This window comes from Notamacropus eugenii, chromosome 5 (assembly GCF_028372415.1).
Source record: "Notamacropus eugenii isolate mMacEug1 chromosome 5, mMacEug1.pri_v2, whole genome shotgun sequence".
NCBI lineage: Eukaryota > Metazoa > Chordata > Mammalia > Diprotodontia > Macropodidae > Notamacropus > Notamacropus eugenii.
The window spans coordinates 81,853,305-81,925,393 of NC_092876.1; the positions used below are offsets into that span (position 1 = coordinate 81,853,305).

Here is a 72,089-nt window from a genome sequence, read left to right on the forward strand (position 1 = left end):
GACTTCTTAGGTCTTGTCCAGCTGGAAATCTATGCTTAAATGACCCTGGGATAGTCTAATACCTCTTACAGCTTTAAATGGCTTAATCTATGACCTCCCATCTTCCCTAGAGTTGATTCAGGTCCCTGTCTCCCCTACTCCCATAAAATTCCGCTGCCTGGGCTGCACTTTTCTTTGATAAGGGGCCGGGGAGAGGTAGATTAGGAGAAAATGGGAAGGGGGAGGGGTGGCCCTGGCCTTCAATGTCTGGCAGCTGCAGTTGCTACAGGCTCTGCTGATGCTCTTGCCGCTGCTGGGAGAAGGTGCTGTAAAGGCCAGAGTGTTAATGATAGTAATTGCACTAATTTTTTTTTTTTTAGTTTAGAGAGTCATAAAATGAAGCTGCCTGGCTCCTGCTAATAACATTAGGTGGGGGTTGAGGCAGCTCAGACCAACAACTGTTATCTAGGCAGAAATAAAAAAATGATCATTTATCCCTTTCCTTCCCTGTTCTCTCCTTCCCTTTCTCTTTCTCTGCTCTCCTGTCTCCTCCCTTTCTTTCTTTTCTTCACTCTACCTCTTTCTTTCTTCTCTGTCTCTTTTTCTCCTTCTCCCTCCCCATCTTCCCTTTCCTCTTCTCATCTTCTAGTTGTCTTTTTCTCATACTCTGTGTTTTGGATCTCCCTCTTCCTTCTCTCTCTCTCTCTCTCTCTCTCTCTCTCTTTCTCTCTCTTTCTCTCTCTCTCTCTCTCATTCTCTTGCTCTCTCATTCTCTCTCTCAAACTCTCTCTCTTTCCTATCCTTTTCCTTTATCTCTCCTCCTCCTCTCTCTTTCTCTAATATTCTTCCCTTCTTTCTTTCCTGCTCCCTTTTTTTCTTCCTCTCATCCTCTCCTTCTCCTTTTTGTCTCATGCTCATATCTCCTCCCTCTCTCTCCCTTTTCCCTTCCCTGCCTTCCCTCTTCTCCTTGACCCTCCCATCTTGTCCTCTTCCTCTCCTTTCACTCTCATGTTCTCATCTTCTCTTTACCTCTCCATCCTCTCTGTGTTTTTCATTATTCCTCTCCTCTGCCCTGTCTCCCTTCTCTTCCCCTCCCCGCATTTTCCATTTTTTTCAAATCGTCTCTCTTTCCCTCTGCCTTGATACACTGATAAATATATACAAAAGAAACACAATGTTATTATTATTATTATTTTGGAAGGTACTAGCCTCTGGGATGAGAAGAGGTTTCATGCGGAAGATACTGCTTGGGCTGTAACTGGAACTTCTAAGGTTCAAAGTTGAGGTGGGAGGGCATTCCAAGCTTGGGGAATGATCATTGCAAAGACATAGAGATGGGAGATGAAGTGTTGCATGTGAAGTATAGATTGGCTGAATTACAGAAGGGTTCATGATGGGTAGTGATATATACCGAAGCTGAAAAGGTAGGCTAGAGCCAGCTTGTAAGGGTCTTTCATCCTAGAGATAAAAAGGAATCACTGAAGGAAGTTTTGTGAGTAAAGGGCTTCGCCTTGGCTGCTGTCTGCAGGAAGATGAGTCAGGGAGACAAATGAGGAGGTCCAGGAAAGGGGCAATGAAGGCTCCAGCTTTTGTAGGAGCTTTCTGTGGGAATGGAGAGAAGTAGAGATGGGAAGGTGAAAACAACAAGACTTGGAAACTGATTGAATATGTCAGCCAAAAGTTGATCATGGTTCCCAAATGGTCATCTGGAAGGATGGTGGTATCTTTGATAGTTGTGACAGGGTCTGGCACCTACATAGAGTGCCTCTGATGATGTCTCACCATGTGAAGGGTCTGGAGGGCTTACTTCCAGGAAAATCAAGGTGACAAGGAACTGGAGTGTCTTAGTGAGACACTGGAGCATGTGTAGACATTCTGTGACTGGTTCCAAACTGTTAACTATGTGTTTAGGAAAAGATTGACTGAATAACCACCAAAAAGATATGAGTGACCAGAGCCTTGGGATTTTCTCTTTGACTGCTTGCTCTTGGTTTGACTCCTTTCCTCACAGCATCCAGGGAGACACAGTTCAGTAATGGGGAAGGTCTTGGGCCTTCAACCTCAGAGGTCAAAATGTTGATCTGTGAAATGGGCCTCTCTCCTTTACTTCTGTGTTATATTCTTTACCATTTTTTTTTTGTGGAGGGATTAGAGACTCTGACCCTGTGAATTTGAAAAGGGCATTGAGACAGTGTGCAGATTTTGCAACCAATTGAAGAGTTTTCTCCTAAACACATGGTCAGTAGACTAAAACCAGTAATAGAATTTCTACCCATGTTCCAAATGTCTCTCTGAGGCAGATGTGTGAGGCAGCCTTCACTGGAGTTGCTGGAAAATATTTAACAAAATAAATACAAATTGAATAGAATATAGATAATATTAAGGGGTGGTTTTCTAAGCCAATATGTGGCCTGCAGGGATCCTTATGTGGTTTAGTGGTCCCACTTTCCATCTGAGTTGGACACTATTGTTCTAAGCCACTTGTATGACTTGTCATCTCCACTGTCCAGAAAGTGGGCTCTTCAAACTCTCCACATGAAAGATGCCATCAGAGATGCTGTGTGCTTTGCCCATGGGTCAGACTCTGTTACTCAGAAATAGAGAATCTGAGAAAACAGGTAGGTTTTGGGAAAAGATAATGAGCTGTTTGGGACATATTGAGTTGGAAATATTTAGGTTCAAAGTACCCAGGAAGAAATTGGTAATGTTAAGCTGGAGTTCAAGAGAGAAACTTGGGTTGGAAATATAGCTCTTGGAGAAATCTGCACTGCGATGATAATAAACTCCTTGAGACTTGGTAAGATGAGATTGAGAGAGAGAAGCAGGAGGAAGAAGAGGAAGGAAAAGAGAGAGAAGGCAAGGGAAAAGAGAGAGGGAGGGAGAGAGAGACAAGGCATAGAGAAGATAACTCAGGACAGAGCTTCATAGTTAAGAGACAGGACCTAGATGATGATGTAGCCACAGAGACTGAAAAGGAGAGGTCAGACCAGTAGAAAGAAAACCAAGATAGAGCAATGTCTTAAAAAAAACTAGTGAGGAGAGTCTCTAGGAGGAGACAGTGTCCAACAGCATCAAATATTTTTGGATCCTTCCAGAGTAGGAGCTTTATTCCCCAGCTTTGCAGTCATCCATGAGATGAGAGAGAGCAGGTTTCTTTCTCTGTCTCTGTCTCTCTGTCTCTCTCTCTGTCTCTGTCTCTCTGTCTCTGTCTCTCTGTCTCTCTCTGTCTCTGTCTCTGTGTCTCTGTCTCTGTCTCTCTCTCTCTCTCTCTCACACACACACACACACACACACACACACACACACACACACACACACACACACAAAGCCAAGAATGAGGAAGGAGTGATCCAAGGTCAACTGACTTCAAGGTCAGTTGACTTAATAGAGAAGCTGACCATCCTATTACTAAGTTGGGAAGGAACTTAGCTATGAGGTACCCATAGGCTAGAGGGTGGTAGTAGTGCTGGGTCCTGGGGGTCCTAGAGGTAAGCTATTGATGATCATAGACATGATCATATATGCAGCATAAAGGGCTGGTCTTGGAGTCAGAAAGACTGGGTACGTCTCAGATACACCACTGTAGTCATATAACTGTTAGCCTCTCTTGGCTTCAGTTTCCTTGTTTGTAAAATGGGGACAATAATAGGACCCATGATACAGGATTTAAATAATATATGTAAATACTTTTCTAACCATACATCAACAATTATTACTTATCTATACTTTTATTTAAGTTATTGATAAAATGTCGAATAGCACAGGACCAAAGACAATGTTCTGTTACTGTACCTTTCCCATTTCCTCCGCCCCTCCCCCCCTCCCAAACCTTACTGTCCTGGCATTCTCCCCCTCCCTCCAACGGCCTTCTCTTAATTGTTCCACTTCTCCTCACCTCTCAGAGTCATCTTACCTCTGAGTCTGGAGCACCTTGAAGAGGAAACATGAGGTGTCTGTTCCATCTGTGTGTTCAGACTGACAGGACAGTTGTCAAATTAAGCAGCATCTGTTTCAGGTTCAATAGTGTCAGGAAAATCAAAGAGGGGAGATAGAGAGAATGAGATGGAGCTGCCCCTTGGGGGCAATCTCAAGAAAAGCCAGAATCTCTAACTTCTCAGAGGAGGCAGAGGGACCCCTGTCTGGGCCAATACAACAAACAAACAAACAACACAGAATAATGGCACTGAACTCTTAGATTGTGTGAGGCCTTTCTGCTGTCCCAGCTTGGATCTGTTTGACCCCTGGCATGGCCCCATTTTGTGTTTGAGGAAACTGAGGCAGACAGAGGTTAAATGATTTACTTAGGATTACACAGCTAGTGAGTATCTGAAGCCAGAGTTGAAAAGTTTCGTGATTTCAGGCCCAGTGCTCTATCTACCATAACACATAGAGATACAGAGAAGAGACAGAGACTAGAGAGATAGACAGAGACACACACAGGGAGACAGAGGTAGAGACAGAGACACACCGGGAGATAGTCACACAGAGAATGACCTATTCTCAGACGCAGGGACACAGAGAAAAAGACATAGAAGCAGAGATAAGGAAGGAGAGACATAGAAGCAGAGACATACAGATAGAGATAAAGAAGCAAAAATAAAGAGAGACAGGTAAGGAGATAGTTTGACACAGAGTCAGATAAAGAGATGCAGAGAGGAGGAGGAGGTAGAGACATGGGGAGACAGAGACACAGAGACAGGACCACAGAGATAGAGTCAAAGAGGCAGCAAGCCAGAGAGACAGAAATAGAGATGGAGGTAGAGATAAAGTGCCCGCTTTGGCACCCAGCAACCATTCTTAGATCATGAAATGACCTGTTTAGACAACTGCATGGCAGTAGAAGGCAGTAAGGGCAGCCAGAAGCTGAGACCTCTGGTGGTTTGCTATCCACAGTTCAATTCTAGTCATCAATCAATCAATCAATCGACAAACCTCGAGCATCTCCTGAGGCTCTGGCGGTGCCTGGGGCTACAGATTTAGCAAATTGTAAAGAATGACGCAATCTCCCAGACATCCTAGAGTCTCCCCTTTCCCTCACTCTATTGTTTTTACTCGTCTTTCCACTTGCCTTTCCCTTACTCTGAGTTCCAGCCAAGTTCATTAATGTCCAGCCCTCTCACCTTCTTTATGTCTCCTGATGCTGGAATAGTTCCCCCGTTCCCCTCCTTTTGACATCAAGACTTTTGAATTCCTTTGCCCGTTAAAGGTTCATTCTTTTTCACGAAGCCTTCCTTGTTAATCTTCCCCAACTAAAAGGGGTTCTCTCCCTGCTCTGATCTTTTAAGGCAACTCACCGAAAGGCAGAATCATAGACTATTAGTATCAGAAGGACCTCAGAATTGAACTAATCTGACCCCCTCATTTTGTAGATAAGGAAAGTGAGAACCATCTTCCACAGCCTTCCCTCACTCCTTTTAAGTCCAGTGCCTTCCCTCTATTATTTCCCATTTATCAGATATGTACCTTGCTTTGCATATATTTGTTACACGTTATCTCCCCTATTACAATGCAGATTTCTTGAAGTTAAGGACTACCTTTTGCCTCTTTTTTTATTTCTATCACTTAGCACAGTGCGTGGCACACAATATGTGCTTGATAAATGTGTGTTGGTTGAGTGATTGAGCTAAAAGATTAAGTGATTTATACAATGTCACATAGGTAGAAAACAGGCTCTTAGCACCTACCGCATTCTAACTTGGACTACAGTTTTTGTATTCGTGTGTCTTTCCACCATGAGAGAATGAACTTTCTGAGGCCAGGGGACTGTGCTATTTATTTTGTCAATGATTCGTTGCTACGCCTGGGTATTAGGGACAAGGGCCATGTTAACTGAGGAAACTTCTGGAGGACCAGGCAAAGTAGATCTGTCTGGATCCTTAGGCTCAGCACAGAGCCTAGTCCCCATCCCCTACCCTGGAGGCACAATTCATGTGTATGGTTAAGGATGATTGCTTAGGGGAGCCTCACTGTGTAAGTGAAATGTTTTTGCATGAAAGGAAAATTCTCAGTCCCTACCTGTGTGCTCAACATTGTAATACCTCACAGAAAAGGAGAATCTTATGATAGGGGCAATCTGAAAGAGCTTCCTGAAGGAGGTGAGATCTGATTTGAACCCTAAAGACCCAGGATTTTGGGTCAGGCTGAGAAGAAAGAGGGCTTCCCATGCACATCAATGCTCACTGAGGAGGAGAAAAATGGGGCTGTATTATGGTCATTGGGCCAAAAGACATATCTTATGAATAGTACCCTTAACAGAGATAGTACACATATACACAGAGACACAGATGCAAAGCTGCATACACAGACATGCACATGGAATGCAAACGGGCAAAATACAGACACACAAACACAAATATCACCTTGCTTCCTCTTTCTGATTATAGGATTTCCTAGCAAGTTTGATGTATATATTAAGAGCAGCTAATAATTTTTTCCTCTTCTCATTAGAGGTCTTCAAGACAAACACTGGTGATTACTAATCAGGAATGTTGAAGAGGGCATCTTTGGTGAGGTATGGAGTGGATTCCATGGCCAATGAGGTCTCTTCCAGCTCAGATTCTGGGATTCTGGGACCTCAGAGGTTGTTCTTCCTTTGGCCAGCAGAGGGAAGCAGAGGCACACCATTGGCCTCTTGCGGTCTTGGGTCTCATAGCTACTGGTTGACGTCCTAGACATGTCTGTAAACAACATCCAGAGATAACCTGAATTTTAGGGGAGGGGGGGTAGGCATCGGGGGCATTGCTGGTGGGGTCTTGAGTGGGAATGGGAAAGGGAGAGGTAGGATCTGCCTCTCCTATTAGAACAGGGGAGGTCAACAAAGCTGTAGGGCACAGAGAAGCTAATTCATTGGAGGGTCAGTGGGGTCAGAGTCTACAGGAATTTTGCCGAGTAAGCCCAGGGTTTCATTGTACAAAGCCTGGTCTGTTTCATAAGGGGTGTGTGTACACGTGCAAGCCTGTGTCACGTGCCCATGCACATGTCTGTGCTGGAAACACCCAGACGTGCACATAAATAGGCACATATGTGTTTGTGCATAGGCATGCTTTCACTCAGTGTTTTTATTTACATGTCCCCCCATATTTATGCAAGCATGATTATGTATGATCACACATACACTCACGGCATGTGCATATGCCTCTAATTCTGCCTGTATTGAGTGGATCTCATGTCTCTACGGAGCCAGAGAACTGGCTTGAAGCTCTGTTATTTGAGGATATTTTCTTCTTTTCCTTCTTTCCAACCTGATCAATATGCTGTGTCTGTACAGCCTCCCCAAAGACCACACGCTATTTCTATATGGACAGAGTCAAGTGTAGGTTTAAAAAAACCTACAATATGAAGAACCTTCCTTCTGCAGAATAACAGAATGTAGCACTTCTTACATATTGGGAGGGCTTGTTTGCTGTGTGCAATAATCCTCTTTGCTAGTGTAGAAAGCACTAGAGACCCAGAGGGTTCCAGAATCTCTGTGCCAGGCAACAGTTTTCCCTCAGCATGAATCATTGCATCAGGGGAGAGGTACTCTCTTTGTACCAGGTCTCTTCCTGTTTTGATAATCTGTAGCCTGTATGATATCATGATATATCCTATGTTCTAACATTCAGTGTTGTAAGGATCATAGGATCATGGAAGGGACTTAAGACTTTAAAGAATCTTATATTTAGATCTGGGGAAGACCTTTTGTTGTGGCTGAGTCATTTCAGTCGTGTCTGACTCTTCGTGCTCCTCGTTTTGGGTTTTCTTGGCAAAGACATTGGAATGATTTGCCATGTCCTTCTCCAGCTCATTTTACTGATGAAGAAATGAGATAAACAGGGTTATGTGACTTGCCCAGGGTCACACAGCTAGTAAATATTTGAAGTCAGATTTGAACTCAGGAAGATGAGTTTGATTCCGAGCCTGGTGGTCTATGCACTCACTGCACCACCTAGATGCCCATAGAAAAGACTTTGGAAACCATACAAATGAGGAAACTGTGGCGGAGAATGATAAAGGAAGGAAATAAGTGTTTATTAAGCATCTACTATGTTACAGGCACTGAGCTAAGTGCTTTACAGATATTATCTCATTTCATCCTCATAACAACCCTGGGAGGAATGTGAAATTATGAATATAGATTAAGTGACTTGTCTAAGGTCACACAACTAGATTTGAATTCCAGTCTTCTTAAGTCCAAAATTCTATTTAGTGTATTTCCAAGCTGTGATGATCTATCTAGACTAACTCCCTCAATTTACAGAGGAGATCCTTTCTTTTTTGGATATTCTATGATTCCCGTGATAAGGTGGGAAAGTTTTCAAAGTGAAATTTTACTTAAAAACGAAAAGAAATACCAACAAGTCTAGAAACATTCAAATTTACACACATGTCTTCAAGTATATAAAAGATTTTCACTGGCAAGAAGCATTAGACTTTTTCTGTTTGGCCTCAGAGGGCATATAGAGAGCAGTGGGGTAGAGATGGCAAGTGGTTACCAGGAGACATATTTCAACACTATATAAGGAAGAGCTTCCTAACCACTAGAGCTGTCAAAAATGGAGTGGGATATGTCCTGAGGTAGTGAGCTCCCTGTCCCTGGAGGTGTTCAAAGATGCTAGGTGCCCATTGGTTGGGGATATAATAGAGTGAATTTACTCATGTGAAGGGATTTTGGTAGAAAACTCTGATGTTCCTTCCAAGCACTGAGTTTGTGATTCTATGAATGTGGCATGAGAAGATGTTCTCCAAACACTTTTCAAACCTTTTAATGTTGTCATAGTAGAGCCAAGGTGATATAGAAGGGCCCTTGGAGCTTATCCAGTCCAATTCTCTTCTTTTACAGGTGGGGAAATTGAGGCAGCATGCACAGACACCTATTTGAAGTGCAGAAGCTCTTCTAGTGCAGGCTATAACAATCCCTGGGAACATGCTATGTCCAGATGGGGCAAATTCCAGGTATAGTTTTTGTGATTCCAACTAGCTGGGAGCCATTAACATGGCCATTGGTTTTTGGAAGTCCGTTCCTTTCATTTCTTCCTTCCCAGGCTGGCTGCTGTCTGTAACTCCCATCGCCAGGGCCATTTTTGTCCTTCTGTGCTGGGTTTGTTCTGTTTTTCTGGTTGAACCTGAAGGGTTTTTCTTTGTTTTTCAGTTCCACGGCAACACTGCTTTCCCAGCTCTTGGATCTCCATCACAGAGGTTTCTCTGGATCTCTCCCAGCACAGTTCCATTGGGTCTCTCTGTTCTCTTCCTGGCCATCTACCCCTCACCCACACCCAATGGCAGCTTCCTGTGTTTTTGACTCCTTCCCTACTTGATTTGCCTTACCTTACTTATGGCCATCTCAGTTTGACCCAGTTCTGTGACCTGCACGCATCATTCTGTCTCCTTTCTGGCTTCCTCCTGTTCCCAGAATTCCCAGTTTCTCTCAAACAGCTTCCTCCTGGTTCTTAACTTCTGGGCTGTTTTCTTACTTTCTCTAGGAGCACAATTGCTTTTCCTTAATCCCTTAATCCACCTCATTTAGCCTTCCAACTTCTCATCCTGGTTCCTTCCTCTCTCCTTCAGGAAGTCACCTTCATTAGAGACCAGACTCCTAAGTCTTCTTATTTCTTTAGGACAGCAATGTCTCACCCATCTGGAATGTAGCTGTTCCTGACAACTTTACCTGAATGGTACACAACAGAAGAGGGAATACAAAACAAAGACAGAAGAGAGAAAACACACACACATATACACATATACACACAGATTCTGAGCAGTCAAAATAGATATTCTAAGCTCCCCGTGCTAAACCTCATTTTCTCTTAGGAGAGAGTTCCAGAGCCTTACCTTTTAACTCATATTTTACACACATTTCTAACAAGTTTGCTTGTCTGATTTCCTAGTCCATAGAAGTTTAGAAGCAAATGACAGAAGCAGGCACACTGACAGCATTGAGAAGTTGGAGATGATAGGCTGACAGTATGGGAAGAAAGTGAAAGACTCTAAAAAATAGGCACAAGAGCCTGTTAGAACCACAGAACCTCAGATCTGGACATCTAGTCCTACCTCTATCCCAATGGAATTTCCCTCTGTAACATTCTTGACAAGTGGTCATTCAGAAGCCCTTTAGAGATCACTCAAATTGTTAGGGAGTTTTTCCTTACGTTGATCTGTAACCTGTGTTTCAGTAACTTTTCATCTGTTGAACGTTATCCTGGCCTCCTGGGCCAGGAAGAACAATTCTAATACTTCTCCCACATGTTGTTGTTTCAGTTGCGTCTGACTCTTTGTGACACTATTTCAGTTCTTCTTGGCAAAGATACTGGAGTGGTTTGCTACTTCCTTCTCTAGCTCGTTTTACAGATGAGGAAACGGGGGTAAATGGATAAAATGACTTGCCCAGGGTCACACAACTAGCAATTGTCTGAGGCTTGATTTGAACTCATGAAGAAGAGTCTTCTTGACTCCAAGCCCTCTGCACCACCTAGCTGACCTCCCCCATATGACAGCTATCTCAAAGTCTCTTTTCCATACTAAAGATCCCCAGTACTCTGTACTCTTATGTGGCATGGTCTCTAGTCCTTTCATCATCCTCAATGCCCACTCTGGACATGCTTTATTTTACCAACGTCTTTCTTAAAATATGGCGGCCAGAGCTGAAGTTAATGCTCCAGATATTATCTGAGTAGAGCAGAGCATTGGATGACCATGCCTCCTTTACTTTGATCACTGTGGCTTGCTCAGTGCAGATTAGCTTCCAAAACACAGTAACCTGAGACTATTCAGAAAAGGGACAAACAGCCCTGGTGTCTCTGTATTTCCTGTAGACATCACTATCCCAGTTCAGGAAAATAATCAATATCCTTAACCTTAAACAATCATGAAAAGGCTCCAAAATGTCCTTGTACCTTTTTGTATAAGAAGTCAGAGGTGAGCAAGGTCCATTTTAAGAAGATTGTCACATCTCCTATTTGTGTGATCCTTTATGGTTAACAAAGAGTTTTCATGTGCATTAGCTTACGTATTGAACATTTAGTTATTTAGTGTCTTAATTAAATACTTTTGCTGTTGGATTTATCTTGACTCTGGTATGTGTAGCAACAGAGTGGGAGATTGGTTTATAGTCTGAATAGCCACAATGAACCTGAGATTATCGAAGGGGTGTGTGCGTGTGTGTGTGTGTGTGCACATGTGTGTAATCCTCTTTGTTTTTTATAATTCTTCATACCTACTCAGATTGTTATGCACATACTTATCTGTTTACATGTTGTATCCTCCCAGAAGAATGTAAACTCCCTAAGATCAGGTACTGTGTTTTTATCTTCAGTGCCTAGTGAACTGATGTCAACAGACTTGCAAACGCACCTTGGACAGTGTAGAATCTATGACTTGTAAAATTCTATAATACCGCAAATAAAGTCTGGTTGAATCAATATCCATAAAATTTCAAGAGCTGGAAGTGACCTTAGAATTGATATAATCTACCTCCCTCCCCATTATGGGAATTCTCTTTACAAGGAAATAATAATAAATAATAAAAGCAACAAATAATAATAAAATTAAAAAATAAATCATAAAATAATTATAAATGATAATAGCTAGCATTTACATAGTGCCTACTATGTGCCGGTCAGTGTGTTAAGCACTTTGCAAATACACCAATGCTGAGAAATAGGTGCTATCTTTATCTGTTTTACAAAAGAGAAAACTGAGGCAAACAGAGGCTAAGCAACTTCTCCAAGGTCACAACTAAAAAGAGTCCAAGACAGGATTTGAATTTAGATCTTCCTGACTCTGGCACTCTATCCACTGACAACATTCCTTAAGGATTGAGTAAGTATCTGGTTCTGCTAGGGTACAGGGTACAGCTCAGTCTATTACTTGTCATCTGTGGTTGGGAAACTCTTCCTTGAATAAAATTGCCTTACTGCTACTTCCACCCATGTGTCTTGTTTTACCCTTCGAAGCTAAACAGAAGGAGTCTTCCCCATGACAACTCTTCAGATAGGTCAAGACAGTGATCAAATTTTCCTACATGTCTTCTCTTCTCCTGACTATAAGAGCAGTATATGGGAGATAGTATTGGACTCATTGATGTGTACATAGGATCATAGAATTAGAACTCAAGGGGTCTTTAAATGTCATCTAGTCCAACTCCCTTATTTTTCCGATGAGGAAACTGAAGGTCAGAGAAGTTAAGTCATTTTACCAAGATCATACAGGTATTTAAAGAGAGAGACAGTGTGGTACAATGGCCTTGGAATTAGGAAGACCTGGGTTCAGATCCTTTCTATGACACTATCTCTGTAACCATAGTCACCTTGGGCAAGTGACTTCATTCTGTTTGCCTCGGTTTCCTCATTTGTAAAATGAGCTGGAGAAAGAAATGGCAAAGCACACCAATATCTTTGCCAAGAAAATCCTAATGTGGTCATGGAGAGTCAGACATGACTGAAAACGACTCAGCAACAGTAAAACCATAGTCAGATTTGTCAACCTCCTTGGTCTCCAGCTTCTTCATCTTTAAAATGAGGTCCTTTCCAACTCTAGATCCTATGAAATAGAGTGGAGATTTGAGCCCAGGTTGGCTGACTCCAAAGCCAGGGCTTTTTTTGCTGCACCATTGATTTTGGCAACTAAATTCTTTTTGAGACCCCGAAGCACAGAGAGAAGACCCAATCTTTCACTCTCCTTTACCCCACCTGCTCTTGACACCAGGTGCTATACTATGACTCTTATTAGGCAGGTCAGGCTGCCTTGCATCTGCAACGTGAGCCTAATCATTTAGCTGCTCTGTGCCTCAATTACCTGATCTGTAAAATGACTTTTAAGAGTTCTTCCAATTCTAATTCGATGATCTGATTGCCTGATTTCCCTCCTATTGGCGCTCGGGGAGCTGATTCTGAGGAGAAAAAGGAATGAATGGGTCATGTGACCAGGTTTCAGGGACTCTGGCCCGAGAGCTAAGAGCCAAGATTGGGAAGCTTGATGAGCTGATGATAATAATTATGACAATTATGCAAAATATACAAATAATAATTACACAGAATAATGATTCTTTGTGTGCCTGGGATGCTTCTAGCCTCTTGAAGGCACTTAGGAGTGTCTTACCCCATTGCTTTCCTGTGATTGCCGTGGGCCATGGCCTGGGCTGGTCTATGGACCTCTAAAGCAGATTTCTCAGGGGACTAGAAACCTTTTGCTGATGCCCTTTCCATCATGTGGTCTTAGGGAGGCACAACTCCCACTCAAGTCAGGGATAGGGCAGTGCTCAGCAGTATTTCAAAGTTGGTCAAGGTGGTTCTTAATGACTCCCCCACCCTCTTTCCCCCCAAAGTAATGATAATATTAGTTAATATTTATGTAGCACTCTAAGGTTTACAAAATGCGTTTACAAATACCTCATTTGATCCTTGCAACAACTTTGGGAATTAGGAGCTATTATTATCTCCCATTTTACAGATGAGGAAACCGAGGCAGACAGAGGTTAAGTGACTTATCCAGGGTCACAAAACTAGGAAGCGTCTCAGGCAGGATTTGAACACAGGTATTTCAGACTACAAGTCTAGGACTCTTCCAGACCTTCTGTAAGTTCTGGGAGCTCTGGGGTTCATTCTCTTATCTGTCTGGTAAACAGATCCAAATTGAGGTGGGGATGAATTAGCAGAAGGCAATACTCAGTACATTTCTTGGGTTAGTATTTCAAAAACGATGGTTCACCGAGAGTTTGTGTAGTTGATGCCTGGATCCAAAGGATATCCAACCCCTTCTAATAAGAGAGAGAACACTCTCTTAATCTACTTTAGCTGTTTCCCATGCAGTGTTCTCATCCACCAGGAGACCAGGTTGATGTGGCCATCGTGCCAACTGCCCTGATGCCAGTCCAATAGCCTTCCTTCTCCTTTTTAACCTCTTGCTCTGGGAATAGTAATCCAACCATTACCATGTCTACAGGTAAAGAAATGATAATTGATTACCTTACCACTCATAATCAGTTCTTCATTATATTATAAGCTCCTCCTACCTTAGATTGTGAACTCCTTCAGAGTAGGGATTGTTGATGCATTTCTTTGTGTCTGTAATGATTAGCAAAATGTCTGACATATAGTAGGTGCTTAATAAATGCTTGTTGACGACTTGCCATTTCGAAGCTTCCTTCTCTAGCCATCACTTCCCCATATACATTGTCTTTGGGCTGCTTGGCAATGCAGTGGACAGAGTGCTGGGTCTGGGATAAGAAAGACCTAAGTTCAAATTCAACCTCAGATACTTACCAGCTATGTGACACTGGGCAAGTCACTTAACTCTGTTTGCCTCAGTTTCCAAAATTGTAAATTAAGTTGGAGAGGGAAATGGCAAACCACTCCAGTATTTTTGCCAAGAAAACCCTAAATGAGGTCACCTAGCATTGGACATGACTGAAAATGGCTAAACAACAAAGAGACCCCTCTTAGAGTATAAGCTCTTTAAGAGGAGGGACTATTTTCTCTTTTATTTTTGTATTCCTAGTGCCTTCCATTGTGCCTGACACATAGCAGGTGTTTAATAAATAGTTTTTCATGCTTTCATTCACTGATTCACTCACTCACTCACTCATTCATTCATTCATTCCTTCATTCAATCGTCCAACCATTCATTAATTCAACAAACAGCAATAGACTCCAGAGCCAGACAGTGCTCCTATCCCTCCAGGAAGGCTTCTACCAGGATTGCTTAAGCCTCACTCAGAGATTCTGAATTTGCTATATGGATGTAGCCGCTGATCCCTGTAGAGGCTGAGGCCTGAATCTGAGTGGGCAAGACCAGGTTTCAGGGGGCAGGGAGGGGAATAAGGATGCTCAAGGTCACAGCCAGGTTGTCTGGACTCGCGGGGAGAAGCAGCAGAGAGCTCACTGGCTCTCACATCCCAGCTATTTACATATTTGAAAAGCAGAGCATTTACACAGAGCTTTTTAAAGTCCTAGCTTCCCCCACCCCAGAAATAGATTCTATTCCAGGTGGGTCTGTGCACAGAATACAGATGGGAGCTGCTGGGCCTGAGTGGACTTTATCAGCCGGAGGACAGATTGATAGCTAGGATAAAACCACCCATTCCAGACTGGGGATAAACTCCTATGGCCACAGCATTCCAGGACTCCCTTGGGGGAGACAAGTATCCTGGATTGGTGGAGGGGGCTCAGCCAGGGTTTTTTTTTTTTTGTGGGAGAGGGACTAGGGGGAGGGAGAGATGGGTATTCTACAGGGATGGAACTCAGACAATAACTTCTGTCTGATTGGAAGGGATGGAATCTTGAAATCACCCCAGTCACAGGTAGGAGAGTGTTAACCCCTGGTGTGCCTGGTATGTAGAGCCCTAGCAAGACTGGAGTCACAAAGAAGGTAGGGATTGGGCTATTCACAAGCTCTAGCCTCAGGCTCAGGGTCAGATGGGAGGGGTCCAGTCTCACTGTTAACTTGGCACATATGGCACTCTGTAACAGGGTCTCTCTGGACCCAGGAATGCATGGATAGGTTTCAAAGAGTCCATGAACTTGAATGGGGGACATAGAAAATAGAAACACTAGAAATAGAAAATGACATTAATTTTCACTAACCTTTAACTAAAACTTAACATTTCCCTTCTGTCTTCTGAGAAAGGGTAGTCTGTAGTCAGACTGCCAAAGAGGTGCATGGCACAAATAAAGGTCAAGAACCTTTGGTCTAAAGGTTGAGGGTGAGCAGTTATTGTGGGTCCAATGGTAAAATTGAGGCCAGAGTCCAGAGTTTTAGACCAAATGGGATGGGGGGGAAGTGAAGTGGACAGAACTCAGACCTTGGAGTCAAGAGGACATGAGTTCAAATCCTGCCTTGGATATTTGCTAGCCTTGTGACCCTGGGCAAGTCACCTAACCTCTCTCAGTCTTTGTTTCTAGGATCTCAAAGAATATCCTCTAAGGTCCTTTCTAGCTCTAGCTCTATGATCTTATGAAATGGTTGATTTCAGAGTTGGGGGGGCAAAGTAATATAGCAGAAAAATGCCTGGATTGGGAGTAAGGAAATCTGTTCTAAGCCCCAACTTTGCCTCTTTGTGACCTTGGGCAAGTCATTTCCTCTAATCTTGGGAAATTGCAGTTGTGTCATAGATCTGAGGGTTTGGGGACATTTTGGGACTCTAAGGTCCCTTCTAGCTCTCACACATGATTCTAAGTAGGAATTCCTTGGTCTTTGTTCAGAGATACCTCCAAGGTATTTGTAAGCATTCTCCCTTTCTGACAAAAACAATGATTTCTATTACATCTAGGAGGGGCATAACCCCTAAGCTCCTCCATGAATTCCCCCCAAGCTCATGGCTTCTGTTTCCATGAGGGGAGCCAGTAGAGGCTGCAGCAGGGAGAGATGACTGAGTATATGAAATGATCAGTTTTATCCTGGCCATTAATTTGTCCTCCAGCTGAAAAAGTCCAGCTTCTTACTCAGGCCCAGTGACCCCTGTATGAAATCTGTATCCTATGGAGAAACCCACTCTCTTTCTGGAGGGGGGGAGAAGCATCTATTTTTGATGTGTAGAGCATGGGAGGTTGGCGCTGTTGGGGCACTGGAAGAGGTGTGGCCAAGGGGCCCAGGTCAGGGGTCAGCATTCTGACTAGGTTGGGAGGCAGAGGCATGGGGCAAGTCATGGGATGGAGGCCTGAGGCTCTGTGAGGAACTCAACACCAGCATTTCTTAGGATTCAGAAAAGGTTCACTTATTCCCTGCTTCATTCTGAATCAGAAGCGGCAGATTTGGTCCTTCCTCAAAGCAAGACTGGATTGATTTGGGAGATGCTGGAAGTAGTGGGAGAGAGCTCAGGCCTTGCGTCCCGGGGACCATTGATAGTTTAACCCCGGGGCTCAGGGAGCTGCAGTGACCATAGAACCTCAACACTCTGCAAAACACCTTAGTCCTTCATATGTGTGAGAAAGTCCGAGCAAGAAACGGGGCCTTTCTGTCTCCCAGAAATTCACAGAAGACAAAAATCCAAGAGTGGTGTCAGTGGTAAAATCTTGGCCTCAAATGCCTATATACAAATCCCTAAAGGTCATTTAAGAGTACTAGATGTCTCAACTTAAGGATGCAAATTTTACTCCATATGAATCACTGAGACTTGATGGGGAGAACATAGTAGGACTATGGTTCTGGATGAGAATCTCATTCAAAATAAAAAAGACAGTAAATTTTCAAATATTTTTTTCCAATTACATGTCAAAACAATTTTTAGCATTAGTTCTTTAAAAAAAATTTTGAGTTCCAAATTTTTTCCCTCTCTTTCTTTCCCCCTCATTGAGAAGGCTAGCAATTTGATGCAAAACATACTTCCATATTAGTCATATTGTGAAAGAAAACACGGACCAAAAAAACCAAATAAAGAAAGTAAAAATAGTATGCTTTGATCTGCATTTAGACTCTGTCAGTTCCTTTCTCTGGAGGTGGATAGCATTTTTCATGATAGGACCTTCAGAATTGTCTTGGATCTTTGCATTACTGAGAAAAGGTAAGTCTTTCACAGCTGATAATAGTGCAATATTGCTGTTACTGTGTGCACTATTTTCCTGCTTTCATTTCACTTTGCATCAGTTCATATAAATATTTCCAGGTTTTTCTTAAATCATTCTGCTGATCATTTCTTATGCCAATAGTATTCCATAACAGCCATACACTACAACTTGTTCAGTCATTCCCCAGTTGATGGACATCCCCTGAATTTCTTATTCTTTGCCACCACAAAAAGAGCTGCTAAAAATATTTTTGTACATACATGTAATTTCCCTTGTTTTTAAAAATCTTTTCAGGATACAGACCTAGTAGGGGCATTACTGGGTTAAAGGGTATGCACAGTTTTATGGCCCTTTGGGCACAGTTCCAAAATGCTCTCCAGAATGGTTGGATCAGTGCACACCTCTACCAACAGTGCATTAGTGTACCAATTTTCCCACATCCCTTCTAATCTTTATTAATTTTCCTTTTCTTTCATGTTAGCCAATCTGATAGGAGTGAGGTGGTAGCTCAGAATTGTTTTAATTTGCATTTCCTTAATCAATAGTGATTTAGAACATTTTTTTATATGACTATAGATAGCTTTGATTTCCTTATCTGAAAACTGCCTGTTCATATCCTTCAACAATTCCTCAATTGAGGAATGACCAAATCATCATAAGGACAGCAGAATTCAGAAATTCCAGGTACAAGGAAAGGAAGTTCTTGGAGTCAGGGCACCTGGGTTCCCATCCCACCTGGCTCTGACTCGTAGTAGCTGTAGGTGACTGCATTCGAGTCATTTTTGTACATGTGTCAGAGTGGGGAACTCCAGGTTACACATATAATCTTTCTATGACTTAGTCAATAAGTCCTAAGGGGTTGCCCGATTGCACTTGGGCTATAAATGAATGTTAAGCTTCAGAAGAGGGGTTTGAAATTAGGTCTCCAGATTCTAAGCAGAATTACAGCTAAAAGAATTAGTGCCTTTTCCCTAAATAGAAAATAGCAATGTTGATACTTGAATCCTTTTACATCATAGGACTATTTGGAAAGCACTTTCTAACCCTACTCCCTATCTTCCAACTTATACTTGGACAGAAGGCAAAAGACAGTAACAAGAGTAGGACAAAAGAATCTTTCCACTAGAATCTCACAGGTGACAGGAAGGGGGACAGTGCTATTGGAAAAAGCACCAGATTTGCAATCAATCTAGAGTATGAGAGGAAGTATGGCATAGTGGATGGTGAAGTAGTTTTGAAGCCAAGAAGACCTGGATTCAAGTCCTACCCTCTGACACATACTGGCTGTGAGACCCTGTGTGAGTCACAATCTCTTAAGTCTCTGGACAACTCTATAAAATTTTACATTGCAGAGAAAATGCTGGTCTGCATTGTTCTAAGGAATTTCCTCATCCAGGAGTTCATACATCCTGTCCCCTAGACTATAAGCTCCTTGAGGACAGGGTCTATACCTAGTACAAAGTCTGATACAAAGTAGGGGCTTAATAAATGCTTAAAGGAAAAAGAACAAGATAATAAAAACTGAATGCTACAAAATTATAATGAGCGAGCGTGGCCCCAAAGGAAAGATATGAGAATGCACCTTCCTATATTTCTTTGCAGAGGTGAGAGACTATGGATTTGGAACACCACATGTGTCCAGCTTTTTTGTTAGATTGGTTTTTCTGAATTTTTTTTCCTTATGTTTACTCATTATGAGAGATAGGTCTCTGAGAGTAGAAAGGAAGGGATACATCAGGGAATGTAGATGATATAAAAACAAAAGATATTAATAACTTTTTAAATGTTTGCTCATCATTTAGTGTACTTGTTACTTGGGAAAAGGAATTAAACTCTTTTAAACAATTTAGTCTCATCACTTCATTTTACAGACAAAGAAACTGAGGCTCACAATAGCACAGTGATTTGCTCAGGGTTATCCCACCCTTAAGTGCCAGAGACAAGACTTGATCCAAAATCTGAAAGCTTCAAAGCTGGTGTTCTTTCCACTACCCCAAAACTGCTTCTTTGGAGGGGAGGCAATTGGGATTAAGTGATTTATCCAGGGTCATACAGCTAGTAAGTGTCTGAGGCTGGATTTGAACTCAGTAGTTTTGCACCAGTGCTTTATCTACTGCACCACCTAGCTGCCCCCTAAAAAACTACTTTTCAAAGTGTCATTATATGACATTCCCTTCATTATCAGAATCTCAAATGTCTATCTCAATGACTCTTTCCCATGGAGAGGTTCTTCACCTACTGCACAGATTGTTGGAATGGAAAATGCTTAGGATATGCCCATGTGAGTCAAAAAATAAAAATTAAAAACAAGATATGTAGTGATTCCTGAAGGATGATTCTCCCTCATATCGAAGAGTATTAAATTCTGGATTACATTGGATTCTAGAAGGTTCCATTGGGTCAGCATATACCTAGCTACTTTGCCCCATTATAATTCTTCATAAGATCATTAAAGTCCTTTCTTCAAGCTCACAAGCCTATGTATGGTCCAAGACAACATAGGAAAGAGAGAACAAAACTCAACCACTTTGTCTGGTTCCCCCAGTAAGCCTATGGAGAGAGCACGCAGTGAAGAGACACCTCCCTTGATCTAATTCAAAAGGACAAGTTCAGGGGACCCCTTAACATGATGTCCTAGGATGTGCCTTCTCCCATCCCTCATCTCCAGTCACTTGCTAGGGCAGCTAGGCAGCACAGTATTTAGATCACTGGTCCTGGAGTCAGAAGGACCCTCGTTCAAATCCAGCCTCAGATGCTATTAGCTGTGTGACCCTGAGCAAGTCACTTCTCTCAGCCTCAGTTCCCCATCTGTAAAATGGGGATAATAATAATAGCCCCAACCTCTGAGGGTTGTTCTGAGGATCAAATGAGACAATCTTTGTAAAGCACTTTGAAAATCTTAAAGTGCTAGATAAATGCTAGCTGTGATTTAATCTTCTTGATTGTAGCCCCCAAAACATCTCTTCCATTTGTCCTCTTCTCTCCACTCACCTGGCCACTGCCCTAGGTTAGCCCCTCAATCACCTCCCACCTGGACTCCAGGAGTAAGAGCTGGGCACACAGGCAGAGTGAGGGAGGGTCTCAGAGCTCAAGGTGCTCCCACTCTAGATGGGGGAGACAACACAGTGCAGTGCTCTCTCAACCCTTTGTTTTCCTTGTCTAATAGTTACAAGCCACTGCTGGGTCTGAGGCCTGGGGGCAGTCCTACCTGTCCAGTCAGGAGTCCCTCTGCTCCAGGTCCCCAGACTCAGAGACAGGTTTCAGTCTTGGGGGAGCTAAGCAATATTGAGAGAAGGAAGCTTCTTTTCTCCCACCAGACAAAGGCTTCTTTACACTCCTAACCTAGAGTCCTGGGGGGAAACAACCTATAGTTTAGGCTTGGCTCCTATCTAGGATCTAACCAAAGTAAGGGGCAGAAAGGTATACATTTTGTAGTATGGGAAGGAAAGAAGGGAGGGAAAAAAAGGAGGGAGGGAGGATGGAAGGAAGGAAAGAAGAAAGAAAGGGAGGAAGGAAGGGAGGAAAGGAAGGAGGAAGGAAGACAGTTCTTATTCTCAGGGAGAATGGGTGAAGACAACAGTGAAAGGGAGCTGACAGGAGAGACTGGGTGGAGGAGAAAGGAAGGTTTTAAAGTCCAGAAAGTCCAAAGCAGGGCTGACAGGTGCCGGAGCAGACTGGTCTAGGCCCCTTCACCAAATGGTCCAGCAGGAGCCTATTCTCCCAATAGCAGAAAGAGGAGGGAGAGGAGCCTTTTAGAGGAATATTCCATGATCAGGAGTAGCAGGATGTTGCAGAGAGGGGAAGACCCAGGTACTGAGGGAAATTTTGGGATGAGGCAGCAGTAAGTCATGATTTTGAAGAGGAAGCTATTTATTTCTTCTACACAAAAGAAATATATAACACCCACAAGACCCGCAAGAATACATTGACAGGAGTTAAATATAATTTAATAATAAAACTACCATTACACTCACCCAAGGGACTGGTTCTTAAAACATGAATGAATGAATGAGCATTTATTAAGCACTTATTATATACCATCAAGTGTAGTTTGCAGGTAGGTATTTTTACAATTCCCCTCAGGTCAGCTGTCTCCAAACACTTTCCACTGGGTCTTTGTCTTCTGGTAAGCCAGCCAAGGGCTGAGTTCTTCTACCTTTTCATGGAACCCATTCCAGAAACTCCTGTTCTACTAGTAAACTTCAACCAACACACCCAACGTCTCCAGACCTCTCAAACTCCTAAGGTTCCCTCTCAACCTGGACACATCCATCTCAAGAGTGATTTAGTCAATAGTGATTTAGAGTATTTTTTCATATGACCATAAATAGCTTTCATTTCTTCATCTGAAAATGACCTGTCTATATCCTTTAACCATTTATCAATTAGGGAATGCCTCATATTCTTACAAATTTGACTCAGTTATCTATATATTTGATAAATGAGGCCTTCGTCAGAAAAACATGCTGTAAAATCCCTCCTCCCATGTCTCCCCTCCTCTGCAGTGTTCTGCTTTCCTTATAATCTTGGCTGCATTGGTTTTGCTGTGTGAAACCTTTTTAATTTAATGTAATCAGAATTATATATTTTACATCCTTTAATATTCTCTATCTTTTGTTTGGTCACAAATTCTTCCCTTATCCATAGATTTGACAGGTAAATCATTCCATGCTCCTCTAATTTATGGTATCACTCTTTATGTCTAAATCATGAACCCATTTTGACCTTATCTTAGTATATGGTTGTTGGTGTTTTGTTGGTCTATGCTTTATAAACCTAGTTTCTGCCAGTTTTACCATCGATTTTTGCCAAATAGTGATTTCTTATCCCCAACTCTTAGATCTTTGAGTTACTAAACACTATATTACTATGGCCATTTACCACTGTATATTATGTACCTAGTATATTCCACTGATCCACTACACCACTCTATCTCATAGCTGGTGCCAGATTATTTTGATGATTATCTTTTTGTAATACAGTATGAGACCTGTTACAACCGGATCTTCCCATATTTTTTCATTAATTCCCTTGATATTCTTGACCTTTTGTTCTTCTAGATGAATTTTTCTAACATTATAAAATACTTTTTGGTTGTTTGATTGGTATGGCACTGAATAAATAAATTAATTTAGGTAGAATTGTCATTTGGATTATATCAGCTTGGTTTCCTCATGAACAAATGGATTTTTTCCAATTGTTTATATCTGACTTTATTTGTGTGAAAAGAATTTTATAAGTGTAAGTGTTGTGTTCTTATTGTTCATGAGTTTGTCTTGGTGGGTAAACTCCCAAGTATTTTATATTGTCTGTAGTTATTTTAAATGGAATTTCTCCATCTCTTGCTGCTGGACTTTGCTGGTAATATATAGAAATATTGATGATTTATGTGGGTTTATTTTATATGTTACAGCTTTGTTAAAGTTGTTAATTATTGATACAATTAGATTTTTATTTGATTCTCTAGGATTCTCAAATATGTCATTATATCATCTGCAAAGAGTTTTGTTTCCTCATTGTCTTTTCTAATTCCTTCAATGTCTTTTGCTTCTCTTATTGCTGTAGCTAGCATTTCCAGTACAATATTGAATAATGGTGGTGATAATGGGCATCCTTGCTTCATCCCTGATCTTATTGGGAATGCTTCTAGCATACTGCCATTACAGATAATGTTTGCTGACGGTTTTAGATAGATAACACTTATCCTTTAAAGAAAAGCTCCATTTATTCCTATACTTTCTGGTATTTTTAACAGGAATGAGTATTGTATTTTGTCAAAATCTGTTTTTTCTGCTTCGATTGAGATAATTATATGATTTTTGTTGGTTTCGTTATTGATATAGTCAATTATGCTGATAGTTTTCCTAATATTGAATCAACCCTGCATTTCTGGTACAAATCCCACCTGTTCATAGTGAGTGATATTTATGATATATTTCTGTAATCTTTTGCTAGTAATTAATTTAAAAATTCTGCATCAATATTTGTTAGGGAGATTGGTCTGTAGTTTTCTTTCTCTGTTTTCGCTCTTCCTGGTTTAGGTATTAGTACCATATTTGTGTCATAAAAGGAATTTGGTAGGACTACTTCTTTACCTATTTTCACAAATAATTTATAATAATATTAGAATTAATTGTTCTTTAAATGTTAGATAGAATGGACTTAGGAATCCATCTGGTCCTGGGAATTTTTTCTTAGGGAGCTTATTGATGGCTTGTTCAATTTCTTTTTCTAAGATGGGGTTATTTAAGTATCCTACTTCCTCTTCTTTTAATCTGAACAATTAAAATTTTTGTAAATGTCATCTTTCTCATTTAGATTATCAGATTTATTGGCACATAATTGGACAAAATGGCTCCTAATAATTGCTTTTATTTCCTCTTCATTGCCAGTGAATTCACTCTTTTTATATTTGATACTGGTAATTTGACTTTCTTTTTTTTAAAAAAATCAAATTAACCAATGATTTATCTATTTTATTGGACTTTTCATAAAACCAACTCCAAGTTTTATTTATTAGTTCAGTGATTTTCTTACTTTCAGTTTTATTAATCTCTCCTTTGATTTTCAGGATTTTCAATTTGGTGTTTAATTGGTATTTTAATTTGTTCTTTTTCTAGTAAAAAAGAATAGTTAAAAGGTGGGATGAGCTAGCACTACATGTTAAACGGTACTCAACTGGGCAAGTCCAGGAACCAGGGATGGAGAGCAAGATGAAGAATATTTAGGTGAAGGTCAAAGGTGGGAAAAACAGAAGTGATTTTGTCATTCCAGTATATTATAGACCACCTGGAAAGAAAGAAGAAATAGATGAGGATTTTGGGAAACAGATCACAGACCTAAAATAGAGGCATAATATAGAAGTGATGGAGGATTTTTATAATTTAGAGAGTTGTTGATGGTTTCATTCTGCCAAAAGCAGGAATGCTAATAACTTCTTCACTTGCCTTAGTAATAATCTCACCCTTCACATTGTAGATAAGACTATAATACCAAATTGTTTTCCAGAATAATTGGGCCCATTCACAACTCCATCAACAATATGTTAAAGCAAAAGGGGAAAATTCTGTTCTAGATCTCATTCTCACTGAGAGGGAAGAATTGGTTACTGGGATGGGAATGATGAGAAGCCTGGGGTGGAGTGTGACAACTCCTAGAGTCTGTGATAGAGAAATAGAGGAAATGCATGCACTTTAGATTTGGGAAGGTAGCTTTCCATGTAAAAGCAGTGTTAGGAATGCTCATAATGAGCTAAGTCTATTGAGGGAACCTAAGGAAAACAAAAAGGGGTTTTTTTCCTTAGCTACATTGGAAGAAAAAGGAGGCTCAAAGAAGGGATAAAACTCTTTCTTTGGGGTGGATGGGACAATAATAAACTGACAAGAGAGTGAAGACAGAGGTGTTTTACATTTATTTGGCTTCTGTTTTCTCTGCAAACGAGAATGACCTTGACGCTGAAAATGACAAAACAAAAATGATTAAAAGGAAGTTGATACTGAAGATAAATAAGCAGGTAGCCCCTGAGTGCCCTTGATGAATTGAAATCACCTGGCTCAGATGAAATACATTCTTAGGTGCCGAAAGAACTACTGAGGTTGCAGAGCTACTGTCTCTAATATTTGAAAGACCATGGAAAATGGGAGAGGTACCATAAGACTGGAAAAGGGCAAATATTCCAATTTTCATAAAAAGAGAATAGAGTCTGAAAACTATAGACCAATGAGTTTGACTTTGATTCCTGGGAATACTCGAGAATGGATCATTAAAGAAATGATTAGTGAACTCTAGAAGGGAAGCAGTGTTTACTCTCATGGCTACATCAAGCATAGATTATGCCAGACTAATCATATTTTCCTTGCTGTCAGGATTACTAAGCTAATAGACAAGGATAATGCTGAGGAGGTGATTTTTCTAGAATTTGAAAAACTTTTGATGAAGCATTTCATATTTTTCTTGTGGAGAAGGTGTATAGATATGTGGAAATCAAATCAGATGCATTCAGAACTTGTTGGGTGACTGGACTGAAAGAGCAGTTATTAATGGTATCACATTAATGTGGCAGGAGGTCTGTAGTGGAGAAAGAATCGGGGATCTGTGCTTAATTCTGGGTTGTTTAACATTGTTTATCAGTAACTTTGATAAAGGCACATAGATGGCATGCTTATTGCATTTGCAGGTGACATGAAGCTAGGAGGGATAGATGAGCATCAGAGGTAGGATCTAAAAGGATCTTGACAGGCTATAGTACTGTACTGGATCTAATAAGATGAAATTCAATAGAGATAAACGTAAAAGGTTTCTATTTGAGTATTAAAAATCAATACTGTAAGTTCAAAACAGGAGATGCATGGTTAGATGATAGTTATTCTAAAAAAATCTGGAGGTTTTAGTGGACCACAAGCCTAATAGAATCAGTGTGATGTGGTAACCAAAAAAAGTAAATGTCACCTTGGCCTACAATTAGAGGAGCCTAGACTACAGGGATAGAAAGGTGATAGTCCAACTGCTCTCTGCACTCCCTACACTTCATCTGGAGTATTGTATTGAGTTCTGGGAGTCACCACTTAAGAAGGACAATGATAAGTGGCAGAATGTCCCGAGGAGGACAAATAGGATAATTAAAGGTCCATGTCATATGAGCACAGTTTGAAGGAATTGAACAGGATTACTCTGGAGAAAAAAAAAGACTAGGGGTTAGGGAATAATAACTGCCCATATATTTACATGGCTGTTATATAGAGGAAGGATTAGACTTAGTCTATATGGCCCCAGAGGACAGAACCAGGAGCAATGGGCATAAGTTGCAAAGAGACCAACTTAACATTGATTTCAGAAAAAGCTTCCCAACAATTTGATCTGTTCAGAAATGGAATGGGCTTCTCTGGGAAGTTCATTCCTTTTCCTTGGATATCTTCAAGTAGAGTCTGGGTGACAGTTTGTTGGATATGTTAAAATTACTGTGGTATGTATGAGTTGGATTAGATGGATACTAAGTTCTCTTCCAACTCAGATTCTGTGATATAGTGGATCTTTGTGTCTTTTCTCTCCTTAGGGTATGTACCCAATAGTTATATCTTTGAGTCAAAGGGTCTGAACAGTTACATACAAGTGCATTTCTCATGTAATACTAAACTCCCCCTCCCCACCAACACCACCCCCAAATGCTTGGGTCAATTTATAGCTCCACTAACAATGTATTAGTGTGCCTGTCTTCCCCTACCTTTCTAAACCTGTTTTAGTTTTTTATATTTGTCAATTTGCTAACTCATTTCCTTTTAACTTGTATCTTCTGGTAGAAAGAGCTTTGTAAGTTTCCTTCAGTGACTTTGGGGAGTGGTATGACTTGGGCTTGTATCTAGATCAGGCAACAGAGCCTCTTGGGCTTTTGACAACCATCATAACTCCTGTTTTTAGAGTTTCCAAAATGCCATCTTCACAACAACTCTATGCAGTAGGCAATAAAATAGAATTATTGTCATTTTATAGATAATGAAACTCAAACCTTGAGAAGTTAAATGACTTGTTTAGGATTAAAAGTTAGCAAGTGTGAGGAGCAAAGTTTGAACTCAGGTCTGATCACAGGACCAAGGCCTTGGAGTGAAGAAGAAACCCAATACTCACTCCTGCCAGAGAAGTGATAGACTTCAAATACAGAAGAAGACACGTAGATTTGGATATAGTCAATGTAGGAATTTGTTTCACTGGACTATACATATTTATTGTGAGAGGTTTTTTTCTTATTGTTTAATTGTGGAGGGTGTCAGTAGGGAAGATAAATGCTTGTAAAAATAAAAATTTGAAAGACCAAATCCCTTTCCCTAGACCATGATGCCTCTCAATTATAATGTTGTAGGCAAATTATACACACAGAGCCTCCCCTAGCCCTGAGGCTCAGAACCTCATTATTGTACAGCTCTTTCCTCATCCCCCTTGGGAGAAGGGCATAGAGGAGGGCTCTGATATCCAGAAAAGGTATTAGGAGTGCATGTTGAAGAGATCAAAGAAAGAGGAAAATGACCCATAAATACAAAAATATTAACATTCTTTTAGTTATATCAAAGAACTAGAAACTTTAGGGGTATCCATCATGTGGGGATTATCTGAAAAAATTATGGCATATGAATGTAATGGAGTATTATTGTGCTATAAGAAAAGATGAAAGGGATAGTTTCAGAGAAACTGGGGAAGGAAAGTCTTGTATGAAATGATGCAGAGGGAAGTGAGTAGAAGCAGGAGAACAATTTACATGGTAACAACATTCTAAAGACAACTTTGAAATACTTAAGAACTCTGACCAATGCAATGATCAACCTTAATTCCAAAGGACTAATTATGAAATATGTTAACCCCCCTTCTCATAGGGAGGTGATGGACTGGAGGTACAGAATAAGACATACATTCTCAGACCTATTCAATGTGTAAATTTGTTTTGCTTGACTAAGCAAACTTGTAAAATGTTTTTTCTTTTGAGAGGAAAAAAGAGAGAGAAGGAGAGAGGAAGAGAGAGAGAGGGAGGGAGGGAGGGAGAGAGGGAGAGAGAGAGAGAGAGAGAGAGAGAGAGAGAGAGAGAGAGAGGAGAAAAAGACAGGAGCCAAGATGGTGGAGTGATCTGTAAGTGCTTGTACCATCCCTTTGTTGACCTTGAAAAACCCAGAGAATATTTCCCCAGAAAAAATCCTGGAATAGTGGGATCAGCTGAAGGGGTAAACAGTCTCTCAGCTCAAGAGTATAGGAAAATCATCAGGGAGAGACCCTCTTGCTGTGGTTGAAGGGGACCAGTGCAGGACCAAAGCTGTCTCAGACAGCCCCACTTCAACGAACCAGGAGGAGATCCTGAGCCACAGGGAGGCAGAACCCATAAGCGCCAACACCAGAACCCCAGGTGTGCTTTAGCACAGGCAGGGGAAGGCACTAGCACAGACAGGGCTCAGCAACCACTGAGCCTGCCTGTGCTCTAGCTCAGGAGAGGAGACCTTCTGTGACCAAACCACCCTTTTCTCACCCCTCACGCAGTGAGCTCCAGGGTAACTCTGGGGAAACTCAGAAAGACTTCACCTGGCCTTGGCTTTGGCACACCAGCCAGCTTGGCACTAGGTAAGCTGCAGCATTCTAACTTCTAGCTGAAAGAACCAGAGGCCACAACACATAAAATCTCAAGTTCTCAGCACAAGAGTCTTGGGACAGAACCCTTGCGCCCCAGAAGCAGAGATCCACTTAAAAAGCCTGGAAAAAGGCAATTGTCATGAGCAAGAAACAAACTAAAAAAGACCATAGAATCTTACCATGGGGACAAAGACCAAAACACGAATATGGAAGAGGTCAGCATTGAGAATATACTCTCATCTGAAACCTCAGAAGGGTATATGAACTGATCTCAAGTCCAAAGGGCACTCTTGGAAGAGTTCATGAAGGATTTTAAAAGCCAGATTAGAAAGGCAGAAGAAAAATTGGCCAATAATTTTAAAAATATGAAAAAAGAATTCACAGAAGAATTTTAAAGGAAAATTAGACAAATGGATAAGGAGATACAGAACCTAATTGGAGAAAATAACTCCTTAAAAGGAACAATTGACAAATAGAAAAAGAGGTGCAAAAGTTAACTGAAGAAAACAATCAATTAAAAATTGGAATTGGGCAAGTAGAAGCTAATGACACTGAGACATCAAGAATCAATCAAACAGAATCTAAAGAATGAAAAAATAGAAGAAAATGTCTCGTTGGAAAAACAACTGACCTGGAAAATAGATCCAGGAGAGAAAATCTATGAATTTTTGGTCTACCATAAAGTCATGATGAAAAAAAGAGCCTGGACAATATCTTCTAAGAAATAATCCTAGATCCAGAGGTCCTAGGTGCAGAGGGCAAAATAGTCATTGAAAGAAGCCACTGATCACTTCCTGAAAGAAATCCCAAACTGAAAATGCCAGGGAATATTGTTGCCAAATTCCAGAACTATTAAGTTAAGGAGAAAATGCTGCAAGTAGCCAGAAAGAAACAATTCAGATATTGAGGAACTACAGTCAGGATCATACAAGACCTTGCAGCTTCTACATTAAAAGATAGGAGGGACTGGAATATGATATTCCGTAAGGCAAAGGAGCTTGGACTACAACCAAGAATCAATTACCCAGCAAAACTGATGATAATATTTCAGGCAAGGAGATGGACATTCAATGAAATAAGGGATTTCCAGACCTTCCTGATGAAAAGGCCAGAGCTCAACGGAAAATTTGATCTTCAAACACAAGTTTCAAGAGATGCATAGAAAGGTAAACAGGAAAAAAGGACCTTGTTATTCAATATGGGCAAACTGTTTACATCTCTATAAGGGAGAATGATAGTTGTTAATCTTAAGAATTGTATATTTGTTATGATATTTAAAAGGGATATACACAGATAGATGGAGTGGGTATAAATTAACTGATGTGATAATGAAAATGTGTTTTAAGGGTGTGAAGGGATTGTAATGGGAGATGTGAAAAGCAGGCAGAAAAAGGTAAATTACATCACAGGAAGAGGCACAAAAATATGTTATAGTAGAGGGAAATGGGAGAGGGAAATGAGCAGTGTTTGAGATTTCCTATCATTGGAGGGACCAACAAACTCAGTTAATCACAGAAATCTAATTTGTCCTATAGACAGTAGGAGTGAAAAGGGGAAAGAAAAGGGAGGGGGAGTTAAAAGGGAGGAAAGAAGTAGGAAGGGAAAAAGGGAATAAAAGGGAGGGAGGCTGAAAGAAGGAAGACTGAGGGAGGCAGTGGTCAAAAATTAAAATTCTACTGTGGAGGGGAAGGGAGAAGGGAGAACTAAAAGCATAAATGGAGGAAAATAGGATGAAGAGAAAGACACAGGTAGTAATCATAACTGTGAATGTGAATGGGATGAACTCTCCCATAAAACTGAGGTGGATAGCAGAATGGATTAAAAACCATAATCCAACAATATATTGTTTACAAGAAACATATTTGAAACAGGGGGATACACACAGGGTAAAGGTAAAAGGTCGGAGCAGAATATATTATGCTTCAGCTTATGTAAAAAAAACAGGGGTAGTCATCCAAATCTCAAACAAAGCAAAAGCAGAAATAGATCTAATCAAAAGAGATAAGAAAAGAAACTATATCCTACTAAAAGGCACCATAGACAGTGAAGCAATATCATTGCTAAACATATATGCACCAAGTAGTATAGCATCCAGATTCTTAGAGGAGAAGTTAAGGGAGTTACAGGAAGAAATAGACAGCAAAATTATACTAGTGGGGGTCTTTAACCTTCCCCTTTATGAACTTGATAAATCTAACCTCAAAATAAACAAGACCAAAGTTAAGGAGGTGAATAGAACTCTGGATAAGGTAGATATGATAGATCTCTGGAGAAAATTGAATGGGGATAGAAAGGAATATATCTTTTTCTCAGCAGTACATGGCACATTTACAAAAATTGACCATGTATTAGGGCATCAAAACCTCACAATCCAGTGCAGAAAGGCAGAGATAGTCAATGCATCCTTCTCAGATCATAATGCAATACAATTGTATGTAATAAAAGGCCATGGAAAGATAGGCCAAAAATTAATTGGAAACTAAATAACATAATCCTAAAGAATGAGTGGGTTAAGCAACAAGTCATTGCAACAATTGATAACTTCATCCAAGAGAATGGCAATAATGAGACAACCTACCAAAACTTATGGGATGCTGCAAAAGTGGTTCTTAGGGGAAGTTTTATATCATTGAATGCCTACATGAATAAAATAGAGAAAGAGGAGATCAATGAATTGGGCATGCAGCTGAAAAAGCTAGAAAAAGAACAAATTGAAAATCCCCAAGTAAATACCAAATTAGAAATACTGAAAACCAAAGGAGACATCAAAAAAATTGAAATTAAGAAAACTATTGAACAAATAAATAAAACTAATAGTTGGTTTTATGAAAAACTAATAAAATTGATAAACCTTTGATTAAAGGTTAAAAAAAAGAAAGAAGAAAACCAAATTACCAATATCAAAAATGAAAGGGGTGAACTCACTTCCAATGAGGAGGAAATTAAAACAATAATTAGAAATTACTTTGCCCAACTTTATGCCCATAAATTTGACAATCTTAATGAGATGAATGAGTACTTTAAAAATATAAATTGCCAAGATTAACAGAAGAGGAAGTTGAATACTTAAACAACTACATCTCAGAAAAAGAAATTGAGCAAGCCATCAATGAACTCCCTAGGAAAAAAATCTCCAGGGCCAGATGGACTTACAAGTGAATTCTATCAAACATTTAAAGAACAGTTAATTCCAATATTATATAGACTATTTGGTTTTATGGAAAAAACCAATAAAATCGATAAACCTTTGGTCAATTTGATTAAAATAAAAGAAAGAAGAAAACCAAATTACCAATATCAAAAATGAAAAGAGTGAGCTCACCTTCAATGAGGAGGAAATTAAAGTAATAATTAGAAATTACTTTGCCCAACTGTATGCCCATAAATTTGATAATCTAAGTGAGATGGATGAATATATAATTGGATGGATAAATATAAATTACCCTGACTAATAGAAGAGGAAGTTTTAACACTTAAACAACCCCATCTCGAAAAAGAAAAAATTGAACAAACCATCAATGAACTTCCTAGGAAAAAAATCTCCAGGGCCAGATGAATTTACAAGTGAATTCTATCAAACATTTAAAGTACAGTTAATTCCAATACTATATAGATTATTTGGAAAAATTGATGAAAAAGGAGTCCTACCAAATTCTTTTTGTGATTCAAATATGGTCCTGATACCCAAATCAGGAATAGTCAAAACAGAGAAAGAAAATTATAGACCAATTTCTCTAATGAATATAAATACAAAAATTTTAAATAATATATTAATAAAGAGAATACAGCAACTTGTCACGAGCATAATACATTATGATCAGGTAGGATTTATACCAGGAATGCAGGACTGGTTCAATATTAGGAAAACTATGAGTATCATTGATCATATCAACAACAAAACTAACAGAAACCATATGATTATCTCAATAGAAACAGAAACAGAAAAAAACTTTTGACAATATACAACACCCTCCATTCCTATTGAAAACACTGGGAAGCATAGGAATAAATGGAACCTTCCTTAAAATAATAAGCAGCATCAACCTAAAACGATCAGCAAGCATTATATGCAATGGGGATACACCAGATGCATTTCCAATAAGATCAGAGATGAAACAAGGATGTCCATTATTACCACTGTTATTCAATATGGTACTAAAAATATTAGCTTTAGCAATAAGAGAAGAAAAAGAAATTGAAGGAATTAAAATAGGCAAACAAGAAAGTAAGTTATCCCTCTTTGCAGATGATATGATGATATACTTAGAGAATCCTAGGGAATCAAGTAAAAAACTACTTGAAACAATAAACAACTTTGGCAAAGTCACAGGTTACAAAACTAAAGCCACATAAATCATCTGCATTTTTATATATTACTAACAAAAACCAATTGCAAGAGATAGAGAAATTCCATTTAAAGCTATCGTAAACACTATAAAATATCTGGAAATCTATCTGCCAAAACAAACCCAGGGACTTTTTGAACACAATTACAAAGCACTTTTCATATAAATAAAGTCAGAACTAAGTAACTGGAAAAACATCAGTTGCTTGTGGATAGGCCAAGCTAATATAATAAAAATGACAATTCTACCTAAATCAATTTGCTTATTCAGTGCCATACCAATCAAACTACCAGAAAATTATTGTCTAGAGCTAGAAAAAGTGATATCAAAATTCACCTGGAAGAACAAAAGGTCCAGAATGTCAAGAGAATTAATGAAAGGAAATGCTAGGGAAGGCAGCCTAGCTCTACCAGATCTTAAATTGTATTATAAAGCAGCAATCATCAAAACCATTTGGTACTGGCTAAGAAATAGAGGGGTAGATCAGTGGAATAGGTTAGGCATTCAAGAAACCGTCGTCAATGAATATAGAAGTCTACTGTTTGGTAAACCCAAGCACCCCAACTTCTGAGATAAGAACTCACTGTTTGACCAAAAACTGCTGGGGAAAACAGTATGGCAGAAACTGGACATAGACCAATGCCTGATACCATACACAAGAATAAAGTCTAAATGCATACATGATCTAAGTACAAAGGCCGATACTATAAACAAATTAAGGGAGCAAGGAGTGGTGTATTTGTCAGATTTATGGAGAATGGAGAAAATTTTGACCAAACAAGAGATAGAGAACATTATGAAGTGCAAAGTGGATAATTTTGATTACATTAAATTGAAAAGTTTTTGTGTGAACAAACTCAATGCAACCAAGATTAGGAGGGAAGCAGAAAACTGGGAAATAATTTTTGCAACTAGTGTCTGTGATAAAGGTCTCATTTCTAAAATATATAGAGAATTGAGTTAAATTTATAAGAATACAAGTCATTCCCCAACTGATAAATGATCAAAGGATATGAACAGGCAGTTTTCAGGGGAAGAAATTAGAGCTATCTCTAGTCATATGAAGACATGCTCTAAATCACTATTAATTAGAGAAATGCAAATCAAAACAACTCTGAAGAACCATATCACACCTATCAGATTGGCTAACATAATAAAACAGCAAGATGATAAATGTTGGAGATGTGGGAGAGTTGGAATGCTAATTCATTGTTGCTGGAGCTGTGGGCTGATCTAATCATTCTGTAGAGCAATTTGCAACTATGCCCAAAGGGCTACAAAAATGTGCATACCCTTTGGCCCAGCAATATCACTTCTAGGATTGTATCCCAAAGAGATCATAAAAGTGGGAAAAGGTCCTATATGTACAAAAATATTTATAGCAGTTCTCTTTGTGGTGGCTAAGAACTGGAAATTGAGGAGATGCCCATTAACTGGGGAATGACTGAACAAATTGTGGCACATGAATGTAATGGAATGCTATTGTGCTGTAAGAAACGACGAACAAGAGGACTTGAGAGAGGCCTGGAAGGACTTATATGAACTAATGCTGAGTGAAATGAGCAGACCTAGGAGAACATTGTACACAGTAACAGCTACAGTGTGTGAGAACTATTTCTGATAAACTTAGCCCTTCACAGAAATGCAAGGACCTAAAACATTCCCAATGGACTCGAGGCAAAATGCCATCCACATCCAGAGAAGGAGCTATGGAATCAGAACATAGAATGAAGCAGACTATTTTCTCTTGTGTTATGTTTTGGTTTTTTTTTTCTCATGGTTTCTCCCATTCATTTTAATTCTTCTATGCAACATGACTAACGTGAAAATGTGTTTAATAAGAATGTATATGTAGAGCCCATATAAGATTACATGACATCTCAGAGATGTCCGGAGGGGGAGATAATCTGACTTATGGAAGTGATTATAGAAAACTGAAAACAAATAAATTAATTAAAAAAAGAAAGAGAGGAGGAGGAGGAATAGGAGGAGGAGGAGAAGAAGAAGAGGAAGAAGATGAGAGAGACTAGAGATGGGGTTGCAAAAAAAAAAAAGAAAGAAAAGAGAGTGATAGAAGTATTAAAAGAATATGTAGAATAGATCAGAAAGAATGCCAAAAGGAACCACACACAAACAGGATAGCTTTGAAAGATAAATTTATTATGTTCTTAAAAAGAAAAACAAACTTAATAGAAATTTATGATGTCATGTACAATCCTCATTTTTGGTTCTCCTTTGTGTGTTGACATACTAATTTTATTTAATGTTTAAGTTTGGAATGAAAAAGTAATTTTTAATGAATTGGTAGGGATCCAATGGCTTTGCCTTCTCATACTCCCAGATTTGTGCTTTTAGCTCATGTCAGCCTGTGTGGTAGGAGTCTTGGAATAAAGTCTCTCATCTTCCAGTAGAGTTAGAAAAACCAAGACCATGTCTACACTGGTTCTCAATCGGGCCTTTTACCTCAAAAAGGGGCAGAAATATATGCAGGTTATCTTACTTGGTCATTTCTGCTGTGTGAGTTGGTATTGTGCCCTGTGGTGACCCCTGCCAACCATGAAGCAGAATCTTTGATAAAATGACAGTCAATATGGGAAGGACCAAGGAGAGAAGGAAAAGAGGTCTATATGTGTTTATGTATAAATCAATGGGGAGAGTCAAGGAATCAAAAACAACATATATGTCTAACACCTTTCCTTCCCCTGATTTTCTTTTTCCTTTTAACCTTTTCAAACAACATTTCAACATCTTCCTTTCACATCTTTAGCTGCACATTGGTGTCTTTTGTCTAAGGCCAGCTGCTTAGCCCAGGTTATTGAGCAAGAAAGGGGCAATATAGCATGGTGGCAATCCAATTCACCAAATTATCTGTTTAGCACCTACTGTGTGTAGAGCACTGGGCTATGTGACAAGGGGAGACGTAAAGTTTAAATATGACACAGTCCCTGCTCTCATGGAGGCAGATACACAATAATACATGATGATCATATTAGAGAGGTATAATACTACATGAGATCTGAGTGAGTTCTAGAGGAGCCCAGAACTGGGAGTCAGGACACCTGAGTCTTAGTTCTAGTGCCACTGACTCCCTGTGTGGTCTTGGAGAAGTACCTTCTGCTCTTTGGGATTCATTTTTTTCCCTGTAAAATGATAGGATAAAACTAGATGATATCTAAGGGCTTTTTAGTTCTGACATCTTGTATATAGGAGCATAACTGCAAAATGCTGCTCACTTGAAAAAACATTGACCTCCTATTTCTGGCTTGATGTTGCTGAGTCAGGTGGTCTTCATATATAAGCCACTCCTCGAGTTAGGCTGGAATTCTATCCCGCAGTTGGCCAGCCCCACTTGATCTACTCTGGTCCCTGGTTCCTAGGAGAGGTTTTCCCAAGGTTTCTTCCCTTGAGCATTGAGTCATCCTGCCCTGACCTCACAGTTTTCCCCTTCACCTTGCAGGCATTATCTATGGCCCCAGCTCCTTCACCATTCCTCTTTGGTCCATCCCAATCACTTTTGCCTAAGCATATTCACCAATTCAGTTGCTGTGGTTGACTCTACCCCTTGGGTAAGCTTGGGTCCTTCATCTATTATTCAGAGAATCTCAGAGCTGAAAAGGACCTCAGAACTTTTGACCTCATCTAGTCCAATGCCAACTTTAACATGAATCCCTTCTGCAACCACTCTGACATCATAGTACATGGAAGACCTCCATGGACAGGGTATTTGTCATTTCCCAAGGCTGTCCATCCCACTTTTGGAGACCTCCAGTTGTTAGGAAGTTTTATCTTTTCATGGAGCTGAAATCACTTATTCTGAAACTTTTGTTCACTACTCTTTGTTCTGCCCTGAGGTTAAGCAGGACAGGTCTAATCTCTCTTCTATATGACAACCTTCAAAATACTTGTAGACAGATTTCATGTCCCCACAAAGTCTTCTGTTCTCCAGGTTAAGCATCCTGAGTTACTTCAGTCTCCTCCCAATACTGGCTGCCCTCCTCTAGATACTCTCCAACTTGAGCATGTCCATGGAACCATGGATTCAGAGTTGGACACAATATTCCAGAAGTGGCTTGAGAGGAATGGAATGCAACAGTACCAATCACCTTCCTCATTCTGGACTATGTACAACAAATCAACATTGTATGAAGGAAAGAAAGTTGAACATGGAGAAAAAGAAGATCTAGTTTTGAGTTCCTCTTCTGGAACTTACTGATGTGGACAAGTTGTTTCACATGTCTGGGTCTCTATTTCCTCTTCTGTAAAAAGGGAGTAATAATCCATTATTTGTCTCACAGGGTAGTTTTCAAGATCAAATGAGATAATACATGCTAAATGTTTAAGAAATTTTAGAATGCTGTAAATGTAGACTATTATTGTTTTTTCTTATTTTTTGTTGATATCTTTTTTTTCTATATCCCTTTATTTCTGAATATATCCTTTCTGCTACTCATGGAGCCATTTCTGGTAGAAGAGATTTAAAAGGAAATTTCAAAAAGTAATTAAGCAAAAACAACTGATATGTAGCAGGTAGTTGGTAGATTGTTGATCAGTAAACCCTTGATCAATTGATTTCTCTCCTTTTCTGCCCCAGTAGATGAAATTATAGGAGGGGTAAGGGACAGGTAACAGATACAATGAGATATTCAACAGAATATCTATGTCTTGTTTCCCCTTTATGAGGTGTGAAGCTCTCCACTCAAGTTTGATGGAATTAAAGAGTAGCCATCTATTGATTGCCTGAAGAATGAGCCATACCCCTGGTGGCCTTTTAAAAAGCAAAAACAACCAGACACACTCTCTAGTGGGCAGTTGGTTCAAGAGACAGTTATTAGGAGAGTGTGAGCTCTAGGAATTGAGAAGACAACCCTGGCTATTGGGAGTTGCGTTCAGAGAGGAACAGGCCCAGAGAGCCCAGATCAGTGACCTACTCAGTAGAGATGCTACTCCCAAGGAAAATAGCATAAGAATACTACAAGAAGGGAAAGGATATGGGGGCCCTAAGGTGCCAGAGGTTTCATTGTCTTAACCACATATGTTTCTTAAATGCATCCCTTTCCAATGGTATCTTCTGGTGGCACTTGGTGTAGCGGTGGGAGAGTATTCTTTAGGCCTATAGTGGAAATGTTCTGTTGCTATTGTTCTCATGGTGCTATTTCAGTAAATGTCTTTGCTTAGATTTCATTTTATCTACTGACTGACTATTAAAGGTAAGTACACTGGTAGGGTCTTGTGAACTATAGTCTTAGCAGTTCAGATCCACAGAATACCTTGAATCTGGAGACCCATTCTGCAAGTGTGTCTTGGGGAGGGTGGCATAGCTCAGAGATATCAGTACTTAGCTACACATATTTCACCTACATCTGACAATCTAGCCAATACGCCACACATTTACTCCCTCACAAAGAGAAGAAATGAATCTGTCTCACCCCTTCTCTAAAACCAAGTTTGGTCATTATAATTGCACAATATTTAGTTTCATTTTTAAATTTTTGGTCTCTCCATTTACATCCTTGTAGACCTTGGCTGTATTGTTTTTCTGGTTCTGTTTATTTCATTCTGCATAAGATCTCATAAGTCTTTTCATGCTTCTGTGAATTTTTCATATTCATTGGTTCTATCTTTCATTACATTTATGTCACAATTTGTTTACTCATCCCGTCAAGGCAATTAATTAGCTAACAAGCATTTATTAGAAACCTGCTAAGCACTATGCAAGCTGCTGGGGATATAGACAATGTAATAGCACTATCCTCAGGGAACTTAAATTCAACTGATGGCACCTACTTTGTCTCTAGTCCTTTGCTACCACAATATGTACTGCTGTGAACATTTTGGTGAATATGGAACATTTCTTTCTGTGTTTTTTTAACCTCATTGGGGTATTTGCCTAACAATTGGATCTCTACATTGATGGGTATGGACATTTTAGTCACTTTTTTTTAGCATAATTCCACATTGCTTTCTAGAATGATTAGCCAAATTCATACCTCCATCATCAGTGTATGTGTGTATCTGTCTTTATCAGCCTCTCCAAAATTCACTGTTTCTATCTTTACTGATATGCTGACTATGTGGTGAAACCTCAGTGTTGTTTTGATGCATCTTTCTCTTACTATTAGTGAATTGGAACAATCTTACACATAATTGTTAATAGTCTGAAAATCTAAGAACTCTTTGTCACATCCTTTGAACATTTATCCATTGGGAGATGACTCCTGGTCTCATATATTTATGTTAATTCCCTACATATTTAGGATGCCAGACCATTATCAGAGATATTTGATACAAAGATTTTCCTTCCCAATCCTCAATTTTCCTTCTTATCGTAGCTGCATTAATTTTGTTCAAGTAAAATCAGTGGTTATTATTAATGCACTTAAAAAATTTTACGGCTTTTCTTTTTGTTTGCAAGTTACACAGTTATCATTCTGAGCTCAGCTCTGGGCCCAGTTTCACTAACAGCTATGCGATCTCAATAGCAGATAACATTTTTCCCTGGAGTTGATTAGTTTCCTCCAAAAGCCAAAAGCAAATCCTTGTTTCTTTTACTTTGAAAGCTGAATCTTCTTTTTTTGGGAGGGGGCACCTACTAAGTTCTCATTCCTTATCTGAGAGTACTCCTAGCTCGCAGCTTATTTAGAGAAACATGATCCCACTCAATCTAAACTTAGTCCATTTAAATTTACCAGTCATCATTCTTCCAACCTCTACCTTTCTGCTGCATGTCATGTTGCTGGGTTAAAGGACCACAGCTTTTGCTTTCAGGAAGAAATGAGAGCATTAAATGATATCTAATGTTCCTTTACGAATAAATGAAGGGATGAATGAGTAAAAGTCATTTATGTGTGGGGCAGTGGTGTCCAACTCACACTGAAAGGGGGCCACTAAATTGTACACAAGGATCCCTGAAGGCTGCATATTGACTTAGAAAATCACCTATTAACATTATCTATGTCATACTGTATTTTTTATGCATTTTATTAAACATTTTCCAATTATATTTTAATGTGGTTCCACTGCACTTGGGAGGTCTTTGGCCTTATGGTTGACACTTCTTTTGAATAGGGAGATAGCTTTGTAGTTAGGAGGACCTGTTTTCAAGTTCTATCTGTGTCACAAACTAGCTGTGTGACCATGGAGAAGTCACCTAATCTCTCAGTGTAACATATGGAGGAACTGATCTTTATCAATGGGGAGAGTTTCCACAGTGGTCATCCCCCAAACTAATGATGTCACAAGATAGAACAACAAGAACCAAAAGAAAAAAAAGAAAGCTATCTGGATTGAGACACTGAAAGTGTTTTAAAAACGTGTTTTTGACTTGTCCTCACATTGATGGGAGAAGGCATCTTGTCAGATTCCCAGGATGAGGCTACAACATTCTCTCAGGGTCCTAAGGGTAGCACGGAGAAGTTAGAGGGTGTTTTCCTGGTGTTATAATAGGTTATGTGTAGCTATAATGGAGGTCGCTAAGTGCTGCAGTGGGTAGAGCAAAGGTCCTGGAAACAGGAAGATCTGAATTCAAATCTGGCTCTAGAGTCTTACTAACTGTGAGAACTTGGAGAAGTTATTTTACCTCTGTTTACCTCCCAAAATGGACATAATAATAGCACCTTCCTCGCAGGGCTATTGTGAGATCAAATGAGATAATATTTGTAAAGCATATAACAAATGCCTGGCACATTGGAGAACCTATATGTTTATTCCATTTTGAGGGTCCCTATCAGAGTGTTACCTCTCAAAATGATCAGTCAAAGATCAGTAGCTTTTAGGAAGGGGTATTCATTAAGACTGTACAATAAGCATAGTTGGTACAACTAACCCAACCTTTCCCCCATTTCTGTGACACACTTTTGCACAAGCACATACAGAATCCAGATGAAAGGGTGATTGAGCTTAGAGAGCACATGTAACAATGGATTATCTTACAGTGTCTGGTTGATAAAAGTCATTTTTTCCACTTTCTGAGGTACTCCACAAGTTCCCCTTAGGCGTGGTGTAATTTATTTTTTGGGTTCCTTGTGGAGCCTTGAACCTGCTTTGCCCACATTGAATCTAGTTCTGCTGCACTATCAGCTGAAGCCAAAGTCAAGGGATTCTTCTTTCCTCCCCAATCCTTCCTTTATTTTTGTTAGTCAATCATGTCTGACTTCCTGACCCCATGCATGCCATAGGACACCAGTTCTGTCTGTGGGCTTTCTTGGCAAAGATCCTGGAGTGGTTTGCCATTTCCTTCTCCAGTGGATTAAACAAACAGAGATTAAATGACTCACCCAGGGTTACCAGCTAGTTAGTGTCTGAGGCCAGATTTGAACTTTGATCTTTCTGACTCGAGCATTCTATTCACTGAACCAGATAGCTGCTCCTTTCCCATCATTGATTTTGCTGGAAAACTGCTCATACTCATCTCTCGGATAACTTCGGTTCTGAAATAGCTTGATATTTGATGCAAAGATTTCCCCCCACAAGTCTACTAGGATATGGCCAAGTTTTCTCAGCCTATGCAAACTTTCCTAGGTAACATCACTCCAGTCCTTTCAATGGCTCATCAGAGACACATAAACTGATCAAAACCCTTTCACACTTAGTTGGAATTGCTTTGATTTGATTCAATCCAACACCATGTGTCGAGGCATACTCCTGTCACTTATTTTAGGCCAGGAAGTGGGAGAGGGAAGGGGCGTGAGGAGTGGGGGATGGATCTTATTGATTTACTCAACCCATCCTGGCTTTACTCTGGTCTAGAGGTCTTCAAGTAAAGACTGGTTGGCCACTAGTTAGAAATGTTGTAGAGAGAGGTTTCCTTCAGGGACAAGCGGGACTAGATGCCCTCTGAGGCCAACACCTTCCAGTTCTCAGCTTTTGTGACTGATCTGCTAGAAGCTCTATGCCTACCAGATCAACTGAACAGCTCCACCTGCCTTTCTAGATTTTCTCTAGTGTGAAGGATGCAGTGTGATGCAATTTGAAAGGATAATGACTTGAGAGTAAGAAGATTGGGGGTTCAAATTCTGCCTCTGACACTCACCATCTGTTTGACTTGGGACAAGTTGCTTAACCTTCCTGGGTCTCAGTTTCCTTATCTGTAAAATGAGAATGTTCTGATGTCCATTCTAGATCTATGACATCTTGAGGTCTTTCCTCCCCCACTCAGTACTCACCTCCCTGAATCCTGTAATTTTTTGTCATTTTGGATTCAGGTTTCACTGGCTTGAATGGTACAATGGAAAGGTTTGTAGTCAAAGGAGTAGGATTTGGGTCTGGGCTCTGGCACTTACTGTGAATATGAAATTTTCTGGGGCTTTCCTTGAAATAGGTATTATTATGAGTTTTCCTTTTCAAGTTGCTTCTTCTCTGGAAGTCTCAGTTTCCTCATCTGTTAAATAGGCATCATATTTACACTGTCTGCTTCACAGAGCTATTAATGAAGACTTACTGAGTTAATATGTATAAAGCACTTTTTATATCAGTATATAAGCAAGGACTTTTTCACTTCTTGTGCTAATGCAGTCTATCACAACTGTTCTATACCATTTCATCATCATAAAATTTTTACAGCAGAAACATTGCTTACACCCAGTGGGGGGAAAGAGCTTTAAAGCTGCATCTGTCAGGATACACAGCCATATTAGGCTAGGGATCTTGGTGTTGAAAGCACAGGATTTAGGCTTTTGTCAGGGGGAGGAGGAGGAAGATGGAAGATACACGTTATAGTTTTCTAGGACCTCTCAAGGGCTCTGCTATTCTCTTAGGGAATGTGGGGCCCATGGTCCACAACACTAAGTTAATCACTTTCTTCCTGTCTGTAGGAGGTAGAAAGACTGGCTGAGGTGGTCCTGTCATTGATGATGCCCACTGCTAGCAGTGTCCACTCCCATGTGAGCTGGGAGTAAAAATCAGCCTCAAAGGCAGCTGGAGGTCACCTTCTGACAACTGAATGATGAATTTGCTGGTTCCTTCTGCTGGTGACCAGTTGCCTGGAGGTCTCTGCTGTCTTCCTTCCCAGGTTACAGCCATTCATCACAGCTCACCCTTGTAATCATCCCTAAAGAGAACTATGATTCTTTCCTGTCCCCCCTGCCTTTCACTTTCTACCCAACTTTTTCTTCCTTCCTCCCCCTAAGCCTTCTTCTCTCCATTCCATGTATTTATACTTTCTTGTATTTATAGAAGAACCAGAACCTTGAGCAGAAACAAAAACTTACTTACACAACTGTACTAAAATAGGTGACAATTGTGGTGACCTCTGAATTATCATCCTCATCCAGGCTGTAACTAGGGTGGGGGCAACCATAGATATTCTGCAGGCTGTTAACATCCAGAGAAGGTATGTGAGACCACCATTCCTGTACCTTGTACCTCATGCCTTCTCTCTGTACCATTGCTATGTCTTGAGCTTGTTCCCTCACCAAGCCCTGAACCACTACCCCCAGAGTCCTGTGGTTATCTCAGCCCTACCTTTTATCCCACACCTGTAGGAGGACATTCAGGAGATTTTGGGGGATGGGCTACTGTCTCTCTCGGCATGAATGTATCCTTAGCCCCATAATCCCTTCTGCCTCTATCTCCTTTCTCAATTGTTTTTGTTCTATGTAAAATAATGCTCTGTTCCCTGGCTCCAATACTCCTGAATGGATGGGGAAAGGGAAGAGAAGTTGAACTGGTTGGTCCAATATAAGGATAAGAACTCTGGATTTTGAGTAAGAGGATTTGAGTTCTAATTCCGCCTTTATTTCCTTTATAATCTTGAGTGAGTCACTTCTCACTTAGTTTCTTTTACTATAAAATAAGGAGGGTAGATTAGCTAATTTTATAAGGCCCCTATATATTATAATAAATAATAGTTAACATCTACATGGTGCTTCCTATTATGGTATCATGCTAAGTGATGGAGATACACATAATATTTCTAATAGCCAACATTTAGATAGTACCTATTATGTGCTAGGCTGCTGTGCCAAGTACTTTATTAATGTTCACCTCACTTGATGCTCACAACAACTCTGGGAGGGAGATGTTATTAGTATCCCCTTTCTACTTCCGAGGAAACTGAGGCAAATGGAGGTGAAAGGACTTACCCAGCATCATACAGCTAGTAAGGTCAGATCTGAATTGGGGTCTTTCTGCTGTGCCACCTCGTTACCCTTACTACAAAGATATGAAATACCCAGGAAGAGCTGGGACTGGGGCAGGGCTATGAGCCCTCGTCCCTGTTCTGCCTGATTGTCTGTAATATCTCAGAACTGGAAAGGACTATCTTGTCTACCTCTCTCATTTTCTAGATTAGAGAATTGAGGCCAAGGGAGAAGTGACTTGCTCAAGGTCATGTAGAAAGATTTGTCCCTGAGCTGAGCAGAGAGCTGCTGCCCATGCGTGTGAGCAAGCATTCAAGTGAACATTCCTACACAGAGTGAGTTCATCAAACCCAGTGCCAATGAGAGTCACTAGGCAGTTTCTGCTGATGCCTGTGGTTTTAGTAGAAACTCAGCTAGAGCTATCAGGGGTCGGCTGGCAGCCTTCGGAAGGGTGATTCAAGTGCGATTGGGGCCCATGCTGCCTCTCGATAATAACTGATTTCATAGTTATGGCAGAGTGTCTCAGACACTGGGACGATCTCCTAATTTAACACAATCAATAAGATAACAGCTCAATGCAAATGAGACGTGCAGTCTCTAGAACCATCTGTAAGTCATGCTCTTAATGCGTTTTCCTAATTAGCAAGATCAGTCCTTCCAGCCTCCTGGAGCGCACAGAAACAACCAGGCAAGAAAGGACATTTTCAATTCAACTCAGCAGATATTTATTTATTAAATGTGAGCATGCATGAAGCTCTGTGCTCCCAACTAGGGTTAAAAAGATTGGCTCAACACAGGCCCTACCCTCCTGGAGTTTGTAGTCTGAAAGGGGTGAAGGCCATGCACACAAATAAATATGGGGTAATGTAAAATGTAATGATGACAAAGGAGAAGTCCAGGCAAAGTGCTGGCTTTGCTATTTATGAAATCATATACTCCTTCTGCTGGTGCCGATTGCAACTTATCTGTGCTTTTTAATTCAATGTATTCTTTGCAATGATTTAGGTAGCACAATGGACCTGAAGTCAAGAAGACCCGAGTTCAAATCTGACCTCAGACACTTATTAGCTAGATTACCCTTAACTGCTTTCTGCCTCAGTTTCCTCAGCTTTAAAATGGGGACCATAATAGCACCTACCTTGCTGAGTTGTTGTGAGGATTAAATGAGAGCTTCATGAAAGTGCTTGGTACACGTCTGACACACGGTAGGCACTTAATAGATGCTTGTTCCTTCCCCACATCTTTCTAGAAATCTTTCATGAAGTATCTTCCCAATGTACTTTAGCCCTTATGACAAGATCAGAGAGCTGCAAGGGACCTCAGAGGCCATCTAGTCCAACTGCCTCATTTTACAGATGAGGAAACTGAGGCCCACAGATGTAAAAGAAACTTGTCCAAGGTTTGAAATGGCAGGACTGGGATTTGAATTTAGGACCTCTAATCTGGAATGCTTCTAATCTCAAATCTGGAATGCTTCCCTTCCCACTGTATCACACTGTCTTTGGTTCTTCTCAGAGATGGTGAATGCCAGTACAGCCTCTTGGGCTATCCTTATGGTATTCCTAAATTGCTCTTGCTACTTTACTCAGTCACCTACTTTCACCCACTGTTATCACCTTTGATCATCCCCTACATTTTTGACCAGTATTGGCAAGACATGATTGCAGCTGAATACATGCTCAGGCAAATATGAAGGGAGAGAGATCGCTTCTAGCTGGGGGTGCCATGGAGGAGGGCTCAAGGAAGTCATGGCTCCTGAGTTGGGCCTTAAGGAAGAAGTAAATTTTAAGTTTTCTAATTTTAAATTTTAAGAGGTAGAGAGGAAGAGGAAGTGAGCAGGATGAGATTGGTGAACAGGAAGTAATTCAATTTGGATTGTACGTGATGTATATGAAGAAGTGAAGCAGTGTGAGATAAGGCTGCATATAGAGGCTGGAGTTAAGTTGTGGAGGGCTTTTACTATCAGAAATTTACATTTTATTTAATAGGCACCTGGGAAACCCTGAAGGTCCTTGAGTTACATGGTCAGAGCGGTGAATTAGGAAGATTAATTTGACAGCTCTGTGAAAGATGGATTAGAATGGGGAGAGTGAAGGCAAGGGATCGGTTAGAAAGTGATGATGATAGTTCAGGTGAGAGGTGATAAAGACTCCAATGAGGGTGGTGGGAATGGGAGTGGTGACAAGGCACATAAGATAGAAGAGGTATAGGAGGAGGGAGGATTGCAGCTTGCAACTGATTTGATCTAGAGGGAACATGTAATGATATAGTGAACAGAGTGCTGGAGTTGGGGCTATGAAGACTGGGTTTGGAATGAATTCTTCCTCTGATACTTTCTAGCTTTATGACCATAGACAAGTCATTTAACCTCTTGGAGACTCAGTTTTACCATCTGTAACTTGGGGATAATAATCCTCATAGTGGCAGCGAGGTGGCACAGTGGATAGCGCTCTTGGCTTGGAGTTAGGAAAAACAGAGTTCAAATCCAGCCTCAGACACTTACTAGCTGTGTGACCTAGGGCAAGTCACTTAACTGTATACCTCAGTTTCCTCATCTGTAAAATGAGTTGGAGAAGGAAATGGCAAACTGCTCCAGTATCTCTGCCAAGAAAACACTAGATGGGGTCACGAAAAGTCAAACATGACTGAAATAGCTGAACGACAACGAAATCAGCATAATTCCTATTTTATAGGGTTGCTATGAGGCTCAGATGGGAAAATGGATATGAGGTGCATTATAAACCTTAATGTGTTATATAAGTGACAGCTATTATTATTATTATGCAGAGTGAAAGAAAAGGTCATCTTTGACATTTTGAGCCTAAGTGGCTAGAAGGATGGTGAGATCTTCAACAGGAATATGGAAGTTGGGAGGAGGGGCAGGTTCAGGGAGGTAGAAAGATCAGAGGCTCATAGTTTTAGTGACCTAGGTGGTCATCTTGTCCAATCCCCTAATTTTACACACAAGAAAACTGAGATCAAGAGAGGTGAAGTGAGTTATCCAAGGTCACAGTTAATAAGATGAAGAGTCAGTCCTTTACCTTTATCTGTTTAGCAGAGTGATGAGAGATCAGTCCTGAATTCTCTGGTCCCATGTGAAGGAAAATTCAATATATGATTTTGACTAACCAAGTAGAATGAATGGATAAACTGTAGTTTATCAAGATACTTCCCTTAAAATTCACTGACCCTCGTGACGATGTATGGGAATTTTATACTGATGCAGCCCCAGAATGCATTATGACCTAACCCCTTCCCCATTGTCATTGGCTTGTTGAACTGTCAATCAGGCACAGACTACCAGTGATGGTTTTCATTATTTGCCACACCCATGCTAGAGGGCCTGAGAATGACAGCTCAGCAAATCAGCATGAAGGGAGGCAGAACATTCACAACTTACTCTGAGATGGGGGAAGAAGTTTTAGTTTGCAGAGATGAGGTCAGCGGGGAAAGCTCTTTCACTTTCCCAAGACACGTCAACTCTCAACAGGTTTAGCTCCCTTCGCTACACAGTACAGCAGTTGTTGCCATCATTAACAAGACATTGACCAGCAAAATAAGGTCAACAAAGCACCACATCCCAAGTCCTCCAAGCTCGAGCAGTTCCCCACCCCCAATCCAACCTAAGAAGTAGGTGCTAAGCAGGAGTCTGATGATGTGAGTAAGGTTGATTCCTTGGGAATATCAAGCTTCCTGTAGATCTCAGATGGCTGGTGAGCATTTTTCTCGTAGCCCTGGACATACTTCCTTAGCATCCTCAAATGAAGCTGTATCCTAAATGCCTCCAAGCATTACTGCCCCTCTGAAAGCCTAGAATCACAAAAGTCAGAGGCATAGCCCCTGAAAGATGATCATCTAGCCTTTGTATGAAGATCTCAGATGAGAGGGACCCAGAGGCTACTCAGTCCACTTTAGGATAACTCTCATTTTAGGAAGTTTCCCTTCCTTGACTTTTTTACCTTTTCCTCTTTACAATATCCACCCAGTTTTTGCCTCCTCCCCCTCTTCTTCCTCCATGTTTCACTTCCAAGGATTGTCTTTTTTTCCTCTGGGTTTACTGCCTACATTTCTTGCTCAAAGATCAAGCCTCAAATCCAATTCACTCTGGAGCTCATAGCTGGACAACAAGTCCCCACCCACCTAGCACAGAGTGGATTTAAATACTAAATAGTAATTATTTCTCCCTGAAGGTTTTCTCTTCCCAATTTGATTTTTTTGATTAAAGGGGCCATCCCTTGAGCAGCTACTTAAAGAAACCTATTCATTGAATGGATCCTGGGCCATCTCCAGTCATCCTGATGAATATCAGGCCACTGGATCCAGATGGCTCAGGAAGAGAAAGTGAGGCTGGTGACCTTACACAGCCCTCCCTCACTCAAAACAAAGTCAACTGCAAGTCATGTCATCATTTTGATGTCATGGTCCTCTTCAAGAACAAAGGACAAACATAACAACAACAACAACAACAACAGCCTCTGTTGCCAAGTAGAGCAACCCTAATCAAGTAGTTGAAACTACTTGAAGATGACTGCTAGGTTTTCCTCTGAACCTTTTCTTCTCTAGGTCAGCACAATCTCAGGTCCCTCATCGTTCTGCTCACCCTCCTCTGGGAACACTTCTGCTTGTCAGTGTCTTTCCTAAAATGTTGGGTCAGTGACTTGAACTGAAGACAGCAAAACAAACTTTCCCCTCATTCTGTAGTCCAAGATCACATGGGCTTTGAGGGTCTCTATGTCACCAGGAGCATCCTTAGTTCCTTTAGTGAATCCTCATATTGAATGAACTTGAGTGTCTCCACCATTCTGGCTATTCTCCTGTGGACACTCTCCCTATCAATATCCTTCCTGAAATGCAATCCCCAGAATTGAACATAGCACTCTGTATGATGTCTGACCGGGACAGAGAATACTAGAATAATCATCTTTTTATTCTTGGATGCCTCATATCCCAACACAGTTTACAGTTTCAGTGGAGGTAGCTAGGTGACATACTTGATAGTGTGCTGGGTCCGGGCTCAGGAAGACCTGAGTTCAAGTCTGGCCTCAGACACTTACTAGTTAGGTGACCTTGGACAAATCACTTAACCACTGTCTGTCTTAGTTTCCTCAACTGTAAAATGAATAATACTATCTATAATCTATACTATCTATAAGATCAAATGAAATAATTTGTAAAGCACTTAGCACAGTGCCTGGTATATAGTTGTTGTGGTGTTCGTCCTTCGTTTTTGAAGAAAACCATGACATCAGAGAAATGATGACATGACTTGCAGTGGACTTTGTTTTGAGTGAGGGAGGACTGTGTAAGGTCACCAGCCTCACTTTCTCCTCCTGAGCCATCTGGATCCAGTGACCAGATATTTATCAGGTTGACTGGAGACAGCCCAGGATGCAATGCGGTACCTTGGCCTTTTCAGGTATTCACTTAGAGGGAAGTAATGCCCATAGAGTGAATAGGCCTCTTTAAGAAGTAGTCAGGGAATGACCCTTTTAATGAGCAAAAGAACAAAATAACTAAATACAACTAAGAGAGAAAGAGAAACTGTTATTATTGATAATCACTCTAAGCCAGCCATTAAGTGGAACTTGGGCACTGAAAATGAAAAGCATTTTCACTAGAGGCCCCTCCATGGACTCTGCCTGAAATTGAGGCCCAGAGTGTCTAATGAACATGATATGTGCACCCACAAGTGTCCAAGGACAAAAAATGACAAGTCCTTCAGAGGCCTTAGAGTCCAAACCCTTTATGTGATTCGAAAGGAAACTGGGTCCTAGAAGTCATTTAATAAAAGTTTATTTTCTTCCTTCTTTCCTTCATTTAATCTTCTGGGTGATTAGATCATGCTGTTGACTCAGACTGTGTCCATTTCACTGAGTTCTCTATCTATACTGGCCCTCTTTCTTCTATGTGATATCCTTAAGTAGAAAAGACAAATCTACACTGCCTGTTTCTTTTTACCTCTACTGTTCCCTGCCGGGTCAGGAATTTCAGAAAGGAGTTTTCTTGTTCTTTAAATAATATTCCAGCCTCTCTATTATAAAGACAGGTAGACATCTTAGGGATAGAGTTGTCTCATGGTGATCAACTTTAGACCTCGGCACCTTCAGTATTGGATTCAGATCCTACCTCGGAAACACCCCTTCCCCATTTCTACTACTTCCTCCCCTTTCATCTTCTTCAAAGTAAGATTCTGAAGGAAATCTCCTCTGATAAATTCTCTGACCACTGCTTTGTTCTGTGTCACTTCAGGGTTTTTAGAGGCACTGTGTTCTCATTGCACTATCACTATCTGGGTGAAATAATGCTTGTGTTTTCCATGAATGTAAATAGGTATGTTGCTAATATCAAAACATCTTCTTCTCTCTTTCCTCTGGGTAAGACCACATAGTTGTAGCTGAAAAAACAATAAAGCAGAAAGAAACCCAGGGGCCTTGGCTGGAAGAAAGAAGGTAATTGGAGGAAAGGTGAGGCTGCAAGCTCAGTGTGAGTCATCTGGGTGATAGAGCAACACTTACAGGCAATGCGATTCTGGACTGTAGAATGAGGAGAAAGACAGTTTGGCTAGCCTCAGCTCAGGTGTGAACCCATGTGGAGTTCAGACTCTAATTCTGGACCCAACATTTTAGGCATAAGGTAAGAAAAATTTTCTAATGATTAGAACTGTCCAAAAGTGGAATGCACTACCTCTGAAGATACCGAGTTCCCCATTTCTGTAGATATTCTAGCAGAGGCTGGAAGACCACTCACCAGGGATGGGGTAGAAGGGACTCCTGTTAAGATATAGGTTGAATTGGATGGTCTCTGAAGTCTATTCTAGAGCTGATTTTAGGGTTCATTTAACCTAAGTAGCAACTTGGAATTATGTCATAGAACTATAGTTTTCATTGGATTTAGAACTAGAAGAAACTGAAGAGACCTACTTCAACCACCCTCATTTTATGTTCAATGATTTATTGATGCTTTTAAAGATCTTAAACAATATATATTGTCCTCCATTTCTCTAATGGAAGGAGGGAGTCCTCTGGAATAAAGATTAGTATATGTATTGATATGAGCTTTAATATTTATACATGTTTTCTCTGATGTTATTGTGGTCACAGTGTATACTCTTTTAGTTCTGCGTATCTTGCTTTGCATCAGTTAATATGTCTTCCCAAGTTTCTCTGAATTCTTACACACACACATATAAATTTTTTACAGCAGAATAATATTTCACTACACTAATATTGGGCAGCAAGGTGGCACAGTGGATAGAGTGCTAGGTCTGGAGTTTTCTTGAGTTCCAATATGGCCTTAGACACTTACTAGCTTTGTGGCCCTGGGCAAGTCACTAAATACTGTTTGCCTCAGTTTCCTCATCTGTAAAATGAGCTGAAGAAGGAAATGGCAAACCTCTCTAGTATTCTTGCCAAGAAAACCCCAAATGGGGTCAGGAAGAGTTGAACATGACTGAAAAATGCCTGAACAGCAGCAACACTAATGTTCCATAGTTTTTTTCAGTCGTTTCCCAACTGCTGGAGACTCATTTTGTTTTCAGTTTCTTGCTACCACAAAAAGTGCTAACACTAATATTTTGTTATACATAGGAACTTACTGTTATTGATCTCCTTAGGGTCTATTACTATCACTGGGTCAAAGGGCATGAATAGTTTAGTCATTTTTTTCCATTTTTTTTTTATTTGACATATGAGGACACCAGAGTTAGGGAAGATTCTTAGGACAGGGTTAGACGAAATAGGCTGAAGAGATGTGTCCAGATCCATTTTCTAAGCTGGGGAATGTTGGGTTATGATTTTATTCGTTGTACCTGTAATTACTGCCCTGGATGGAGTTTTTTCACTTCTGTTCACACCTTCAGGCAAATAGCTTTTGCTGCCCTCAAGAAAGCTGTTCTGGGAGTGTTTTGTGATAAAGAATATGGGGAGTGGGGAGATAGCTACCTTCTTGAGACTGTAGACATAAGGGAGAGTACCAAGATCGTGGGTGATAGAAACAAAGCAATGCATACACATTAATTGCTGCTGTGATTTCATCTATTCCTCCTAGGTTGGGGCTATACCTCCCTTCTCAGGCCATATCTCAGGTAACTCCTTGAGCAAGATACGCAGAACTAAAGAGCCAATATTTCCTTCTTTTTTTGATTTCCACAGTTTAGAGCCAGGTGCCACATACCCAGCCATATAAGCTTCCTGACGACCCTTGAGAACAATGTGACAATATTTCATACCAGGCCAGAGCTTTGGTTTGGAGTTATCATAAAAATCCATTTCTTCAGAGTTTCCATGAGGTACAAACATTTTCCAGGTTCTCAGGGCTTAGTAGGTAGGAGAGGCTAAGCTTGCTTCCATCCTCTGTTTAATTATTTATGGGGCACTGCATATATTACATGGCTGTGTTGGTTGTGACAGGCAAATTTTTTTTGCCACCTCTTGTCATCTGCCACATCTGCACCTGGAACCCCTGAACTGGGGGTCCCTGTGCCTGGTGCACCATATGGTCAGAGTTATTATTAAGAGGGGAATGTATTTATTGGGAGGGGATCACTATGAAGGGATCAGCAGATGGAAGCCTTCTGCCCATCATCAGGATACTCTGGAGGGAGCAGCAAAGTGTGTAGCAGTTGGACCAGCTGGTTTGAAACTCATTATCCAGCATCTTGAAAGTGTTCTCTGCCCCAGGTGATTGGGAAAAAAATACCCCAAACAAATGACCTCCTTGAATCTTTTCCCCTATAGACGTGATCTTGGTCAACCGTGTCTGTGACCCAAGGCTTTTAAAATGGAGAGAACTGAATGTTAGAGCTGTGAGGATTCTTAGAGTTTGCATATTCCAACCCCCTTATTTTATAGAGGATGAAACAAGGACAGAGAAGAAAATGACTTGGCCAAGGTCTGCTTGATTTGCTTGTTGCTTGTTGCTTGGGAATCATAGGATTTCAGAGTTGACAGGGAAGTCAGAGACTATTTGGTTTAACCTGCAACAACAGCTATTTCCTCTATAGCATCCTTGACAAGTGTCTATCCAGCCTCTATCAGAAGACCTTCATGATGGGGAGCTGTTTACCTAATGAAGTAGCTCATTCTACTTTTGGACAGCTCTTACTATAAGCAAGTTTTTCTCATATTGTGCCAAAATCTGCCTCCTGGCACCTTTTGCCTATTAGTTCAGTCCACTGGGGCCAAGCAGAAGACAGCCAATCTCTCTATCACATGACAGACTTTCACCAATGTGAAGGTGGTTGTCATGTGCCATGTCAATGTTCTCTTCTGCAGATTGAGCATCTGCAGTTGTTTCAACAAAACCTTGCACAATGTGATTTTGCATTCTCTTCCCATTTTGACTGTCCACCTTACTCCCCAAACATTTTTCATTCAGTAAATGTCTTTCCTAAAATGTGGAGCCCAGAACTGACAAGAGTAGGGAATAGTAATATCTGCTGTACTAGTGAGATCTTTCCTCACTATGGACACTTATTTTTGTAGTCTAAGATTATATAAGCTTTTTTATGGGCCATTATGTCATGCTTCTGACTCATATTGATCTTACAGATCACTAAAAACTTGAAGTTTTTTTACATGAATTGTTGACTAGCTCCCCTTCTACTTAGTATGTAGATAGTTGATTTTTTGAACCCAAATGTAGTATTTTACGTTTGCCCTCAAGTAAATTTAATGCTTTTACATTTGCTCCAGTGTTACAGTATGGTAGAGATTGTTTTGGATCTTGATTGTCACTTAATGTGCTATCTATATCTACTCTCAGTTTAACATCATTTGCAAATTTGTTATACATGTCATTCTCCAAGTCATCAATAAAAATATTGAAAAATATAACAAATCCAAGGGTAAATGCATGGGGTGCTCTACTAGGAACTTTCTTCTAAGGAGTCAATATTGTAATATCCTTTAAGCTGGCCTATCTCTAGGAGGCCCGACTACAGTATAGACGACCTTTCAATCCTAGCCCCTGTTGCTCTCTCCCACCAGGGAGAGGAGCAATCTGGCCTGGCCTCCCAGTCCCTAGCACATATCCCATTCTCTGTCCTTGGCAGAAGCCACTTCTACTAACCAGCCTCATTTATAGTCCCAGCTCTGACTTTTGAGTCCATTTTGGCTTGGTTCAGAGAAAACTGGAGGCTTCACAATTATCTTCATCATGCAGGGCTATGCCTGGACTCAATGAAAAATTGCTCTCCTCTAGCTCAGCTGCTGCCTGGCTACTGGCTTCAACATTTTTTCTAAGCTCCTTAAATACTGTAGATAAGATTTTGAGCTGGTTGGAAAAGGTAAGGTCCAGCACTTTGATTCTATTCCAAACCATTTCACAAGCATTTATTAAGGCTTATTCAGCTCCCTCTTCTTCCCCTAGCCCTAAGGGCAATCAGATTATTAATGGAGACAGGTATTAATTGCTAATATGCTAATAAATGCTTACTGACTGACTGACTTCTCTTTTAGAAGCAGTTTAGCTCAGCCTGCATCAGCACCCAAGTGATCTTCAGACACTGGTGATCTGATTGGACACTTCCTAACTTAACCTGGTAGGCGATTCTTGTCCTGTCATCTTTTAAATAGGGAGTGAGGAAGCAAAGGGTCTGAGTCCTCTTGACTCTATGGGGGAGATAGAGCAAGAGGAACAAGAGTGCCTGGATACTGTGCCCTGAGACTCAACCTCCTGACCGTGGTCCTACTGACTTTGTAATTGGCCTCCACTGCAAGGATTGTGCCCAGCCCTATTGGTAGAAGCACCTGCTGCTTTAAAGTTGTGTCTACTCATTGTGATGATGAACAGATAAAATATTTATCTCCCAGTGTTTAGATAAATGCTCAATCCACTACCCTAGACCCTATTTGACTCCTCCATGGCTTGGATGCTTAGTTTCAAGGAACTTTATTCTGAATCATTATTCTCCATATTACTTATCTATAGACCTTGTACCATGGTCACTCCTACCCAGTAATTACCTTCCTGATTTAATCTAGCTTTAAATGTTTTGAGATCATCTTCTCTATGGTGGACCCCTAGCTTGTCTCCCGATTTTGCTTTCCAGAATCTTTTACTGGAGGAACTTTTGGTAAATTGCCAATCTCAACCTCCAAACTATGCATCCAAGAATTTCTTTGGAAGGGAAACCTCTTAGGCAGGCTTCAATGGATCCCCCCTGCTCCATGTGGACATTCTTTCTGCACCTGGGCCAGGACATCTTCTCCACCTGGAGTGCCTTTTCCTCAGGTTTGCCTCAGCATATCCCTGATCTGTATTTGGAAAAGCAATCCCATTATGGTCTGACTCTTCAATGTCTATGTCACTCTGGGGGAAGCCTCATCTGTAGCTGAATCACCATCTACAGTCAAGTCATCAGGAGCCTGATTGGGGAACCAGGCTGGTGGTCTCCAGCTGGAACTAAGCAATGTATTAGTAAAATTACATTCAAGGAAGGGGGTGGTAGGGTGAGAATTCTGCTTGTGGCTGTCCTAAGAAATGTTTGAGATTGGACTGGGAATAGTCAGGGAAGGCAACTAGTATTGGGGAGTTAAAACAACCATGGCAAATAGGCTATATAGAAACAGGGTTCTCTCCCCAGCAAAAGATCAAGCCCAGGACCCTGGAGAGCTCCCCCACCCCCTTTTAACTGGCTCTATCCCTGTTTCATGGATATCTCATTCTACTCATAACAGAGAGAAGTGAGCTCTTCCTTTTCAGATCTCCCATCATTTTCTGCCCTCTTCTATACATTGTTGGGCATTCTAACACATTATGAGAGAAAATGTGGATAGAGAGTTGCCTTTGGAATCAGGAAGAACTGGGTTCACCCACAAACTCTGGAACATACTACCTGTGACATGGACAAATCACTTAATTGTTCATACTATTACTAACAGATGAAATGCTGATCTGCAGTGATGGGAGGAATTTCCATACCAGGAGTTCCTCAAACTGTTGAAATCACAGATCTGGCCACTTCACCCCATTGTCAGCTTGTATTATAGTTATCTGTGTGTATTATCCGCCTCCCCTAATTAGACATAAACTCTGTGAGGGCAAGGATTTTTTTCATTTTTATTCGTCTACCTAATATCTAGATGGTACGTTGGATAGAAAGCTGGGCCTGAATTCAGGAAGACCTGTGTTAGAATCCTTCCTCAGACACTTACTAGCTGTGTGACCCTGGGGAAGTCACTTGATTTCTATCTGCCTTAGTTTTCTCAATTGTAAAGTGGAGATAATAATAGCACCTGCCTCCCCAGTTGTTGTGAGGATCAAATGAGATAATATTTGTAAAGTGCTTAGCACTCTGCCTGGTGCATTGTAGACACCTAGGCTTGTTTCCTTCCTTTTCTCCTTTCCTTCCTAATTTTGTTCCTTGAACAAGGTAAACTCTTGACAAATGTTTGTTGAATTGAATATCGTTTATTGGATGTAAAACTTAATCCTCTTGGATTTAGGACTCCAATTCCTTCCTTTGGAGGACGATCTGGACTCTTCACCAGAAGGAAAGCTTCATTCTCTAGCCTGACTGATGTGTAGGGGACATGTCAGGCTGATCATGGGAGTCTTTTCTTTCCCTCTCTGGGTCAACTGACCCTTTTAGGGGGGAAGTCTTTCCCTCTAGGACCATGGACAGGGGCCTAGCCTAAAGCTAAGACCTAGCACCAGCAGCAAACAGCAGTATCTCAGCTCAGGAAATCTAAGCAGGCTTTGTCCATCTAGTTCTGATAATTACTTGTCCCCAACCTTGTCAGTCCTTCCCATTCTTGGTTCCTTAACTCTCTCCTATCCAGAATGCCTTATATAAATAAACACATCTCTCTGACTCCTCTTTTTCCATTCCCTGTAGTTGAATACTTAAGAGAAGCTGGGCTGGGACACCAGAAGGTAACAAGTTGAAGAACGTTTCCTTCTAATGAGCTCTCTGAGGGCCTCCCACCTGCCCCTCCTCCTTTCCATTTCTATTCTCTTATTTATAATAGCACTATTCCCCTCCCTTCCCCCATCCCCAGCTATAGTTATAAGGGGAGATCATGTAAGTGCTAGCTGGGATTTTGTGGTGAGGGAGAAGAGGACAGGATGACCTAGGCCCAGAACTTGTTTGTGGGAAAAATTTGAAGTACTCTATCTTAGAAAATTGAATTAGGCAATTTTTAAGGTCCCTTCTAGCTACAAAATTCTTTGGTCCTCTGATTCCAAGGTAACTACTTATCTGTGGCACTTTAGGCAAGTGGCTTGTCCTTTCATCTGTAAAATAAAGAGATTAGACTCAATGATCTCTAAGGTTTCTTTCAGCTCTAAATCTTATGACCCAGATTTTTTTTTCCTTGGACCTGTGATGTCATCAATGTAGGAAGCTAAGGTAAGGAATTTCCTAAGCAAAGAATTGGTACATTCTTTGCAACTTACACTTTTAGAACATGACTTCTTAACTTTCTTTAGGTCACTTGTGACTTTGGGTAAGTACTTTCCCCTTTTTAGCCTTAGTTTCTTCAGCTGTAAAGTGAGTGAGAGGAGATGACTGCTAGGGCCACTTTTAGCTCCAGATCTTTTGAGCCTGGGTAGCAAGTTGAAATTGGAGCCAAGCTGATATCTGCTTCTCTGTTGAGTGCAAGGCTCTCTCTACCACCCCATGCTGCTTTACCCTCCTTTCTGGGAGAGCTGTATGAGGCATTTAAACATCAGCTTCCCCTCCTCCCCGCCCCTTGCATCACAAGAAGAATATCTTATTGAGATTCATCAGTAACCAGCGTCTCTTTCTCCGGCTGTGTTTGACATAAATCTTGTGGCTATACAGCTGCCAATACCAAACGTACACAAAAATAGAAGCGATTTTATTCATGAACTCACCGCACCTCCTATTCATCCTTCCTCCTGTTCAAGGAGAAAACAGGCCTCTCCTCAAACCAGCCGCTCCCAGCAGTCTTTTGATCTTGAGCAAAAATGAAATCGTTTTTCATTACGGTGCCGGGAACTGGAACCTATTCCCTCAACTTGACATTTGTGATGTTGGTGCTGGGGGAGGATGTAGGGGAGTTGGACACTAGTCAGTCCCCTTGGACCATAAGTTTATATATGGGAGTGGTCTTAGACTTGTGAACATCATAGCAGGAAGTGGCCTTAGAAAATAGAGTAGGAAGACTGGGAATGGTTCTTAAAACACAGAACTGGAATAGAGATTTGGAGGCCACCCAGTACAATGCCTTCATTTTACCAATGAAGGAATCATAGTCAAGAGAGGGAAGTGATTTTCCTGAAGTTACAGGGGCAGAGTTGGGATTTGAATCTGGGTCCTCTGACTAATTTGTAAGTCTGGTGTTCTTTCCAAGCTGAAACTGAGATATTCAAATCAGTTATTTTTTGAAATATCTTCTGAATAGTATCTGCTTTCAGATAGGCAGAGGGACCTGGAATCATCTTGATTAAAACTGTGTGACATTGGGCTGGTCCTTTACCCTCTTTGGGACTCAATTTAAGGGAGATGCACTACTCACATAAGTGGACAGTCAAAGGAGGACTTTCAATACTTGGGCTAGGATACCTTTGCTTCACAGGATCCTATGACTATCCTGTGACAACTGTGTAGTCCTGGACTGGCCATGGGAAGGGAGGATGGGTGTGCAGTGCCTCAGGAGCCATGGCAGAAAGTATGAGTATGGATGAGCTTCCTAGAAGAGATTGGACAGCAGGGAATTCTAAGACAGAACTGAAGAGACAGAGTGCCCAACAGTGAGGGAGTACAAAAATAGGAAGGAATCATGGAGGACATGGTACAGGAGCAAGTAAAAAAGCAGGAGAACCAGGATTTTTCCAAGACAAGAGACCATTGATGATGGTGCAGAAATGTAAAGGAGGATGAGGGTGGGATAAGGAAAGACAAGAAATGAAGGAACTTTATCCCACTCTCATTATATTATACTTTTCTGTACCATTATCAACCTTCATTTCCTCTTTCCCTCCCTCATCTCATTTTTCTTTCTTTCTTCCTTCCTTCCTTCCTTCCTTCCTTCCTTCCTTCCTTCCTTCCTTCCTTCCTTCCTTCCTTCCTTCCTTCCTTCCTTCTTTCTTTCTTTCTTTCTTTCTTTCTTTCTTTCTCCCTCTCTTTTTTCTTTCCTTCTTTTTCCTTCCTTCCTTTCTCTTCCTTCCTGCCTTCCTTCTTCTTCCTTCCTTCCTCTTCCTTCTCTCTCTCTCTCTCTCTCTCTCTCTCTCTTCTCCAGGTTGATTGGGTTTTCACATGAAAAAGACAATATTGCCTACAGTGTTATCTTAGAATCATAGAATATCAGAATTAGATGGGACCCAAGAGACCATCTAGACCAAAACCTAAGCAGGCATATCCCTTACAACATATCCAACAAGTGTTCATCCAGCCTTTGCTTGAAGACCTCTAGGAAGGAGGACCCACTTTTTCCCAAGACAGCCCATCCCACTTTTGAATACTCCTCATTGTTATAAGATTCCCCCCCATATATTAAGCCTAATTGAGCTTCACTGCAGCTTCCACCTGTAGCCCCTTGTTCTGTTTTCTGGGGCCAAGCAGACTAAGTCTAATTCCATATGAAAGCTCTTCAGATACTTGAAGCTATAGCTCTCATGTCCAACTGAGTTGTCTCTTTAGTTTAGTTGGTTAAACATCTCCATTTATTTCAACTGAATCTCATATAGTGTGATTCTCATCTCAAGAGGAAAGCAAAGCATTCGACAATGAAATTCTGAAGCAAAAAGAAACATTTCCCATGAGGAGGAAAAATGAAAAGTGTCTGAGGGACCAATATGGATGTTACAAAGAACTCAATGACCAACTTAGATGTTAAAAACACATGTACAGAAGATGCAAACAAACTTAAGTAACAGAAGATAAATAGCAAAGCATGGCATATTTTTATGAATATAGTGTCAGGAGTCCTAAAACACAAAGGAATCCTAGGCACAATAAAAAGGCATTAGAAAAAGCTATATTGGGGAAGAGAAGACTTGAATAACAGATAAGATCACTGCTTGGAATGGATGGAATGATAACAACAAATTATATAGAGAAGGTAGAAACACTCAAATCTTGATTAGCTTCTGTTTTCTGTGCTAAGGAGAGTGAATTTTGGATTGTAAAGGTCAGAACAAAAATGGGTGATAGGGAGTCGCAAAAGCATGACACATACAAAGATGGTAAGAGAATACCTAATTTCCCCTAATGAGTTCAAGTCACCAGGCCCAGACTCATTGCATCTTGGGGAACCAGGGGAGCTGGTAGATATACTTTAAGAAGTGTCTGTGGTCCAGACGTCATCTTTCTCTCTTGCTGGTATTTTTCCCAGGAACCTAGGATGTATTCTACTGACTTGGTGAATTCCATGAAGCCCCAGCTCCACGTTTCAGAAACCAGGAGGGTGCCACTGACTCTGGAGTTCAAGACTGTGATTTGGGAACCCAGGCAAAGGGAGATTTAACTCATTGACTCAGTCTTCATTATGGCATCTGATACCTGCAGATGAGATAATACCTTCCAACTCTCAGATTCTGTACTTCTATGATTGGGGACCCAAGTGTACACATGTATACACTCCATCTCCCAGTGAAATGGAGGAGAACCTGGGATTTAGATTCTCAGCTCTGCCATTAACTCGCTGGGTGACCTTGAACACCCCTCTCTAGAGCTCAGCTGTAAAATGAGGCAGGGGGTGGTGTGGGTGAAAGGGAGGACTAGATATCTCTAAGTCTCCTTTTAGCCCTAACATTCTGTGTTTTATGATTTGTTCCCACACATGCTCCCCCTCCTCACATTCATGCGCAAGTATACACATACTATGTGCTCTCTCCTCCCCTTCATATCAAATCAGTTGTACACAGGTATGTGCATATGTCATCCTACAGACCAGGTGTGCACATACCTTCAGGCATATAAACATCTATTCAGATATGTACATGTTACCCACACACCAGTGATACATGTGCTCAGGTATCACACATATGTCTGCATATAAAGTATTCAGTATGTATATATACATGTGCTCTAGGTACAGCACAGCTCTAGGGGTCTAACTTGAGGAGACCTTTGCAAGTAAAACCAGAGGCCCTGGTTTATTTTCTAACAGCTACTTCCATTTGCAGAATCTGGGGCCATTTTTCAGCCTGTCGCTCCAATGCACCAGGGTGGGGCTGCTGGGCATTTCTGACAGCTACAAGATGAATTGTGCTAAAGCCCACGTGCCTGGCTGTGGACATCAGCACCTACTTTATTTCCAATTTAATTTCAGCTCCTGTAATCCTGGGGGAGACACTCTCAGGCCCAGTCTGAGTGTCTCATTTTCCTATACCCTGTGTTGGAGGGACCTAGGGACAAGTCTGTCCCCTTGTGTCTCTGAAAGGTTTTCATGGTTCCACTGTATCAGCTAAATGCTTGTGTTAAGAAAACTGATTTTTCTAAGCATTTCCATGGAAGTCGTGGGCAGACGTCTTACTGGGTTTGTCTCTATACTTTCCCCCTGAGATCTGAGCTCCTGACCAAAACTCACTCCCCTTGATGTTTTTCACCTGATAGATGTCTTAAACAAGGCCAGAGAGACTCAATCTCACCCAGAGCGAGGAACTGCCCTCTCCAGGGAATATCAAAAGGAGGGCTTCATGAAGACCAGCATTCCCCTGCCCCTGAGAACTCTCTAAAAGTTTGGCACAGTGAATGATTTCCTCACCTAGCCCAAGGGTTTCCTGTCCTGGGGTTGGAGCCTGTACAGATTCCTTCTAATACAATAATTCCCTTACCAAGATTCTACACTGCACCTTAACCCAATGACTCACTCTTTCCTAACCATGCCCTGCACATTTCTGCCTTCTGGCCTTTTTCATGCTTGGTCCCTCCTTCCATGCCTGTCAAAATGTTATTAGCCTATCTATCCTTCAAAACCCTGCCTCTTCCTAGATGCCTTCTTTGATCCTGTCCTGTAAGAAGTGATCACCGTCCTCTGAACTCTCACTGCTGGCCTCTATCCCACCCCCACCCTTCGCCCCCAGATACACATGCTTACAAAAACTCTCACACAAGACTTTGTCTTCTCCAGCTTTTCTCTTCCACTGAAGTTTAGAGGTGGAACAGTAGTCAGAGCAGTCTTTAAAAAGGACATAGCATTTGAGTGGAATCCTGCAAGGGGGGTGGCAATAAGATTTCAACAGGTATTTATCCTAGTAGGAAAGGGAGGGCATTCCTGTTGTAGGGAACAATGGGAACAGGCTGGGAGACCTGAAAACTCAGGACAAGTTTAGGTCAGTGATTTATCTATTTCAGCTGAGCTATAGAATATGTGAAGTAATATTGCCAAGGGTACTTGGAGTCAAACTATGGAGGGACTTGAGTGATAGGCTAAGCAGTTTGTATTTTATCTAGTAAGCAATAGGGTGTCACTCAAAATTTCTAAGCAGGAGAGTTAGAGCTGAATGTTTGACATTTTAGCCTAGTAGCTTGTGCAGGGTAGATAGGAAGAGGAAGGACTGGAGTAAAGAGGTCAGTGGGTAGTTATTATAATAGTCCAGATAAGAAATCCTGGTCTAGGAAGGTGACTGTGGGAATGCAGAAGAGACACTATGAAAGATGGTCTATGTGAATGCAAATCAGAGACACTGACAGTGGAATCCACAGGACTTGGTGGCTGATGATGATGGGTCATGCAAAGGAGAGAGCCCTTTATGCCTCCTTTTCTGCTGTGTATCTGACCCTGAGCTTGGACTCTAGGACCCATTCTAGAGAAGAAATCAGATCTCTTTTGGTCACTTATGGCTGTTGGATGCCAGTTCAGGTGCAAGGTGAAACTTCAAGCCCGTAAAAGTGGATCCCTTTATTTTAATTTAGGATGCCTAATTGTGGGGCTGTTGTCCTTTATCTTGATCTGTCTGAGGTAGAGTCACCCCAACAATCTCTGGGGATAGTGTCCCTTTCTAATCTTGCTGGAAAGTTAGGGCAGAATGGTTTATCTGAGCTTAGAAGAATGAAGAAGGCTCATGAGGAAGAACTATGACCTGACGAACTGAAACCCTGCAGAAACCACTGGTTGACCCCACCACACCCTGGTATTTGTTTTCATTTGAGTCAGCACCTCAGGGGAAATGAATGTTTTATTTTAAGTCTCTTGAAAGGAGGAAGGAAATAAGCATTTATTAAGCACTTACTGTGCCCTATATACTTTACAAATATCATCTCATTTGATCCTCACAATAACCTTGGGAGGTAGGTGCTATTATTACCCTAATTTAGCAGTTGAAAAACACACAGATCATAATTATCTAGTGCTGGATTTGAACTTGACTCTTCCTGATTTCAGGTCCAGTGCCACCTAAGTAATCTGGGAGAGCAGAGATTTCTTGTGAGGGGTCTCATTCATCTATGCATGGTTCATGGTTGATAGGCAGGAGTCTAGAGTACTCTGGTCCAGTTTCCAAGGGCAGGGATCACTGACAAAAACTGATCTGACTGAACTTGAGTTTGAAAGTGGGTCTCTGAAACCCTCCCCAGGCCCATCTTAGCTGAGGGAGACCTGCTGGGTAGAAGAAGCAGAGCCCCTCATCCCTATCCTCTGCTCACGTACCCGATGGCTGGCAGCCTTCGCAGTTTCTCCAGTCACTCTCTCTGGAAACTTTAAGGTCTCCACTCAGCTGCAAAATGAATGAACTGCTCATCTCATCTGCAGGAAGCACATTTAAACCAAACTCTTCACTTCATTTTATGAATCCAATACATCTGCAGAATCACTTACCCATCACTCTGCAGACGAAATGGATTATTTTCTAAAAAAACTTTTTTCCCCATTCCCCAAAAAACTTTTATTCCCCGGGTACAAATGGTTTATCAATGTCTTTAAAACCAGCTCTGATCTTCTTGGCAACCCTGAGTAACATAAAAGAAGAGCTGTGTGGATGCAAATGAATTTGAGTGCGTTTAAAAAGCCACTTCTGCAGACATGAGAAGGAAGGAGCCCAGTGATAAACAGCTCACCGCTTTCTGCTGAGCTATTTTTTTCTCTTTATGGCCGCCAACGTCTTTTATATTTCATCTTTTGTTTCCGTTTACTGCTACTTATCAGCGGGGCCTGGAACGGCAAGCAGGCTCTGGGGACCCTTTCCCAGGGGCAAGGCCCCTCCCTCTCTTAATAGAATCTTAGAATGTCAGAACTGCAAGGGTCCTTAGAGACTTTCTTGTGCAGCCTCTCTCATTGTACAAATTGGAGTCACTGAGACCTAGAGAAGGGAAGGGGACAGCACAGAGTCACCCCATAAAATGGCTGCAGGATGAGAAGTAGAATTCAAGTCTCCTGACCTCTACTAGTATGAGGCTTTTCCCATTGGTTTTCAATGAAAATGCCTCACAAAGGGAGAATGTTCAGTACTTCTAAGCTGGTTTCATAGGTGGTGCAGTGGCTAGAGTGATGGATTTGGAGGCAGGAAGACCTGAGTTCAAATTCTATCTCAGAAACTTACTAGCCATGTGACTGAGCAAGTTCTTACCTTTCTTGGTACCAATTTCCCCATTTATAAAATAAGGGTAATAATAATAATACAGACATACATACCACACAGGGTCATTGTGAGGGTCAATTGAATTAAAAAAAATAAAATGCTTTGTAAATCTCCTCCTTTTCTTCTTCCTCCTCAATAAATATATTGCAGAAAGGAACTTTTGAGATATGAAATTCTCTGGGGTGAGGGAGGTGATGATCTGTCTGCCCTGGTCAGGCCCCACCTTAGAGATTTATGCTTTGTTCTAGATGTTGTGTTTTAGGAAAGACCTAGGCACCCTGGAAAATGTCCAGAGAAGAGAGACCAAGATGGGAAATGGACTTGAAACTGTGCCATATGAATTAAAAGAACTGGGGATGTTTAGCCTTGGATACAGAAGACTTAAGAAAGAGCCATGCTTAGCAGTCTCTAAGTATTTGAAGGTATGTCTCATGGAAGAGGGTAAATTAGGCTCATTCGGCTTGATTGTATAGGACAGGGGCAGTGGAGTAAAGTTACAGAGAGGCAGATTTTGTCCCTGTACAAAGAACCCCTGATAATCAGAGCTTTGTAAACATGGAATGCACTACTTTAATATGTAGTGAGCTCCCTATTAATGGATGCAATCAAAGACAGGGGAAAGGAGGTGGGAATAGGAAACAAGTACCTACTATGTGCCACACAGTGTGCTAAGCACTTCGGAAATATTTTCTTGTTTAATCCTTACAGCATGCCTGGGAAGTAGGTGCTGTTATTACCCCCCTATTTTGCAGTTGAGGAAACTAATGCAACAGAGATTAAGTGACTTGCCCAGGGTCACACAGGTAGTAAGGCTCTGAGGCTGTATTTGAACTTAAGGGTTTCTGACTCCTGGACTGGTTCTCTAGCCACTGTACCACTTAGCTGTTTGGATGATCACTTGTCAGGGATATTACAGAAGGGATATGATAGTGAGCTGCTCAAGCTCAACATGTCTGAAGCAAAACTTAGCCAGAGCAAGAGGCATCTAAGCCAACTGCCCAAGCCTTCTATCTTGGTCAGTCCCTTAAGCTACTACTGAACAGCCTCATCAGTTTCTTCCCTAACCCTTGAATCCTAGACCCTGCCCCTCACAGGTAAGCTGCTCCTGATTCTGATAAGGGGAATAGAACCTTCATCTGTTGGTTTGGCAGAGAAAAGATCTATTTCTGGGAGTGTATCGCTTAGTTCACTTTTGAGAATTTCTGTTAGAGAAAATTGCAATTTTTTTCCCAGAGTGAGGAAGTTCTTAGTTAGGGGAATCTATAGGGAAGTCTCTGTCTGGGAGGTTATATCCTTTAAACATTGTATCACTCTCAATACTTTATCTTCATCTTTGTGATTCTTGATTGAAAAGTTGGGATTAGGCCTTTTATATTCTGGCTCTAACCTGCCTCAACTGGTTATTTTATCTCCCACTACTCCCTGGCCACATTGAATGACTTGCAGTTTTCCCTTCTCATCCTGCGTTCTCCTGCCAATGTACCTTTGTTACCGATTTCCTCTCATGCTTTTCAATGCTCAGCTCAAATGTCATCTCCTCTGTAAAAACTTCCTAGACTCCTGGTACACCTCCCTTTCCCTTCCCATTTATCTCTGCCCCAGAAAGAAATGATATCTCTCTTCTTGGCACTCAGTACGTCTTCTTCACATTTAACATGTTCAGTTTTGTGTTATAGTTACCTGTGTAGCCCTGAGTTCCCAGGCTCCAAGCCTAGACAACATTGCTATGGAGACAAGAGATTCTCTCCTAGAATTTTCCAAAACTATAGTCTCCAAGTAACTATATAATTTTATTATATAACTATATAATTTTCCACAACTATAGTTCACCAACACCTGGTGAACTCTGGGACAATGTCTGTTTGAGTCTTATCTCCAGAGCAGCATTATCTGGGTCAGGAACCCTGTTGTCTCCACTAGATTGCAAGTTCCTTGAAGCAGGCACCGTGCGTTATTTATCTTTGTATCTCTAGAAATGGCATACATGGGCTGGGGCTCTGAACAGAGGAGATGTTTATTCAGCATTGGTTATTTTGGACTGAGATCCTGCGATCTCTGTATATCCTACTTGTTCCCTGTAGATTGTAAACTCCCTGTGGTCAAGAATTATTCCTTTTTGTTTTTACATTCCCAGCTCCTAATACAATGCCTGGCACATAGCAGGTGTTTCCTGGTCTGGCAAGTTTCCTCTCTTTGTCTCCAGGATTGCAGTCTATTCTCATCTCTACAAAAGAAAAAAATGCTTTCAGAAAGGCCAGTTGTTCCGCTGGCATTTCTCTGCAATCCAGAAATGCTCAATCTTCCACCCAGACATGAACTCTCACAGCTCCGATGTTACTGAGGTTTCCAGCTTTGGGGCTGCCTCCCTCCCACGCAGCTGCCACCCACCTAAACCCCCCCAGAGCTGGTGCTGCATTCCAGGGACAGTCAAGCCCTAGCTTCTCCTGCTTTTTACTGGGAGGACTGTCCAGCTCCAGCTGAGAATTGAAGCCATGGACCCAGGAAACGAAAGGGAGGGATAGGTTGCCTCTAGTCAAGGGCAAGCTCTGCTGCTTTCTGTCGCAGAGAAGAGCTGTTGATGCTATTAAGGCTGCTTCCTCTCCCAGCACCATGGAAGATTGTGTGCCTGGATAATTGGGTAGCAAATCAGGTCTGGGAGATGAGAGCTGGGGCTGGTGTCTCTCTCATCTCCATTAGGGACGATATCCTGCCTTCCCCAAGTGCTTTATGCCTCCCTTTGTTTTGTCGAGGGAGGAAATCTGGAGTTAGTGATGTGGTATTTAGAAATCGGGAACATTAAAGGGCTGTGTTCTACCCCCTGCCTCCATGCCTCATTGGTGAGGCTCATGAACAGGTGAACCAGGGAGGATGTGAGGTCAGGCCAGAGTCCAAGTAAGGGTGACTTGCCTACCTAGGCTGGAGAGAGAGAGATAAAGGAATGAAGTTGAATGGGAATCAGTCAGCCACTCAACCATAATTTATGATCTGATAATTCTAGTAACTTGAGCCTTTAACACAGAGTTGAGCTCCATTACCCTTTCTTTCTTCCTTCCTTCCTTCCTTCCTTCCTTCCTTCCTTCCTTCCTTCCTTCCTTCCTTCCTTCCTTCCTTCCTTCCTTCCTTCCCTTCTTCCTTCCCTCTTTCCCTCCTTCCTTCACCCCTTCCCTCTGGTATAGAGAATAGACTGCTCCACTTGGAATCAGAAAAACCTCAGAAGCCTTGGCCTTTGATACAATAATGAATGTGTGGCCCTGGGTAAGTCACTAAACCTCTTGGGGTTCTAGGCAATTCTCTAAAATTTTTCACAAAAATGTTATTTATATGAACATGTAGTGGGTTTATGATTGTTATTTTAAAAGTAATCTATGCAAAACTAGTTTAAAAATGATCAGTTTGAATTTCTAAGAGGGTGAATATTGATAGGTATAACCCATGTAAACAACCTATTTAAGATTGTATGCTGTCCCAAGGAGGGAGAGGGGAGGGAAGGGAAAATGAGGAGGAGGGAGGGGAAAAAAATCTAAGGTAGATGGAAGTGATTGTAGAAAACTGAAAACAAATAAAATAATTTTATAATAAAAAAGAATGAAGGAAGAAGAAAGAGAAGATGAAGGAGAAGAAGAAAAGAAGAAGAAGAAGAAGAAGAAGAAGAAGAAGGAAGAGGAGGAGGAGGAGGAGGAGGGGGAGGAGGAGGAGAAAGAGAAGAGCAACAATGTTTCTGACTGTTGGTGGACAGTCCAGATGTAAGAAAGGGAATGAACAAAGGAGAAAGTATGGAGCATATTTAAAGGACAAGGGCCATTCTAGTTTGTCTGGAACATAGATTATGTGAGGAGGAGAAATTAGATGGGAAAGAAAGGGAGATGTAGGTGTGGAAGACCTTGAATGCCAGGGTGGGGAGCTAGCTCTTTGTTTGGTGGGTCAGAAAGAACATGTATCCTTTGTCTGCCTTGTAAAGGGGAGGAAGCCCGGAGTTAGCGATGTGGTATTTAGAAATCAGGACCATTAAGGATTTAGAAATCAGGATCATTCCATCCCCTGCCTATATGCCTCATTGTTGAGGCTCATGAATGGGTGAAACATAGAGGATGTGGGATGTGTCCTCTTGACCATCAGCTCAATGTCTTCTATTTCTTGTGACAGGCAAGGAAGCATCAGGATTTGGTTAATTGGGAATCAGGTCATCTGGGCCCAAGTTCCAGTTCTGTTGCTGACCTACTGAGTGGCTTTGGACCTGATATTTCATTTCTCTGGGCCTCAGTGATTGAACAGAGAATACAAACTTACCCTCAGTGCTCTTCTGCTCACATCCCATTCATGGTGATTTTAGAAGCTGGTTTTCCATTGGTGACTACCTTCCCAGTGAACAGGTTCAGTAAACTGCTAGTGAAGGGATTATCTATAAGATCCTTTGTTCCTCTCAGGTGACTTTTTAATCCCACGGAAATTATCTGGCTTGTTCTGTGGCTTCACCTTCTTTGACTCCTCCCAGATTCAGGATGCTACTGACCATGCCTCCTTCTTGAATAACCCTTTTCTTCTGGTTTTTGTCAGATTACGTATACTGTGAATTCTACCTCCAAAATGTTCACTGTGTTTCTCTCATCCCTTCTACTCTCACTACCATTGCCCTAGATCAGGCTCTCTTGACTTCTTCCTGAACCAGTTTTCCTGCTCTATTCCACTCTTCGCACCAATGCCTGAGCAACCTTCCCAATATAAGGCTGCCACCATACGCCTCTCTTGCTCAACAGACTTCACTGGTTCCCCATTTCCTAAAGGATCCAATCTAGAGATTTTAGATCAACATTCAAGGCCCACTGATGTCTGCTTTCATCCTACCTGTCCAATCTTATCTGCTGGTACTGCTGCCCTCTTTGCCCTTTGCTCCAGTCAGACTAGAATATTGGCTATTTTTTAAGTATGTTCCAAGTTTTTCAAGCTCTGAAACTTGGCTCGCACCTTTTCCTCTCTCTGGAGTTTACTCACATCCCATCTCTGACTATCAGAATCCTCCCATAGATTCAGCAGACTGACTTTGCTTTCTCCCGAACCCTACCCATTACTCCTCTATTCTTTGGTGTGTTTCTGGGGATTCTTTTTGTCCTATGGCCTAGACAAACTGTAAGGATGCTGACCACTCTTGATGGAAACCTAGGAGTGCCTTAGGAATTTTGTTTCCATCACACCTACCACTAATATTGTCCCATCTGACCAACAGGGTAATCCCTGATGGATTGTGTAGGAATGTGATTGAAGCTGCCTCAGCCCATCAAAGGCCAATGGTAAGCAGTGTGAGGGGAGGGCCTGTGTTTGTTCCATGGCCTCCATTGGCAATGAGCACAGGGCCTTAACTAATCCAATGCCGTGAATGGCTCTTTACCATTCTCTGCTCTCACACACCTGCCTCATTGGAATCTGTGCCATTTAACAGCTGACTGATGGGCACAGCTACCATAGCCCTCACCAGGGATGCTCAGACTCCAGATAAGCAGAGTTTTTTTTTTTGGATTTTAACGAGGGCCAAGGGGGAAAGAGCACTACCCCAGAGAGCTGATTAAACTTCCTTCAGACTTCCTGTCTTGGCTCAGGACACCTCGACCTTGGTTTCCCAGGGAATCTCACTGGGCAAGGAGGCCTAGCAAGGTTTCTACATACATCTGGCTCTGACACTAACCTGCTCTGTGACCTTTGGACAAGTCTGACCTCCTTGTGCTTTGGTCTCCTTGGTTGTAGAATGGAAAAAAACGAATCCAAAGTACCATGGAATCATTGTGGGAGAGTACTGATATGGGAGTGCTTTATAGGGGTGTACACATGCAAGAGAAGCATGGTGCCTTTTCTATGCTGGAGGAGATAGAGCATAAGGAACACTTGGTCAGAGTTCCGGAGACCCAGTCGCATCTCAGTCACTCACTATCCTTCTGAATTCACTTGTCATTCAATGCCTCTGGGGCTCACTTTCCCAGTTATAAAAGGAGTTAGACTAGATGAGAATGAAGATCTCTTACCTTTGACATTCTGGGTTGTAAGACCCCTTCCACCTCTGAATTCCATGTTCTAAGGTCCCTCCCAGCTCTGACATTCTCTGTTCTAAGGTCCCTCCCAGCTCAGATATTCTGTGTTCTAAGGATCTTCCCAGCTCTATTCTAAGACCACTCCCCTTCTCTCTTCTTTGTTTTATGTTCTAGGGTTCCTTCCATCTTTGACATTCCATGGCTGTATTATTTCAGGGCTGCCACCATTGTCCTTTGGTCCCTGGTCACGTGGACTGGTGCTAATTACCTGGCAGTTTCAGGTGATCAACAGGGTCCCTCCCATAAAACGTGTCTTCTCTCATTGTTCTGCTGGGCGAAGAGAAAATTGCCTGTCTCTCTCACTCCCTAATTGGCAGACTTGAGGTTTTTCAGGAGGGGTGTGTGTGTGTGTGTGTGTGTGTGTGTGTGTGTGTGTGTGTGTGTGTGTGGGTGTGTGTGTGTGTGGGTGTGGGTGTTGTGTGCATATGCACTCGTGTGTGAACAGGAATGTTTGTGTTTGTGCCTTCTCCCCACCAGGGCCTCTTCATCTCTTCTTGCCCTTTTATTAGGTCACGCCTCAATTGATTGAAATGTTCCAGGCACCTTCGCTTAACTCTGGGGGTGATTATGACAATTATGATGATTATGAAATTTAAAAAAAGAGAGAAAGGGAAGGGGGAGGGAGGTGAAAGCAGGCAGGAGGACGAGAGAGAAAGGGAGAGGCAGCCCCGCTGTCATCAGGTACATTGTGCCAGAGTGAGCAGGAGGCATCAGGAGGCAGTGGTAGAGAGAAGCAGCCTTTCAGAACTGGTACATTATGCAGGGCTGGCCTGCAGAGGGAGGGGGGGTGGCTGGGAGGCTCTGCAGGGAGGTATGGCATGTGCAATTAGGTAGTGACAGCCTAAATTATAGGATGTCTCACTGGTGAGACCACCTTTTCCTTCTTTGATAATTACTCTGAAGGGCTGGAAAGTGGCCAGCAGCTACCAGGGTCCTTGCCGACCCCTTGCTGACCTCACGGGTGGGTAGGTGGGTGGAAGAGGAGGGAGGTAGGCAGGCAGGGTGGGATGTGCCAAAGTCATTCATCTCCACCAGGGGAAGGGGGGGCTCTGCTGTGTATTTTGGGAAACTCTTCTTTCACCTCCCTTGCTCCCTCCCTCCCTCCCCTAGTCTTTGAATACGTTTGCCACTCTTGCCAAGAGCTGGCAAGTGGGAGAGGTTGGGCTGGCAAAACAAGACTGAGAGAGGGTCTAGGAGTAAATGAGCTCAAGCAATTTGGAAACAATAGCAAGCACCCCCAATTTCTTGGTGCTTTAAGGTTTGCAAAGTGCTTTCCTCGTAATAACCCTGTGAAGTGGGAAGAACTAGAATGGAGGCTGTTTTTTGTGCATGTTTTTTGGTTAGGTGTGGATCTGTGAGTTTCATCTATCTAGGAAACTCCTGGTGTGGGAATTCTCTCCACCCATGAGGGTCAGCAATTGATCTCTCACTTCTAGCCTTAATTGCTCTGAGTGTGAAGAGGTTAAATGACTTGTTTGTGGTCCAGTCCAATCCAATTCAACCCAACCCAACTCATTCCAGTGTCATTCAACAAGCTTTATCAGT

General features: G+C 41.3%; 2 long non-coding RNA genes across 3 annotated transcripts; one reads left to right on the forward strand and one right to left on the reverse strand.

Annotated features, from left to right (window-relative positions):
• Positions 1-6,269: 6,269 nt before the first annotated feature.
• Positions 6,270-47,147, reverse strand: LOC140504717 (uncharacterized). Its single transcript, XR_011967217.1, has 3 exons — positions 47,022-47,147; positions 12,751-12,844; positions 6,270-6,656 (listed from the first exon to the last, which is right to left on the reverse strand). It is a non-coding gene; the product is annotated as an uncharacterized lncRNA (long non-coding RNA).
• A 182-nt stretch (positions 47,148-47,329) lies between these two features.
• LOC140508622 (uncharacterized) lies at positions 47,330-60,473 on the forward strand. 2 transcript variants are annotated; one of them, XR_011968485.1, is made up of 2 exons: positions 47,330-47,693; positions 60,282-60,473. It is a non-coding gene; the product is annotated as an uncharacterized lncRNA (long non-coding RNA). The 2 variants fall into 2 exon arrangements; XR_011968486.1 differs by having other exon boundaries at positions 47,330-47,637.
• The last annotated feature ends 11,616 nt before the right edge of the window (positions 60,474-72,089 follow it).